Raw genomic sequence first — 72,089 nt, 5'->3', positions numbered from 1 at the left:
TCTCTCTCTCTGTGTGTCTCCTCTCATAGTAAGAATATTAATAATACTGTCGATGCCTTTTAGTGAGCAGTAATCAATTTGCTCCTTTATGTGATAGATGAGATTTCACTATTAAGGGTCTGTGTGAATGATCTTGTCATTTATATCTAATAATTAAATTTTATCAATGTGGCCAAAATCTATATTGCTTACTTTCATATTTCTGTGAAAACTTTTATCAATGTCATGTATAATCAATACTATGAACTTAAAAGCATATTCAGGTTAAAGATAGGAACCACACTATTTAGGGTAAAACTCAAATAATTACAGTATCAAATGAAGATTATGTTTTCTACTTAGAACCAGTCTTAGATCAAAGGAGAGACAAAATTAACATATGTCTAATATAATGATTTTGTAAAACAATCACCACCATCATTTTTTTAGAAAAAGATTTATTTTTAATTTTTATATGCATTTGTTTTGCCTGCATATAAGTGTGCTACATGCATGCAGTTTTCACAGATATCAGAAACAAGGTATGGATAACCTAGAACTAGAATTATAGGCAGTTGTGAGCAATCATGTAAATGCTGGGAACCAAATCCTGATCTAATGCAAGAGCAGCAAGTTCTCCTAACCACTGATCTCTCTCCAGTCTCATCACAGTTGATTTTAAGCCACATGTTCTTGTTACTGATTGTCCAACCTGCTCCCTTTCTGGTTTTGTTACTTATTTTTGAGATGGTAGTTTAATTACATTTCTCCTTTCCCTCTCCTCCCTCCAAACCTGCCTGCAGCTGCTCTCCTTCAGAGCCATGACCTTTTTTCTTACAGATCGTTTGAGAGGTGTAGTCTAGATGGACTAATGGATAGAAGACATTTGACCTGGATCTCAAAATGAGCCTGTGGAGGTGAGTAACCTCAAAGGTGGCAGAATTTTAGACCATAGAGCAGAATTTTACATTTACTAAGGAGGAGTTGAAGAGATAGGTTCAGATAGGTTCTCTCTTCCTTTCTCCCCGCTTCCTCTCCCACTCTTGCCTCTGTTTTCCTGAGATGTTTCCTTTGGTCTATATTTTGTGGCAATCTTCCCACCTTAGCTTTCCAAACCCTGGAATCACAAGCATACCACACCTGGTGTAAGAGACATTCTCTGTGACAAGTCCCAATAACTCTTGTTGAAAACTGGCAGGCAGAACACAGGGTGGCAAAGGACTTGTCAAACATGAGCCCTTAACTTACTACTCTTAAAAGCATGCTGTGTTTTCTTCTGCCTCTATCCTTATAGTCCTCAAACAGCTTTGCCATTAAATGCCAAGTTAAGTCACAGTGCAATACTGTCACATGCCAGCAGCCCCTTATGTCTAAAGAAAGCTAAAATCAGTAGCATTCAAGATGGCCATAAAAATGATGAGGATGAGAGGGAATTGTTACCAAATGATAGTCTAAATAAGCCTTCAAAGGATGTTTACTCCTGAATAGATTTAAAAAGCATAAACTTGAATGTCACAATATTATTGCCAGCTTCCTACTTGCTTTTATAATACCTTTCACATGTACATTATGATGAAAGTTGCCTCAACTATTTCTTACATACTTGAAGGCTGGCCACTTCTGTGGCAATCACTAACTCTTAAGTGGAGATTGTATATATGAGATGAGTGACTCAAGAAGGTTAAAGAACTTAAATTGTCCTGATAACTTGTCTCCCTCTCTGTCTCAGCCTGTAAGTCAGTTCTCTGTGTGGACATGTCAACCAACTGAGAAGTGTTTCGGTGAAATACAGGGTTAAATTGGCTGTTGTCCACTCAGGCAAGTATGTTTCCTTTACCCAACCAATGTGCTTTCTCAGCAGTTCAAGAAATAAAAGTCTTGAGACTCATTATAAAGCCAGCATACTTATGCAAGATAATCATGGCAGCTGTAACTCAGCAGTTCTTGCACCGAGTCAAGGACCATTAACCACCCTGTACAAGACAGGGTGTCTGTGCACAAAGAATGGGAGCATCTCCTGAAACTTTCTCATGACTAATAGACAGTCACCAAACTGTAGCTCACCATTACCGCTCCACACAGCTCCACACAAAAATCAATGAGACTACTTCTTCCATCTGACAAGCAGCAATATGACCTTCCTCCAATCTCTGCTGTCTCTCTCTCTGTGTTAGTTATCTTCTTACTTCTGTGTCCACTACCCAACAGACACATGGGAAGGACTCGTTTCTTCTCACTGTTTCGGGGTCCAATCCATCAAGGTGGGAACATCATGGAAACAGGCAACTCCTTAGCTGTTGTAGAGTACTGTGGTGACTCATTTCTACACATCTCAGTGGAGTAGAAGAGGAAAGTGGGAGAGAGAGATGAAAACAGAGAGACAGAGACACACACACACAGAAACAGCGAGAGAAAGAAACAGGACAGAGATAGACAGACACAACATGCACAGAGAGAAAAAAAGAAACAGAAAGACAGAGACAGAGGAGAAACATAGAGACAGAGAGACAAACACACAGAGAGACAGCAAGAGAAAGAGAGAAACAGGACAGAGATAGACAGACACATACACAGAAAGAAAGAAAGAAAGAAAGAAAGAAAGAAAGAAAGAAAGAGACAAAGACAAGACAGAGACAGACAGATACACACACACACAGAGAAACAGAGTGATAGAGAGACAGAGACAGTACACAGTTACACACAGAGACTGGAGAGACAGAGACAGACACACCCACAGAGACTGGAGAGACAGAGACAGGACAGAGACAGACATACACACAGAGATGAGACAGAGACAGAACAGAGATGGAGAGACAGAAAGATAGACTGACAGACAGAAAGAAAGAAAGAGAGAACTACACCTTTGCTAACATCAAAGTCATGCTCTGAGTCAGAAACCACAACATTAATTTCAGCCCATCAGCCCATATCAGGCAGGCAGATAAGTCCACCTTCCAAAGATTTAATGATCTCCTATAAAAGCCAGGAATGAGGAGATCAAATGAAGGAGCTTGTGTGTGTATGAGGATGCATTTCACATTAAACTATAATGTTGTTCCCTTCATCGGGAGCTGAACTGGATAGTTTGGGACCTCAGACCCTCAAAGTGAGGAAGGCATTGCAGCAGGACCAGAATGCTTGGCTGTAAAAACTGAAGACTTACCAGCAAAGACAGACTTTCTCCAGTAGGACATTGCCTCTGAAAGGCTCCACTACTCTGTCACATAAGCGAGCCATTCTAAGAGATTCAGGGGAGAGGCCTAAAGTAAGACTGGGGTTCTGTGAATAATAGTCTTCCCTGTGCCTTGTTTACTTTTCCAAGGATCTCTGAGTCTGTAGTCCTTTGACAAAACTGCTCCATATTCAGTGCAAATCACTGTGATAGCCAATGGCTAAGCCTTTTAAATAAACTATTGCTCAGTTTAGTTCATATACATCAGTTCAGGTCTCTATTTTTGAGGTTCCTTTAATCAAAGAATCACTAATTTTTATTATAATAAATAATGAAGCATTTTCCACAGACTTGGTTTTTCCCTGTGTTGGAGGACATTGTGCATGTCCTTTCAGTATGGCTGATAGGCTGTATTTCCTTTCCATATATATACATAGGGTAAACGTAAAGGATATAATCATGTGTCAGGACAAATTGTTTGGGCATTTATTTAAAAGATGCATGCAGTTGTGCTTTCTCCTTTGTGTGTCTCCAGCAATTTAACCAACAGCGTCTCACTCATGGCATTTAATCAATACATGCAAATCACTTCAGAGACCTATTATATCCTGAATTCATTAATCTACTCAAGGAAGAGACAAGCATGTATGAAGACTTTCTTGCTTGAGGTCAAAAAGGAGGACAACAAGTATCTATTTCTACAGTCATGATTCCTTTGGACATCACAATACTCCGTGAAAACAATGCTTTAGACACTTCCTTAATGTAAGCAGTCTTTTGTAAGACACTTTATACTAATGTGAGCATGCATAGTGGTACTTACTATTGCTGCTTCTGTGTTAGAGGACAGCCACCAAGAGAAAATGCAAAGCAAGTAAGCATATTTATCATGGTCAAAGGTTGCATGTCTTGGTCCCTATGGAATTTACAGGTGAAATTGATGCACTGAGATGCCACTGGCTTCCGTCACCATCAGGATTTGATGTACGCTTGTATAACAGGAAGCCAGTTGGATCGGTTGTTATAGTATGCTATAGCACAAAATGTCATGTAACCCTTGAAGTCTAGTTAGAATAGATTAATCAGAAGTTCTAATAAATATCAATTAGGTGAAATAAGATGTGACACAAGCTAAGCTTGTGGTCACTGCATTTCATGGGCATAGGTTGAATTAGTTTTTAGCATACATTAGTGTATGTGTGTGTGTTGATGCATACATGCACACATGCACATGTACTCTCACGTTTCACAGCAATTATGTGGACTCACAGGACAACTTGTAGAAGATGGCTCTCTCTTTCCATCATGTGTTCTGTCTGAGCATTGGACTCAGGTTTCCAGGCTTGGCAGCAAGCATCTTTAACCTTTAGTCATCTTGTGTGCCCAGATTGAATCTTTTTAAATGAAATAACCATGATACAGCTCTTAATACATTCGTGGAGTCTTTAATAGAGTGGAAAGCAATAGTTTTATACTTTTCCATTATTTGTATCTCTTAGTGGTATAGTAGTATATCTGTCAGACTACCCTTGAATTACATAAAGACTTTGACATAATTAGTTTTCCCCCCAAAAAAAAACAAGTCTAAAATGTGAGTTTTCAAGATGTCTATTTCACACAGAGCTTAAGTCACATTATTTATCCAGGATGACCAGCATATCAATACCTTTAACATCTGTTATGAATTCCCTACATGAGGTACATCATTGTCACCATACTGCTAATAAACATCACTACTCACAGAGTATATGCCAATGCCAATAAATGCATTCTACTAACATTTTGGGAGACACTCCAGTGAGTGCCTAGAATAAGTTGATTTTATGGGTAAATGGTAGCTTATGGGTTTCTATATAGCTGGAATAATCACAGTAGTTTTGATGTATTACTATAGAAAAATGCCCAGCATTTAGTTTATGTTGGGAAAGCAAGCAGAAAGTCTGGTATAGTAGTCCATGCTTATAATCCCTTGGGAGGCAAAAACAAGGAGATTCCCTTTGAGTTTGAAGCCAGCCTGATAAACATAGAAAATTCAACGCTCACCAAAATTGCAGGGTAAGATCTTGCTTCAATAATCTAATTATTTATACAAACACACATTCAAAGCAAGCACAAGACCATTAATATTGAATTTTTACATTAAATATTCATGTAGATTGTGTGTACAGAAAGTATAATCCACAGCAAATTGGTATTTGTATTTCCTTTGCTTACATAGATAAACCTGTTTGTAGAAGTAGTTAATAAATTTAATATAATGAAACTAAAAATAAATAGGGTGGAGATGAAAAGAGCAATCAGTGAGACTTATGAGTTCAGCTCCCTTATGTCCTTTGATGTTTAGACAACATAAGCTCATGCATTATCTTTTTGTAAACTTTTCTGTTCAGCATGACATGCATGACCTTGCTTGGCTGTCTTCAAAGTAATTGTTCACGTATTTAGCTGCTGTGAAGGTTGATTACCAATTGCTCATAGCTATTTTTTTAAAGAATGTTGCTTTCACTCTAGTTGTGACTTCCTCCCAAATAATATTCAAAAGGCCATTTATATTTCTTAGGGCCATCTCTTAATCTATAACTAAGGGAATAATTTACTCAAAGTCTTTTTGTCTCAAAGTACACCAAACCTACGATGCTATAGACCCCTGGACTCTTTGAGAATAGGAATGGAAGCTAGGCCATCTTTGAAAAAATGACAAATACCATTTTGCTCCTCTCTTTACTGTTTCTCATGTATTTTCTAGAAAGCATGTACTCCATATATCATTTATACAAGAGTCTATTTTTCCAAGCCTGCTTCTTAGGGATCTGTCCCAAGTTTTACAGTATAAAACTGAGAAGGCCAAGAGTATAGACAGAAATAGCCTAAAAGCAAAGGACCTCCAGAGAGTTAAACTGTTGTCTACAACATAAAATGAGTAATACCATTTACATGTGATCATCTAACTTCTATATTCTCACATTTTAACAATTATATCCTAAGGGAATATAAATAAGACATAAATTGGTTAGAATTATCTTTTGCTCATCCTTAGTTGCCTCTTTCATTGTATGTCCAGATGAACATGTACGCATACATATTCATGTGCATATACATGTATGTGGAAGTCAGTAAACAACTTCAGGTGTCATCTTTCAAGTGCCTTCCACTTTCTATTTTTTTGACAGAGTCTTTCACTGGTCTAAATTTTTAAGTATACCAGGCTAACAACGCAACAAGCTCTAAGGTCCTCCAGTCTCTGCCTTGCCAACCCTGGGGTTACAGGTTTACACCACCACACTTAGCTTCTGGGCATGGAACCCAGGTCCTCATACTTGAAAGGTAAGCATGTTACTGACTAATCCATCTCTCAGCTTTATTTGACTTTGATACACTACTAAACTATATTGAAGTTAACCATATGGACCACCTATTCTGTACATTAATTGACCATTCTGTACAAAAATGTCATGGACTTATTTCAAAGTAAGGAATTTCACTAAACAAATGTAATTGCAGTCAGTCATTTTGGTAGTATTTAAGATAATGCAAGAGGACCTGATTATTACTTAAGAATGTGTCAGTGAGGGTGCACCCACACACTGAGACAATGGGGATGTTCTATCAGGAACACACCAAGGCCAGTTGGCCTGGGTCTAAAAAGCATGGGATAAAATCGGACTTGCTGAACATAGTGGACAATGAGGACTACTGAGAACTCAAGAACAATGGCAACGGATTTTTTGATCCTACTGCACGTACTGGCTTTGGGGGAGCCTAGGCAGTTTGGATGCTCACCTTACTAGACCTAGATGGAGGTGAGTGGTCCTTGGACTTCCTACAGGACAGGGAACCCTGATTGTTCTTTGGTCTGATGAGGGAGAGGGACTTGATCGGGGGAGGGGGAGGGAAATGGGAGGCGGTGGCGGGGAGGAGGCAGAAATCTTTAATAAATAAATAAATTTAAAAAAATGCTACCAGCTCCATCTCTGTCACTGGTTGACAGGAGAGTTGGATGAACCATTTGATGGATATAAAACAAAAACAAAAACAAAAAAAAAAGAATGTGTCAGTGAGAAAAACAAAGCATAGCACTGAGAGCAGCAGAGGCATTCCTTCAGAACTTGTGGTGCCTTCAAACCTGTTGTGTGACTGCTCTACCCATGTTGGGTGTGACCATTACTGTCTTGAGCTGCGAGTATGATGTTAGGCATCTGGGCATTCCTTTGTGGGATAAGGAGGGGGTAGGGTACGTATACGATTCATGATTCATTTAAAGCCCTTATCAATCTTTCCAGAGAGCCACACAACGATTCTCACTGCTGAAAAGCCTAACTGTCACTGTTTAATGGATAAACAACTGAATCTGGTTAGGACTTTCCCCCAGGGTAGCCACCTGTAAGTTTCACTGTCTTGTAAGTAACGCCAATAAAATAATGGGCTCATGAGGACACATTTTGGTGGTAGCTACACTTCCAATCTTGGGAAGCTAGAAATACCTTTGTATTTCTGCTAGTAGCTTCAGGAAAGAAAGACTAGTGAAAGAGATCCGAGATCAAGGGAGAGATGGTCTATCTTTGTGCGGTTACTCACATGCAGAGTTAGCAAAGGCCAGAGTACAGATATTCCTCTCCAGCAGGAACCTGGACCTGCTCCACTGTCTCATCCTTGCTGTATGTCATTGTTTGCGCTGGGTTTTCTACACTAGTAACAGAAGCTTCTGATTCTCTCCTATTTTTCAACTGTCATTCAAAGCGTGTCATTGATGGGCTATGAGCTTAAACTCAACTGACCATGGAATCAGAGAAAGCTATTGCCATTGACCTCCACTTAAAGCAGGGAGACACTTGCAAGTTTCCATATGCAGAAGGTATTCTGCAAATTAAGAATGTATGGTTTAGCCTTTAGAAAAAAAATTCTAGAAAATATGAGACACATGCTAGCATACCCACTTGACCTTGGAAAGATGAGTGTACAGGGAGGGCACAGCAGACTGGTTTCAACTTCAGCACTTAGTCGATCTGTGTTCTTGAGTTTTGATTGGAATTCATGGAATTGCTTGCTCTTCTGCTGATGATACCGAGACGCTTCTTTAGAAATGTGCTTAACATTTCCCCTCTGCCTTGGAGAGCCTCAGCAATTTGAATTAAGCACTGCACTGCCTGATCCCCATGTAAAATGCTTATTGATTTAATTTTCTTTTAGTTCAGATGGTTACACTCCCTGTCATTCTGAAGTTAGTGTTTAACATACTGACTACTCGGAGATGATCATCTGGGTACTTATCACAGATGGTTGGACAGGGCCTCATAATGTGATGTTTGGTTTTAGAACCTTTAGGAAAGACATGGTTTCTGATAATATCTCCATAACAGGTCTAAGTGACTGAAATTACTTAAGATTATAAATGGTGCCCTATCTATGTCCTGGGAATAGTAGTGATATGATTCATCCCAGTGTTTAGTAGCACAATACATGTTCTTTAGCATCTCAGATGAGCAACACAAATAAAACAGCAAAATAAGCAATAGGTAAGGTAAAAATTAGGTGCTCTGAAAATGTAACAGAGAATATTGTAACGTGACATATGAAGGTTGTGTAGTACTGCTCCATGTAAGACTTGCATGCATAGATGTGAGTGGCCCTTTACTGAACAGCAGTCCAAATACCTCCATCCCCAAAATGAGACGTTCGCACAAGTGTAGATGGCAGGTGAATGAATTATTGTTTTTAACAATGAAATGTAGCAAGCCCACTCATGAGGCAAATAAAGTAAAATAACAACAGGGTAGGCCTGCATATATTACAGGAGAGCCTCTGTTGCATTCCTGTCTTATTAAGCCTCCTAGGATTTTATCTAAGTTATTTCACTCCTTGACTACTCAAACAGTAAAGGAACTGTGCCTTCTCCCATAAGAAAAGGTCTATTTCTGCTGAACTTGTTGATTGCCCAAGTTTAGACCTTGGCTCAGTCTTGGTGATACAGAAAATTATGGTTATCTGAGTTTGACAGAACTTTTTCTCAGATTTTGGTACACTTAGTTTCGGGGCTACTGTCCTGTAAAACTCAATAGTCACCAATGCTGCCTTGAGACAGTGACTTTGAGTTCTTTTTACTGAAAATGAATTTCACAGTCCTCAACGAGAGAGTGTCGTAGAGAAATTGTTATATATTCATGAATTGGATGGAGAGGAGTAGAAGGAATGGAGCAAAGAGGGGAGAGAGAGAAGGGAGGGAGGGAGAATGAATGAGAACTCTGCATCATCAAATGCTAGTAGGATACTTTTTAAGGGACTGATGTGAGAAACAGAAGCAAGGAACTGGAGGGGGATGCAATGGTCAGTGCATTTGGCCTAACCATACACTATGTAGGTATTTCATCCAAGTTTCAGTCGTACCCTCACGGGGTCTTCCAGACAAGGGTATGAAACAGCAAGAGCCAAGAAGCAGGCCTCCACCAAGGGCATTCTCTGAGTTGCTATCCCGGTGTTCCTTCTCTCCCTGACCCATTTTTAATTTGCACTGTCATCACTGGGGAGCCTGAACGTTTATGACATTTATTGCCTTTTAATTGTTCTAAAATGTGCTGAGGTTCTAAGAACAGGAAATTTCTGGGGGAAACCAAACTGGTTTCCATTTTATACATTATTTTTATAGCCATGGAAACCAGCAAAGCACTGAAATAGATGCAGCAGGTTCAGCATAAAAGACAAAGTTTCCATGAAAATCAAGGTATTTTATTATCATAATTTGATATGATCCATGGGAAGAGAGCTCAGTTTCAAATGAGGCAGCATTTTCTGTATGATCAGTGCTGAATTAACATCTTCCAGATAGAATACATTTGAATAAAAAGCAGTTTATGGAACAAATTCAGGCTGTGATTATTAGAGTACAAATTTATACAGTTTAAAAATATACATAAAAAGTTGAGTCCCGTTGTCTCATCGAGTAAAAACATATTCACACTTTGATCCTTGGGCAGGTAGAACTGCACATAAAAGGCTGAAGAAAATTTGTTCACTTTAAACAATGTTGTTACTTGAATTAAATATGTGGAGAAGTTGAAAGCTCAATGTTCTGAGTTTTCTAAGTGTCTAAAGTTCAGACATCAATTATGATTTCAAATTTTGGTCAGATCATCATCAAGCATAATAATTTGTTAGGAAGACTCTCAGTACTAACTGGAAACTATTACAATAATTCACAATTCATTGCACAGGACAAATCTGGACAAGCCAAAGGAAAATTAAGGCAGAGTAAAGTTCACAAGGGTTTTAAATATGAAGCCACCATTGTCCCGAGAAGCTTTCATTGTCCTCAGACTCTCCCAGGTTACTTTCCAGTCCTGGGTGTATGTGTGTGGCAACATACAGAGCAATGCCAGCCCAGAATAGCCACTGCAGCTATGGCGTGTTTTACTGATGCTTCATTTTGTAGGTTGAGTTCCATAATTATTTTTAGTCTGAAAGTCAAATGATATGATATGACCCAAAATCTGGATTTTGAACCGTAGGTTGGTAGTTCTTAAGCAATTCCTAGCCCAAGTTGTGGCCTAGTTTGAACCTCCAGGAATAGGTCGAGGGTCATATATAAATACATAAAAGCCATTTTGATAAAGTCCCTTCCAGAGACAATGGCAGGCTTTCATTTGCATAAGTTAAATTCTTTGTAACACTATTAACATTTAAAAGTATGAAATCATAGAGTATGAAGGAAATTTAAGAAATAATTGTCAGGAGCCAATTTCCTCCTAAAATCATTACAGGAACCATCACCCTGGGGAGTCTGCAGAGAACCCCACACCCCTAATTGTGTTAGGAATCTTTCTATTGACAGAGCCTACCCTACACCCAAATTGGCTGTTAATGGAGAGCTATCTGTTAGCGGAACCCACCCCACATTCCAAGCTATCTAGAGAACTAGGTGTGTCATCTCCTAGTTGTGACTTCCTGGCCTATGTGACCTGACCGAACGTAACCTCCTGGCCTACTTGACCAACGAGAACCACGTGACCAACGTGAACTATGCGGCAAGAGTCCAGGCCCCTGTGCCCACCCCTCAACTCCTTACCCTATATAAGCTGTACCCCATCTCTAATAAACAGAGGCTTTGACAGGAACCCCCGCTTAGCCTCATTCCTCTCTCTTAGCCCATTATCTTCCAGATAGTGCCTCTCCAGGACCCTGGAATAACTGAACTGCCTGGCAGGTTACAAACCCCTAGACTAAGTAACCCGCCAAGGCAATCAACAAATAATTATATTAAACTAAGTTATTGTCTTCATTTTTATGTTTTAGTTGTATCACTATTGCCTGTATTTATACGTTCAGGAGAGTGTGAAGTCAGGCTGAAGTAAAGAGTTCAGAGGATAATCTTCAGGAACTGGCTTGCTTCTTGCACTCTAGGTTTGGGAATCAAACTTGGGTCAACAAGCTTGTGGAACAAACTTATTTAGCTATTAAGCCATCACCCACTTCTAAATCATTCTTTTAAAAGACGTTTGTCACTTGTAATATTTAACATGACTAAGCTCAGTTAACCAGAAATTCATGTAAACAATAGTTTCTATACCTCCTCCCAAAGTCGTTCTGAATGCAAACATGGCCATACCTACAACTGTGTGTAAAGAAAGGAGGACATAACACATCTCTATGAGGATGCTCAGGCAGACACAAGGTTCTTCTGTGTCAAATCAACTGTAATATAGCTATGAATGAGAAGTTAGCACTTCTCATGAATGCAGTGTTTTGGGTAAACTTCAGGTCTCTAAGAGACTCTGAGTATAGAGAAAAAATAGATATAACATACTTAAATCAAATTAACCAGTGTTCTTAAAAAATCAAAACAAAACCACCTATTTTCATTTATGTGTGAAATCAACTAGATATTTGCCTTATGTAGTGAATTGCTCAAAACACTGTGATATCCCCTCTATCCACTTTTCCTGTTCATGTCCCTATGTATAGAGGTGGATCTACCTCAGTCACAAAACGTCTTTGTTTTTCATCCCTAAATTTAATTTAAATGTTATTGTGTGTTTGTTTAGCTCTAAGGTAAGTTTCATTCATTCCAGGATAGATTCAACTTTAAAATTGTGATATTTCTGCCTTTATCTCTTGAGTGCTGCATTTGCAGGTATACACCAAAATGTCCTGGTTATGCTATGGTGAAGAAAGAACCTGGTGTATGCTAAATAAGGACTCTACTATGGTAAATTCCCAACTTCTGTAGTCATTATTTTACTCCCCCACCCCTGATGCCTAGAATTTCTATTAGTAAATCTGTATTGTATTTTGAATTTTAGATTTAATGATCCATTTTTAAAAAAATAGAAATTCAAATTTTTTTCCAAAGTGTTTCCTATAACTTTTATTATTTTAGTATTAGAACAACAATTATATTTGTCATAATCCATATATCAATTTTCTTCAAAACTGAATGATATGACTATGCCACAGCTATTGCAGATTTTACTGTAACTCATTCTATCAATCCACCTTCTGAAAGAGGGTGTCAAATGACTACACTGAGAGTATTTTATTGTAGATGTTGCAGACAATCTTTCCTGATTGATTCCCTTTGATGATCTATAATTTATTGTTAGTTTAAATCCAGGTCAGAATCAATTGCTGACATGTTTCATTAATACACTGCTTCGCGTACCATATACAATCATAGCTGATCAATCACTCTGATCACTTAGCCTCCTTAAATTTTTCTCACTTTTAGTAAATTTGTAAGTTGCTGAAATTGTCTGTGAATTCTCTTTTAAAGCAACCTGAAACACCGTGATTTTTTGTTTGTTTATTTTGGTTTGTTTTTTGTTTCATCTATCCCAGAAAGTGTCACAGACACGCCATAGTCAAAAACTGCATCCTGTTCTAAAGAGAAAAAAGAAATAGAGCACATGAGGGCTTCATGTTTTTAGCAATACCGCAGGTTTAGATAGGTTGCTGACTATTGGTAGCTTTGTATCAATGGCACAGAGGCCTCTTATTCAGCTGGAACTATTTTATTTGCCAAAAACGACTCATCTTTATCATTTACATATAAAGAAAGAAAACACAGTAATAAGGACCTATGTTCAGACAGCAATGCCACCAACAAAATTCTAATAAAGTGTGTGTTTTTTTGCTTTCATCCACGCAGTGAGAAATGGTCATGAAATAATTTAAGAAAGACAATGCTCTAACTAGATGCTTTGCTGTTATAGGCAAGATTAAATTCCTGTAAATAACATGAGACAAGGATAAATTTTTCAGAAAGGCATTTTAAGTAAAGCACAGCAACCAAATTCTAACAGATATTCTTTTTGCTTTTATGAGTGACTAAGTAATCGCATCCTCAAAATCAGCACAAGACCTTGTTAAAAATGACACTTTATTATTTTGTCTGCATAAAGTTTTGCTTTATTCATTTTATTACCTTTGTCATTAAACTATGCATTTTATTTTAAAATCAATTAATTCGTTTTCATTCTTATGTGTGTGCATGTGTGAGTGTAGGCCATGTACATGTATGTATGCATACCCTCATATACATGGAGGACAGAAGAGGGTGTCTGATCCTCTGGAGATTCTTGGGGACCACTAGCCTAAAGTGGGTGTGGAAACGAAACATGGATCCTCCAGAAGTGTCCTTAACAGCTGAACTATGGTGGGGGAGAAAGTGGGGAAATGGAAAGAAAGAGAGCAGGGAGGTCTGTATGTAAAATAAGTGAAACACTTTAATTAACAAAAACGTAGTGTAGTGGACATTGGGCAGTCAACAAAAGGATAAATAAATACTTAAAGGAATAAAGAACTCAGACTCTAGAAACGCATGAGTTCATGATAAGTACACATAGCTTTTCGTCTACCCCTCCTTTTGTCTACATCTTTCTATCCCTGTCTTTGTATGTTTAGGTTAATTACGACGTTTTGTGAAGGTCTGATCTTGGCATGACTGGGCAGCAGGTCTGTGTACAAATTGTTGGGATACAATTAAGCTCTAATAATAAGGGGCGGGTTGTGACAAGTTGACCCAGAATTAACATCTCTGAAAGAAGGAACTTGTTGTACCTCAGGACGATCATTCTTGCAGATATCACGACAAGGCAAGGTCTGTAGTTACAGGGACTTAGAAGTAACCAAAATAGACTCAGTGAAAAATGCTGAGAAAACTAAGTATAATCATAAACAGAGAGACAGGAAAATGATCCCTGACTTGCATTTGGTTATGTTTAAAAAGGACAACTAGACAAACTGAAAGGATCTTAGGTTGAAATTGTATTCAGTACACCCCTAGATCAGCGACTCAGAGCACCAGCAAATGAATTGCTACCCTTGCATTTTATGGATAAGTAGGACTTACAGCTCATGGCTACATCAGTTTATTGTGAGATAGTATAATAGCATAAACGTACTACTCAAGAAAAGATCCAAATTCAAAAAGCAAATTATTACTTTGAAGTACAGACCAGCTTTTTCTCTAGTAAGTTCAATAAATCATAAGCTATGGCATTTTAATTGGAATAAATCTACATTTGATAAATCAAATAATAATTTTTATTGCTTTTTTGTTGACTATAGACACATCTATTTTATTCACTAGAGTAAAAAAAGTCCATGATAGAAAATAATATATTAATTTATTTTTGACAGTGTACTGTTTAAATAGGAATTTGATTGTAGTTTGAGTCTATTTTTTTCTTTTCCTTTTTCCTTTTTTAATCGAATGTGGACAAGGTTTTACTCTGCATCGCAGACTGGGTTAGAAGTGACTATGTAGCCTAGGATAGCCTCAGACTCATGGCAAAACTCCCTGTAGCAGTTGCCTGAGTGTTGGGATTAAAGACATGATCCACCACATCTAGGAATTTATCATTTTTATTGAATGGCATGAGAAAATTGAGCCATAAACATAAAGAAACATTTATCTTCCACGGTTATCCAACTACACCACACTGAAAAGTTTGAAGTCAGGGATGAGAATTAGTAGGGATTTGCTTGCAATTCACATCATATAAAAATTGACTAAATTAAATGTAGCAGGAGACCTGCATGGCTTCCTTCCAGATTTTTCTCCAGATGGTTTGTCCCTGCACAAGTAGAGATGTGGAAATAAAAAGTGATTGCCATCTTTGATGGTTACCTCTATACCAAATAGGATTATTAACAAAATTCATTCAGAGTGACAAAAAAAAAATAAGCATTCAATGAAAGATCACTGATTGTGCATGAGGTTTGCTTGGAGGTGGTCCCTGGCCATTGCTTAAAGGGCTCAAAGAAATGTCCTTTGTTATTTTGTATGTATGTCCTGCTCACAGGTTTTGACATATTATCAGGCAAGAAAATGCTGGGCAATTAGATTTGTCACTATACAATGCTTTTTATTTCACTTAGAATATCATAGCTTTTATTCAATTAAAAAATTTCAACATCAAACTTAGAGCAGCTGTTTAAAAACTAGGTATAGAACTGGAGAAATGGCCCAGCCATTAAAGGCTAGGCTCACAACCAAGTATTAACAGAAAAAAGTTTTATTTTTGTCATAGGCCAGGCATGAAATCACAGTAATATTGTATGTGTCATAGCGAATCGTTCAATTCTATACAATAGCAACTTTAAATAATGTTAGAAGGCTAATATGTTTGCTTAACAGTTTTCTTCAGGCTCATTAGACAGTATTTAGGCATTATGCGTTAAAATTATTAATCATATCCAAATAGAATAAAGAACTATATTCCTACAAATGTCTCTAAATTAATATTCATCTTAGTCTATTAATTTTGCAAATGAATAAACTAAGGAAGTATTGTAAAAAGAAGATGTGAACAGTTAATATTCATCTAGCTTAGCATCTCTATTAGTTTTCTAAAAAATGTTTCCATATGGATTAGAAACAAAAGCATACACATTTATTTAATTATTAAGTTCCAGCCAGAAATTGCAAAATAACTAAGAATGTTGATTTTGTGTCTTTTTTTGTATCTTGTAAACTCAGAATATCAAAAAATTCCATGATGCCTTATTCTTCCTGCTTGCATTTAGCATTCAGGAATATTTATCATCTGTCTTTCTGTGCATTTGTGTTCCTGTCTAAAGCAGCGTAATCGCCTAGGAGTTTAGGCTCATAACTTTCCGTTAGAAGTTTTAGGGAAATGGCTCTGCTTTATCATCAAGCTCAAATATTAAATAATGTCTCTTTCCTATTCTAACCATGGGTTATTAACTTCTATGTTCCCATTGTGCTTCTTCCAATGAGGCCTCATTGGTCTGATTTGTAATTATAGTGTGAGGTTGTTAATGCTTTTATTTGAGAATGACAATAAAATAAAGCAGCTCAAGCTTCACGTACTAAGAGTAAGGGAAAATGTCGGTGGAAAAGGAAGCGCACTCATTATCTCACAGCTTTTATATTAAACCAATCTGTAGAGTATGTGCATGTTTGCAGTACACCGTTTCCATGAACAGAAAGGGCACAAGTTTCTGTCTTCAATGATCTCTTAACCAATTCACTATTTTACTTAAACTGCTTTGCTTCTCCAAGTTATACATTCTTATTCTTTTATATGGGAGTAACAACAAAATTTTCATAATTTACAAAAGGTTTAAATAACATAACACAGCACTATGTGGAATGTGTAGAAGTCACTCAAACAATGATATTGCTTTCATATATGACAACATAGACATGAATGATAATTATTTTAATATGTTAGGAACTATATAGATTTTTTTCCTAGCATGTTGGATACAAAGAAATACTTCAGGAACTGAGAGCTTTAATTATGGAGAGGGAAAAGGGCAGAGTCTAGCGGGGATGGGAAGTTAATGTTAAACCTTTGATTCAGAAGAGAATCCAAGTATCCATCATCATTCTTCATAAAATGTACTTTTTACTCAAGGTCTTATTTAGTATCATTTATTATATACTCTATAATCACCTTCAGTTTTCCCTTTTTAATGCATATATAGAAGTCTACTTAAGTAAACATGAAGCAACAGGCACTGAACTTAATTGTTTTTTCCTGAATTATATCTGGGTAGATAATACCATATTGTATAATAACATAAAACAAACACACGGAGCAATAGAATTCAAGTTATTGGGCCTCAAGCCATGAAGAATAGCAGGCCCTGAGCAATGAATGGGGGAATGACGACATGAGAGTGCTGGTTGTCAGAATCTGATGCTTAGTTGCACAACCCTTAGTGCATGGAGGGAAGGGGAGGCCTGGCACAATAGAAACAATAGAACAGAACAGAGTTCCTGGAAAAATGCAGAAGAGAGAGCTAGTGAATAGAGATTCCCTGGAACTTTGAAAAGGGGCAGCCTATGGAAAAAAGAGCTCTTTGGAAGAACACACAGCAGCAACAGCAAGAAATGACACCATACACGGGCTACCTCTGATTTCTAAGGAATGATTGCTAAGCTTTATAATTCAGGGAGTACTGAGTATAGTACTCAGAAGAGTTTTGACTCAATAGAGAGGAAAATTAATCTTAGAATAAATACTGCACTATTCCCACATAGCAAAGCTTAAAAGCAAATGTTAGTAGGGGTGAACAATTTCTAAATCATGTAACCACATACCAGAAAAAAACCTTCAGTGTTTGCCAGAATATAAAAGTACCTGGCATCAACAAGGTAAAAATATCTGGCAAAATATCTGCCAGGAAAAATGGCAAGAAGATACATAAAACATCAAGAAAACAAAAATCCACACTATAAAACTAAACAGAGACTGAAAACAAACTCAGGAAAAACACTGATACTAGAATATGCAAATAAAAACTCTAAAATACTTTAAAACTATCTTTTAGATGTTTATAGACATAAGGAAAACGTTGATTATATGGTAAATGACAGATATAAACTGACCCAAATCAAACCTCGAGAGGTGAAAAGTAGTATTTCTGATATTGCTATATTAGCTATGGGAATGTTATATAAATAATAAAAATTATCAAAGGTCTTGAAGGTATAGCTCCTGCTCTTCATAGTTTGTTATGGAAAAATATTGTTTGCAGCTTATAAAAATAAAAATGTATCTCTTCTTTTTATGGATGATTGGAAATCAAGGGGTTCAGTGGATATGTGCTCTTGTTCATAGACTATCTTTCTAGCCGTGTCATCACATGTCTTGTAGAAGCAATGATTGAGCCCATGTGCATGCAAGCCCAGAGATTTATATCAGAGTGAGGCCAGCGGACCATACAAGGTATCTTCCTCAACTGAGTTCCACCTAGTGTTATATTGAGTCTTTTAACTAATTCAAGCTTGCTGGTCCAGATGGTGAGTGAGTTCCCTATAGCCTTCTCTTTCTGTGTCCTCAAAACTGGGATTACAGGTATCCCTGATAACATAGCCGACTTATGTGGCTGGCTACAATGAACTCAGGTCCTCATGCTTGCACAGCGGCGTTGGACCTCCTCAACTATCACCCAGCCCCTTGTCTGCTTATCGTAGCAAATGCAATGCACTAATGTTAAATATGATGAGTTTTAGAGGGCTGTAAGAGTATCACATAAGAAAACTTCAGTCTTTGTCTATATTTCTACTGTAAACATAAAATTTTGGAAATGTGAGCATTTGTTTTACAATGTTTTATAATTAAACAAACTAAAGAACAAAATGAGCAATATTTTTCCATCCTAGGAACTCTGAGTATCAAAATACACATATCATGTTTTGATTCATATAGGATATTCCTTCTATCTCATAATTTATACCATCTGCTAAGCTCATAAAGTGCTTTTTTAAAATGCAAACTAGATCTTACTACATCTAAACATTGTAATTGCCCTAAAGTTCAGAAATATAGCACCTCTATGAATAACTTCATCTTAATTGGCTGATTAGCATTTATTTTGGCAGTTTATCTTACATGTGACATATAATAACTCAATTCACACAGAAATGAATGTGGTAGGCTAGTTGCCAGGATGCCATAATCAGAGAAGTATTATAATTTGGAGTTGTGATTTAATATTCTGAGTCAGTCACTTACAATTATGTTATATTTGGATAGATGTCTTAAAACATTTATATATTTTACTTTCTTCTTCCATACATTGTAAATAGTAATATTTATACAGACTGATTTCATATTTGCCTGAGGTAGATTTGTATTTGAATGTTAATGATACTAACTATCTTTGGGGGAATCTGATCTTCTGTCTTTTCATAAACAATCCTTGGGTTTATTTTTTTTATAGTAATCACAATACTAATCAAGGTAGTAGTGAAGTTGAGAATTCAAACAAAAATGTGGGGTCAATTATATTTCAGATATAGCCCACTAGCTGTGTAAGAGCAGACCTGTAAAACTAGAAAGTGAATAGAAGATAAAAGATAAGGCGGGCCTTATGGGGGAGTATAAAAATGTTAAAAGGTTTTAATAGGCATAAAAATAAGAAAAACATGCCACAGAAGTACCTCATAGATATTTGATTGTTTCCATAAAGAAAAGAATTTACAGCTATATTCTTCAAGTAATTTTGCTGATCTTCTTTTCTTTTATTTTCTTTCTATTCAGAAAAAAGAGCAAAAGAGCTTCCAGGATTTGACACATTCTTGGTTAAAGTTACCATGAAGAAATGTCTAAGAGAAAAGACCTCACACATTTGATGTACTGTGGCTCCATTCAGAAATGTTAGCTGTATGAATTGCCTTACATTTTCTGTTCTTTTGATTAAGCATCTGCTATAGAGCAACTTAAAGAAAGAAGGGTTTATTCTGCCTCACAGTTTCAGGGGATAGGGTTCGTCACAGCAACAACAGCACTGTCACAGGAACAGCTGCTCAATCCCATCCTGGTGGGAGCTCACTTATGTCTTATGCACATGTGTGCAAATCAGACAGACAAGAAAAGAGGATCAATATGGGATAGGAATGGGGTTATAAACTTCCAACCCCAATGACCCCTTTTGTCCATCTAGATTCTACATATTAATGTTTCGTCAACCTCCCAAAACAATATCACCAGCTGGGGACCAAGTATACAAACACATCAGGATATTTCCCACCCAAATTATAACAGTACCCCCACACAATCTTTAGCATCAATTTACCATTTCAAAGTGGTTGGCCTCCTAAGCAGAATGAGAAGCCTTGAATCACCTGGTCATCTGACCAATTGTGACCTATGGCATGCTCTGTGCACACGGTGAGAGATTAAGTGAGTATTTCATTTCATTCATTGCCAGCATAGTAAAGTGGGCATGGACTGACTGGCTAGGCATGTTGATTGTGAGGGTCCACAATCTCAGGGAAGAGATGTCTCACATCACAACCAGTGTTTATTAGTTGTTCACAGTCCTGACACCTCGGAAAGAGAGAATTCCTTAATGGAGCGCTGGCCACTGCTGACTCCGACAACACTGATGACAGCAAAGCAGGCACTGACCAATATGCTGACTTCATATTACACATCTCAGAAATCATGTGGCTTAATTTGTTGTTCACGCTCAAAGCATGAGTTTGGGTGGCCATTCTCCTAGGGAGAGAGAAAACATAAAGCAGAGTACTTCTCAGTTCTTTGCCCTGCAAAGAGACAGTATTCACAGCATGACTCTGAGAGTTGATGTGTTCCCTTCGTCTCAGAAAGTCTGTGTATTCATAGCTCTCAACAAAGTCACATAATATGTTCCAGACACTTGAGGCTTTAGGGAAGAGCCTCAGACTGCTCAGGTTTGCCTCAGACTCACTATGTTGCCAAGAAAGCCCTTCAACTTCTGACACTCTTGCTTCTAGTACCAAAGCATGCTATTACAGGTGTGCACCGCCATGCCTGTTGAATGTCTTGCTACATATGGAACCCAGGACTTCTTGAATACTAGGCAATGCCTTCATGTACTGGATTTTATCCCTAGCTTGGCTCTGTACTCTAATGACTGATCCTAACCCCATATGTGATGGGGGCTCAGTTGAGGAACTGTAAAGATTTCCTTTTCTGGATCATGTGAGCGCAGTCACACTGACCGTCTGCTCTATTTTCCTGGTATTTTCTCTGCACTACTGTCATGGTATATATATTTTATCTTATGCTGTCATTATTGGCACTATACAAACATTCCTAATTGAAATATAAATACAACTAAAGATACCCCAATTAGCTCCATATGTCTCACATAGATGGTAATGCTTTTTACACTGCAAATAGTAAATCAAAATTCTTACTTATGAACTAAGTTTAATCACTATAACCAAGAATAACTACAGTTCTTGGACAATATTTCATCTGACACATCGGATATCAAAATAAAACAAAATAGTAATGGTGTCTATCAAAATCACTGAGGGAATGATGAGGAAGAATGGATTTTTCTCAGAGGACTTCCCTAAGTGACAGCAAAGCAAACATACATCTTTCTTAGCACCAAAGTTACAATACGTAACTTTGAAATGAAACAATTTTGGTGTGGTGTTTAAAGTTCACACATGTGATAAAACTAGGAAAACCAAAGAGCTTTCTCATTTGCTCTGCCTTCGAAAGTAGGTGATGCAGCCTCCAACTATCTTGTTATTGCGCTGTTGAGAGCTCTGGGGCTCATCACTGTTGATGCTCAGTTTGGAGTCTGTACTTCTGCTGGGTTTTGGCTCTTGGGTGTCAGTGTGGTTAAGATGCATTTTGATATGTGAAAGTTGTCATAGTTTTGCTGTTGCACATTGATACTGGTTTGTACAGGTAGTAACCTGCAAGGTGTTGCAAAGAGCTCGGGATTTAGGTTATTATATCAAGTGCCAAGCTAAAAAACAAGAATATTAAAAAGATACTCAAATAAGCATTAGAAATAATTACCTTGGTTACTCTTATTTGAAGTGGATAAACTGAGACTCTGGGGAAAATGTTCAAGACTAGTATGCTTCCTGTGATAGAAATGGAACTTAAGATTCTATTTCCTACTAGTGGCTTAGTACCTAAACTTAGATTTCTGTGAACAATCTAATTCTATTAGCTTGTCACAGCCATATCTCTTACTGCAGGTCTTTGAAAGCAATGATAACACTATTACTTTTAACTCTTTAAAAGTAGCTCATGAATCCAGGTAGAGTAATCCCTGAGGACAGATACCTACAAATTTGTTTGAAATGAAGTCTAGGGTCCTTACTGGAGTGTAGTTAGTGAAACTCCCAGCTTCTGTGCTTATGAGGAATGTATCCAAACAGTGACGCTACTTGTGAAAACAATAGTTGAAAATGACAGCAACTGTCCATTTCCGCATTATAAGTTATGTCTCAATTGGATGCCTTAGAGGAGAACTATTATCCTCTCACAACCGTTTCACAAAAGGGAAGGCATGGCTCTCAATTTAATGAGACCCCACATTTTTTTACCTTTATCATTAGTGTTCTAGCTTGTTTAAGATTTAACTTTTTCCTCTGTCCCTACATATACCTGACAAAGTAGAAAAAAGATTTCTTTTTTCAAAGACACCATAAGGTAACTTTTGGTATTAACACTCTTTATTTACTCTAGGTTAGAAAATAATATTTATATTAGATAAAAAAGAAATGTTAGGAGCTGGAATAGATATTACATTCATTAGCTATTGGAAACTGTTATGATTTCGTATTAATGTGCAATTATTCAGCAATTGCTTTTATTATTTATTTATTTATTTATTTTGGTTTTTCGGAGACAGGGTTTCTCTGTGGTTTTGGAGCCTGTCCTGGAACTAGCTCTTGTAGACCAGGCTGGTCTCGAACTCACAGAGATCTGCCTGCCTCTGCCTCCCGAGTGCTGGGATTAAAGGCGTGTGCCACCAACGCCCGGCTCAGCAATTGCTTTTAATATTCTGAAGGAAACAGAATATGCATCAAGAGAGAAAGATGGGCTATACGGGTATGGCAAGATGGCTCAACAAGATGGCTCAACACTTGCCATTAAGCCTTGCTGACCTAAGTTCAACTCCTCAGAGCCACACTAAAACCCATATTATAGAGGGAGAGAGCTGGCTCCAGTAAGTTGTCCTCTAACCTACACAGGAGTACTGTGGCACACATGCAGCCTCCTATCACACACACACACACACACACACACACACACACAAATAAATAAATAAATAGGTAAATAAATAATGAAAGCAGAGAAAGATAATCCTTTTGGAAAAAATCTGAAACATATATTGGTTGAATGTAGTTCCAGTGCAAACAGATAGAGAGTAGAAACCACGAGTTCTATCCTGTGCATGCAGCCTATGGGTAAAGGTCCTTCTAAAATCATATTTCTTTTTGTTTTTCATCAATTCAACTTGCAAACAAATGCAAGTGGTCTCTCACTATCAAACAGATGCTACTGTAATTACTTAGTCAATGAACTTAAAGAAAACTATGCTTCCCATAGGAGTTTATTCACTAGTTTCATAGGTGTCTAAAGTGCCAACTTCACACAATCACTTCATCAACTAAAATAGTTTATATGCTAAATATAAACACAATTGTTTAATTTGTGCATTTACTAATATTGATCTGATATCAATATCATTTTGCACCTCACACAGAAGGAAAAGTTACATCATAGAGAGTCTAAAGGATGGGTCAACACAACATAACCATTAGAAAGGGGCTGATCTCTGTTTGGAACAGCAGTGTCCTGGGTGTTTTGCAGTTACTCATCATATTGTTTCTTTCTACACGCATGCATCTTGCTTTTGAGCAAAGTCTGACATTTTTAACAAGATCAGTTTATGCTGGTATACCTATCAGTGTCAATCATTTGCTCCAGGATTTAGGAAAGAAGCCCATTGTCCCCGGCATTTATTCCATATTCCAAATTAAATATGTATGAAGAGTCAAAGAATAGTCAAATGAAAGGGATGCTGAATGCTTATAAAAGTGTTCTCTAATTCTCAAGCACCTGTGTTCGCCCCTAGGGAGCACAGCTAGATCTGATACAACATGTAAGGGTAACGGGAGAGCAAAGAACGCACCCCACTCTGTACATGTTTCTGCATTGTATATACAAGATCATTCTTGCTGAGGCTTTTGCACGTAGCATTGTATTTCATGAAAAATTCCTCAGTAGCCTATGTCTTTCATCTGCTTCTCACATAACACAACTGGTTAGAACCACATGCTAAATGACAGGAAGGAGTCACTGCCCCTGCAGATGAAAAACCAGTAGCATCGCGGGGCTCTAAAGACCTATAAGAGCAGTATTATTTGAATTAAGATGATGTTCTGTTGTTTTATGTATGAAGCAAACTGGAAAATAAGGATGAATTCAAAATAAAAGTTGTAGAATAGGGACTGATAAATCATCCACGCTTACTTACTGGCCAAGGTCATTTGATATGGCCACAAGGAACTCAGTTAGGCTGGTTGGAGGGGCCATAGGGAAACTGAAGCTGTGACAATTTTATTGAGAGCAATCAGAATTTTCAGACCTTTATCAGAAACAGAATATTATAGCAATTGCTAGGATCAATACAGTTGTAGTTGCCAGGATACAATAAAGCTTGCAAGCTATAGAGGGTTCACAAGATTAATGTCCAAGACCAATTGTCCTTTCAAGCTTCCATGTTTCCTTGAGCACTATGGAAACATACAAAGAAACACAAAGTAGCCTAAATGCTTTACTGCCTGAGGGAGTGCATCAGTCTCTGAGGAAATGGGGAGGCAGATTGTGCTACAGGAGTATGAACTCCAACCTGAAAAACCTATGATGCATTCCTCTGAAGGTCTAAAGGCAGCTAGGCCAGGCCAACTACAGGGTTCCCGGGAGGCTGGGAAGATAATCATTTTGGTAAAGTGCTTTCCTTGCAAGCATGAGGACCTGAGTTTGATTGATCCCCAGAAGTCACAAAAAATGGCTGAACTCAAGGTGCAAGCCTGAAATCTCAGTCATAGGTAGCAAAGAAGATTGCTGGCGATTGCTGGCCAACCATCTTAACTGAAACGATGATCTCCAGGCCACAAGATTCTTTCTCAAATATCAAGATGGGAACACATCAGGATGATACCTGAGGCTCTTGCTGGCTTTCACATACAAATACTCATCCATGCATGTTTACCCTCTATCACACATACAGAAGTACAAGGCTGAGGTTTACCACACTGTCAGAAAAGAGGCAAGAAATGAAGGGAAAGATGCCAGTGTGGACTTGTGATCTTACCCTGATGCCATCATATAGCTGACAAGTGGTTGTGAGCATATTTTAGCCCTCTCATGCTTCCTCCATATGTAATAGTGGATAATTTAATCTGGATTCAGGACAATAGTGAAGAGAATCCAGCTAAAATAACACCAAACTGTTTATTAAAAAACTAAAAAGCAAACAACAATACAACAGCAGAAACAAAATTTGTATGATAAACAGTAACCATAGAGTATCAACAGTACATAAAATCAATGCAGGTTTGTAGTCACCTTTATATTATATTTTAATATTAAAAGTAAAAATTCAACAACTCTTTATTGCCTGGCCAGCCCTGGGAGTGTGGAAGTTATTGGGAATTAAGCCACAGTGGCAATCAAAGAAATGAAATTAAAAACACTGAAATGCCATTTCGTATTAATTAGATTTGCAGTAAAGAATTTTGACAGTGAATATTAGGAAAATGTACATAGAAAAGGAGTCAAATTGGAATGGCATAGGAAATATAACTGTAGGTTTCTAGAAAATTCTAGGTGTAAGGTAGTATTTCTGTCTGGACATAACAAAACTATGCCATAATAGCTCCTTGTTTATGTATAATAAAAGAAAAAATAAAGTGAGGATATTAGATTTTTGCAGGGAAACAGAATAAATCGTAATACTTCTATATTATTGTTATAATTAAGACTTTTATCTATTTCCCAAGAAACCATTTACATTAGTAATATTGAGAGACATAGATACTGTGAGAATAAAAAAGGAAAATGTGAATTAATATGGCCCTCAATTTACAATGTGGATTATATTCCCAAAACCCATCTTAATTTTCCATTCTCTATAGAGGGAAGCCTCTTGCTCAGCCTAGGGGAAGGGCCTTGGTCCTGCCTCAAATGATGTGTCAGAGTTTGTTGACTCCCCAGGGTGGGATTCACTCTTTCTGAGCAGTGGATGGTGAGTAGGGTGGGTGGAAGGTGGGGGGAAATGGAAGAGGAGAGAGAGAGGGAACTGGGATTGGTAAGTAAAATAAAAAATTGTTTTAAAATATAAAATAAAATAACCACTATAAATCAAAGTGCATTCCATGTACCAAACATACTGAATGTTATCGCTTGGCCTCGCCTCCCATAAACAGGTGCAGAGAAACCTTATCTAACAGGCAAACAAAAATCATTAAATACACATGCAATCTTATAATAGGTAGTGAATAAGTTTCATCACAATGTGGGAAACACAGCACTTTTTTAAGTATTGGTCATTTAGCATTTTGGTTGTTTGTGCGAATGGGGATTTTGGCTCAATACAGCAGAACATCTTTGTCCTGCACACTGTTATCTGAGAAGATCAAAGTTCAATTTTGGAAGTTCGAGTTCTAAGAGATACTTATCATCTTTGGAAATTTTAAGTCAAACCATGGGAGGTCATGTTTTGTCTGCATTATGATAACATATAAAATTGTACATACATACGTAGAAAGTATCATATGGGTGTATGGACAAACTGAGTATAAAATGTACTCAAGACAAGGTATTTAGTTGCAGCACATGAGAGATAGAAACTGTCTGGAGAGGATTTATTGATTTTATATTTACTTTTGAAAGGTTTTATATCTTTAAAATGTGAACAATATACTATTCTCAAGTTTCAAAGTAAACAGGCAGGCAGATATGGATCACTGAGTATCCTTTCTCATCGTGGGAATTTACTTCTTTTGATTTGGGACAGATAAACATTATAAATTGTTTTCTGTTGTTTTCTTATATAGGGAGGGTTCGTTTCTCCTTCTGCAAGCTCTGTCCTGCAGGAAAAAAATTCCACAAGACGTCTTAGGACTGTACATTGTCAGGCAAATCATTGCTTCATTATTGATGTTGTTCACCCTCCACAAGCCACCCTGAGTGGTTTCTGGCTTTGGCTGAGGTTGTGGTTAATCTTAATTATTCAGTGACAAGGGCACATGGGCTATTAGGAGAGCACACTTCTACTGTGTCTTTGAGAATATTTCTAGATATATTTGCCCTGTGGGAGAGTAATTGATGGGAAGAAGTCACTGTGGTTTTGGGTGGTGCCACCCAGAATGCTGGTACCCAGACAGAACATAAATAGAAGCAGGAAAATATTGGTAGAGCAGTATTGCACTCTGTTGTTCACTTGTTGGCCACTGCCTTGAGGTGAGGAACTTTCTTTATCTGTGTTCTTAGAGATGTTTTAACCTTGCCACAGGGCTCAGAGCTGCGGAGCCAGTGGAAGAGAGAGAAGCTCCACAACCCTGAGCCAAGGCACACCTTTCCCCTTTTATGTTGATGCTAGCTCTTCTGTCTCAGTGACAGAGATAACTCGGGTTGTCTATTTACTCAAACGGTGCCATTTAAATGAGCGTTCTATGAGTCTCCAGTGCTTAATACTGTATTTCAGGCATTAGTACTTAGTGTCAGGTCCAAAGGAAACATCATTTTTCCAAATCCTGGTCTTAAGACAAAATTTAGCAATCCTCAGGAATTTGCTAAACCAGTTTCCCTCTACTGAAAGGAGCCATTTACCTCGTCACTAGCAGACGGCTACCTGCGGTGGCTATTAGCATACCAAAGCACACACAGACCTTCAGTCTTCCCAGGTGTCAAAGGCACCTGTCACACTTTTCAGAGTCTAAGTTAAAGTCCTAGCTCTTTTCACCTCCTCCGTTACCCTAAACTTCTCCAGTTAAGGGCCTTCCCTCTCTTCTTATAACCCTGCTGTTTCTGCTATATCAACTATGTGCTCTTTCATCTCCCTTGCTCCCCCCCCCCCCCCTCTCTCTCTCTCTCTCTCTCTCTCTCTCTCTCTCTCGGTTTCTCTCTCTGTGTTTCTCTCTCTGTGTTTCTCTCTGTGTGTTTCTCTCTGTGTGTTTCTCTCTGTCTCTCTGTCTCTGTCTCTCTCTCTCTCTCTCCTCGACCTACCTCTGTTCTCCTATGCTCTCCCTCTTTCTATGTCCCTTTCTTCTCTACTCTGTTTCTCTCACAGACAGGTTCAATTTGATGGCCCCATTCAGTCTAATACTTTCCCTTTCTGCCCTGGACTCTTCAGGATGCCTCTGCTGTTCTCGCCCTCATATCTTCAACAAATACCTTCCTTTTCAGCAAACCAGGGAGTGATCATGTCTTCAGTTTATACAGGAGATTTTTTAAAGAAATGTATGTTACATTTTGTTTATTACTTTTATTTTCTGTGTGTTCATGTGCATTTGTGAGTGTCCTTGTACAAGTTAGAAGACAACTTTCTTCCTTTCTTCCTTTCTTCCTTCCTTCCTTCCTTCCTTCCTTCCTTCCTTCCTTCCTTCCTTCCTTCCTTCCTTCCTTCCTTCCTTTCTTTCCATCACATGGTTCCTAAGGGATTGAACCCAGGCTGCTGTCATTTGCCTGTTGAGCAATCTCATTAGTCCTTCTGTGATATGTTTATGGTATCACTTTTTCCATGCTTCTATGAGAGTTCAGGAATTTCTCTTGAGGGATATTGCTCCAGTGATAGACTTCTATGTGGGGAGATACTATAACTCCCCCCCCCCCAACACACACCTTCACACACAACAGTTTTCTCAATTAGCCTGAAGGATGTACCAAGATCTCACCCACCCCCAAATCCCATGTGAGCTTTAGTATTCTGACTGTACTTGGTAAAGTTAACTATGCCATGCTGTTCCTGTGCTATGTAGCTTTCAAACTGTTCCTTCCCGGTCTTAAGGAGGAAGAAGAGGCAGGCCATCCATCCACCCTCTACGGTTGAGTCAGTGGTGGCAGGCACACTGTGGAGAAGAGGGCACATCCTGAAAAAACTGATTCCTTCCTTCCAGGACTCTTTCAAGGTACAGGCAGTAGGTGGCTGGCGCTACTCCCAGGAGCTCCTGTAATGAGGATCTATCATTCCTGGAAGGAATCTAGACAGTGCCTCCCACGTCCTCTGCAGAGTAGAGTTCAGACCTCTAATGACCTGCCACTGTTCCCTCCTGATCTCCAAGGAGTCCCAGCTTCCATAATCCCTCTTGTTACGGAATGGCTCAAGAATCTCTAATTGTTCCGTCTTCATTATAGTCTTTAAATCCCTTCCTCAAGCCAGCTTTGCAGATCTTCTTTCTTTCTTACAGCTCGTATTGCTTCTCACAGAGCCGGTTTTGCTTTGATAGTTACATTCTAAGAACTGGAAGTCATCTTAAACACCAACAAACAAATGCAAGCGCCTTAAAACGTATTTTCTTAATTAAGAGCCTTTCAGTAATTGTTTTGTCAAGGAAACAGTCTGAATGGTGGCCCCAGTGTGTGCCCATTCTCAATTAGGAAGATTTCTGTGGAATGATGAACACTTTTAGTTAACAGCCTCAATCTAAGAGGAAGCCCCATTTGGATTGATGCTGATACATATCTTGAAAAAAAAAAAGGACATTCAAAGTCTCATGAGGAAACATTATTGCAGTCAACTTGATAGTATCTCATTTCCATTTTTTTTTTTGTTCTAAAACCCAATATTGAAATGAACCTTGTGATTAGATGGTTTGGGGAGGAGTTTCTGATCACTGTGGGAGAGCTTTGTGAAAATCATTATTGTTCGGGGTTTGTATTAAGGGAACCGGTTAATACTGTGAAGGCCTCTGGCTAAGCCGAGACTGGAGCATCATAAAACCTCTTGATTTACACAAATAAATTACATTATGTTACTTTCTCCTGCTTTATGGCTAAAGATACTGAGTGTTTTGGTAGACAAATGACAAGTTATCAACCTGTCCCTGTTTCAAGTGACAGACAGATGTTTGATAACTATAGCCATCGCAGATGGAAGGGGATGTATCAAGATACTTTCTCCTGGGGGGCTATTAGTCTCTGATCTGAGATATGCCAGAGGGGAAAACTGAGAAGAAAATAGTAAGCTAGGGCAGTAGAGCCATTTATCAGCCACTGCTGTGTGCAGAATAAAAGAATCCTCTGCCCAGATAGTCTATTATCAGCTGTTTGCTGGCTTCATGCTGTCATATGTTTTTTTCAGTAGTCAATAAATTGCTGAAGGCCACATCTCAGGAGTAAGAACTGTTGTACATCTAACTTTATATATTGTTCTTTTATTTACAGCAACATTTGCGCATTTTTTTGGCAGAACCTGCTGAATAGGAGGTGTTTTTATTAATTTTTTTCTGACTTACCAGATCATTTCACCAGCAATACTTTGCCAGTGTATTTTTATATTAACCAGCAAGATATAATTTTTAAAAATGGCTATCCCTGCCCCAAAACATTTTTTTAAAATGAACAACACACTTTCATTTCTCAAAATGTTAACTCTGTCTTAATTCCTGTTCCTTTTATTTGCAGCCCATATGGAGTCAATGAGTCAAACATTGATTGTTATAATTTTAATAATAATTTCTTCTTTCAACACTAATGTCTAGGTAACCAGGGATTATTTTTGTGCGGTATTTTAAAGCTTAAGGGGCAAAGCCTATTTGAAAACCATTCAAGAGTATTTACAGGTAAGGAATTTCCTACAGTCATTTTTTTTTTTCTGCCCAGCCAGGCATTCTACCACTAATTTATTAGGGACACGATCGATATCCTGAATGAGATTGCTGTGCTTAACTTGAATCGGATTTCTGCCATGTTTACAGCTGTTTGCACTGATAGTCTCCTTGGAGGAGATGAGTTGTTAATCTGGATGCTTTTTGTCACCCCTTTGCATGTGCTGAATGCTACGATGCCTTCCTAAAGATCCTTTATATTAAGCACAAACTCATGGGCAGTAATCAATCAGAGTACCATTTTCTTCACCCTGAGAAGCAGAGAAAACTTATGAGAAAGAAAATAGTGCTGCTTAATGCTTAATTGGACTAGCTTTGGCAGCGCATGTCGAGCATGGGGCAGAGAGGAGGTGAAGAGAATCACTGGCTACTTTGGTGATGCTTGGGCTATTGCATTAATGTTCATGTGGTAAATCTCATTAACCACAAAGGTGATAGTTTAGAATAAACACATCCACTATCCCATTGTCTTTCTAATCAGAGGTCATGGCTTATGTGTGTCCCTGCTAAGATTCACTAAATATGTCAGAGAGGAAATGGATCTCATAAGAAGGCTCAACCAAGAAGGCATAGGTCCTCCTCTTTGACCTTGTATTTGACACGGGGATTCTCTTGTTGTGCTTGTTTTGCAGGCTAGTGGGTAGAGCACGAGACTCTTAATCTCAGGGTTGTGGGTTCAAGACCCACATTGGGCGCTATCTATCCTGGCCAGTGGGATGTGAACGGTGGTCCCTGATAAACCTAGGGGAGAGGAATGCAGGGTACAAGAGACACGAGAAATGATGGCAAGATAGTGTTTCTGATCAAGCGTTCCACAGCTTCCAAAACTTTTTCTTGTCTCTGTTTCCTATCTCTCTGTACTAATGCTGCGTTGTAGGATTATAGATCTATGCCACTACTTCATGCTGTTCGGTGGGCTCTGGGTATCCAGAATCAGGTCACTGGGCTCATGCAGCAGGTGCTTTGACCCACTGAGTCATCCATCCTCTGAGATCTAAACTTACTCCATTTTTAATGTGTTTCTTAAGCACTCTACTCAAGTAATCATGCTTGAAATACAGACGAGATCTCCACTTCAGAGAAAATTAGAAGCAGTTATTTTTAATTTATCCTTTAAAATTTATTTAATTAGCATATAATTACATGACTTCCTTGTGCCCCTGTCTTCCCTCTGTATTCTTCAATATGCTCCTTACTCCCTCACGTATTCATGACCTCTTTGTTGACTGTTATTGTCTGTAAGGATAACCTGCAGAATCCATGTTAGCTGTTTTTTTGTGTGTGTGTGTGTGTATGACTACAAAGATGAAAACTCGAGATTGAATAGCTAGTAAGAAAGTTCGTCTTTGGGGAAAATTCTCTCTCTCTCTTCTCTTTCTCTGCTTCGCTCCTCTCTCTCTCTTTGCTTCTCTGTGTGTCTCTCTCTCTGTCTCTGTCTATCTCTGAGCTGTCTTTAGTTGACTGTAGTTCTTTGTCGTTTTTAGAAGACAGAATCTCATAGCAGACTTCCTGTGCCTTGGGCCCTTACACTCTATTGTCCCCTTTGCACAATGTTCCCTGAGACTTAGGTGTAGGATATGTGTTGTAGATGTATCAATTGGGGCAGAACTCTATACAATCCATGGATCTTTGCATTGTGACCTATTTTTTAAAAATTACTGCATAAAGCTTTTTGTTTGATTGATTTTTTTGTTGTTGTTCTTGTTGTTATTTGAGACAGGGTTTCCCTGTGAAGCTCTGGCTGTCCTTGAACTCACTTTGTAGTTCAGGCTGGCTTCCAACTCAGAGATTCACCTGCCTCTGTCTCCTGAGTACTGGGACTAAAGGTATGTGCTGCTACCACCTGGTGCATAAATCATTTTAAAAGGTAAATAAAATTGTATTTATGAATGGAGATGATTATCTAAAAGATAATTTATCCTCTACAACAAAAGGGAGAAGGAATTTTTGTTTCTGTTCTGTTTACAGACAGTATCTGCAGCTGGAACACTGTCTTTCTTTCAGCAACTTTTTATCAATCTGTTGTAACCACCTCCAAACCCTTGTCAGTTGACATAGATGAAAATTTTGCAAAGTGTGAAGTTAACTTGAAAACTCCTTGTTGTAAGAGTTAGAGTTGCTGGGTTGGCCCTCAGCTAATTAGTTCTGTTATTTCCACCACCTGAATGGTCTGTAACAGAGCCCATCAAGAGTCTTTGCAGCCCAACAAACACATAAAGAAATTCCTTATGGTTTCCCTGCAATGAGAAATTTCTTTTCAAGTTTTCACTTAAGATTCATTGAAAGGTATGAAACACCAGGAAGCTTGGGAATCAGTTCTTTCTTTGGTTGGTTTATATTCATTAACATTTGGTTACTGAATCCAATTTGTAAAATACTTCCATCCTACTTTTTAAAATACAAAAGAAATACCTTTTATACATTCAAATAGAGATTGAAATTTTTATGACATATACAAAATAAAACAAATAACCAGTGAAAGACAAAGCCAAAATTCAAATAATTATCTTCCAGATTCCTATGCTTAATATATCACTAAATATATCACCCAGATTTGTTTCTAAGGTACATTTTCACTGTGATGCTCTCAGTAAACTTAAACATTAAATGCATTTCTACCACTGAAAATACATATTTGCTATCTGATAATCAGAACCTTCTAAATGACAGATACAGACAAACATTTTCAGGGCATAGTGGCACTGGTGGGTATCAGCTTCACTCATGCGTGGTGCATACCCTCTAAATGCAGGAATGCGTTTGAAATTTCACTGTAGTTTCGTGGTTTGCCAATATAGCAATATTACCTGGAGGATTTGTCTGCTTTATAAAGCAGGAGCTATATTGTATTTTGAAATTAACATAATACCCATATTGCTTTTCTAAAGATGTGTTTCCTTTTGGTGTGTACAGTAGCTGAGATCAGAAATATGGGGTGCCAGGCAATTTACAGAGTCAGCAAACCATGCATTTTCAGCTTGGATTACCTCATTCAGTTAGCTCTATCCTCACAAAGCTCAAACCCGTCTTACATAAACAAACATTTTGGATCATTGACTACAATGGTGATTTTTTTTTTCTTTTTCCATTTGCAACTAGCTCAAAGAATCGGTTTCTCTTTTGAGTTCTTACAGTCCTGTAGATTATGACCTCTTAATTATGTGTTCTTATTATCCTAGACAACTTATTCAGAGAGAAACAAAATGATACTATCTATCCAATGGGGATTTAGACATGTTTGGGACAAGTAAAGACATGATCAGAAGTCACAGAAGTCACAGGGAGCTAGAGGTTTGAGCATTCAAGGAAGAAAACAACAAAACTCAACAATGAAAGAGAATACAAAAGCCAAAGTTGTTAGGTTTCAAGAAAAACTGAGACACAAGGCTGAGGTGCCTATTTAACACATCAAAGCTGCCCTCATTTTCATTCTAAAGTAAAGGATGCTGTTACCTGTCCTCCAAGCCAAGCAACTGTCACCTTTAGCATTCAACTGCACAAAAAGATCATCCTAGCTGGGCTTCTTGACAGTTTGTATTCCCTCTTGGAAGGGTATGGAGCAGACGATCTCATCCCTCCTAATCTGCAACCCTTCCATACAGTTCCTCATGCTATGGTGACTTCCAACATTAAATTCAGTTTCACTGTTACTTCATAACTGTAATTTCGCTACTGTTATGAATCATAATATAAAATATCTGTATTTTCTGATGGTTTTAGGTGACTCTGTAAAAGAATCATTGAACCCCCCAAAAGTTCAAAACCCACAAATTGAAAACCGATTGTAGGAAGGGTCACAGGACCCTCATCTGAGTATTCCTACCATATTGTATGCAACTCTACCTGAATTGAGTGTGACCTAAGGTCAGGAAGACTAGAAGGATGCTTAATTTATGTGACTACAAGAAATCCCTCATCCTTTCTGGGTAATAGCTTTTCAGAAGTTTCTTCTGGGAGAGGAACATTCACACCCATGTCAGTAACTTTTCATTTAAACTGTGTAAGGATGTCTAAGAAACTCGTTAATACCCCAGAGTGTACTAAGCAGAATTTTGTATCAGTTTGTGATCAGGATCTTAGGAAAAGAGGTAGATCTTGCTTCCATTGCCTCTGAGGAAGGAATTTTAGCCATAGATTCCATTTTGCATTGCACAAGTGAGAAGAAGACCAAAACTTTTCTGTTAGGAGTAACCTGCTTTAAAAATGAAGCCACTTGAAATTAATGACAATTTTATTAATTCAAAAGCTAAAGAACATTTTTTTCTTTCTCCTCAGTGCTTTTTGGAGCTTTTTCCTCATCTTTCATTTTTTTTTAATTTATTTATTTATTAAAGTTTTCTGTCTCTTCCCCGCCACCACCTCCCATTTCCCTCCCCCTCCCCCAATTAAGTCTCCCCCCCAGCCCGAATAAGAAATTACTGTAAAATGTGGAAAATAAAGGGATGTAAAACGAAAAAAAAAAAAGAAAGCCCTGTGATTTTAGAGTCCTAATAAATAAAATGCATCCTAAAAAAAATAAAATAAATAAAAGCAATACAAAAAAAAAAAAACCAAAAACAAAAGCTAAAGAACCAGCGATTTAGTCACTCAGACAGGGCACTGGCTCAAGTAAGTAACTTTTTACCCATGTTCCTGAAGGAAACTGATATTAAACTTGGTGTGGTTTCTCTCTCTCTCTCTCTCTCTGTGTCTCTCTTGTGTGTGCTCATGCGCGTGCACACACACACAAACATACACACCGTGGAAGTAGGAAGGGGGCTTGGTGAAAAGTAGAGCTTTATTGGGAGGGGAAAGGGGATGAGAGAGGACGATGCTAGACCTGGACCCCAGGTTCTGAGCTCAAACACTATATACGCTAAGCAATATTGTCTCATTTGAACAGAAACTTTCTGCTGCTGTGAAAACATCCATCAGGCTCTGATGACTGATATAAGGGAAGAATGCTAAGGATCCTAACATTCATGCTGATGACATCTTGATGGTTATTTTGATATGTGGAATTAAATAAAATACATGATTAAAACAAAAAGAAATACAGGATCATTGTCAGCAAACAATAGGGAAGCTCAGAGGATGTCAAACAATGTAAAACATTACTTAAAAATAAGTTTAGTGTTACCAAATTCAAAGGTGATTAGTATACTTTTTGAAGATAATGAGAATTTCCAAGATCATTTGCTGTTATTAAGGGCTCTGATAAGCAACTAAAGATATCTTCCAGCCAACCAAAGAAGCTGTACTTAAAAAACAGTCTTAGCTGCATGTGTTCTGTATGGCTTCCTTTAAGTCTTCTGCTCCAAGGTTGCAGGGTGTGATGGCAAGTCTTCCTTTACAGGCCGAATGTCCTCTTTTAATGACTAAAAGGACCTCTCAGTTGACGCTGGAATTATTTTTATCATGAATAAAACTATTGTAACCAATCACTGCATGTTTTCATTAGAAGGTTTTTAATTGTTTTGAGTGATATGAATTACTGTTTCTAGACTTTATTTGATTGTATGAATAAATGGCAAAAGCCTTGCTATGTGGCTGCTCTAATTTTATATTACCAACCGCAATTGATGAGCTTTCTTATCCACTAAGGGATATCATTCATGCTGGCACCAGCATTTGATGCTGTTAGTGATTTGGCTTCTTGCCATTTGAACAGGTGATGCCCTTATCTCACTGTTTACTTAATAGCATATTGTATTATGTTTCTCCACATCTTCTTATTTTATGTATATTTTTGTTAAATTTCTGTTCTGTTTGAGGATTTCTATTTTTTTTTTTGTCAACTTGACACAAGCTACAGTTATCTGAGAAGAAGGAACTGCAATGGATAAAACACCTCTATAAGATTAGCATGTAGGTGTGCTTGTGGGGTGAGCGATGTTGAGTTGTATGAGAAAACAAAGAGAAAAGCAAACAGAGCAAGCCATCCAGGGTAAGGCATTAAACATTATTCCTATATGGCATCTCCAGTTTCTGATTTCAGATTCTTGCCTCGAGTGCCCACTCTGACTTCATTCAATGATGGGACACGGAACTGTAAAATGAAATAAACCCTTTCCTCCTCTAATGGCTTTTGATCATGGTGTTTTATCACAGCCAAAGAAACCCTAACTAAGACAACAACCATTTGGATCTCTGGCTACTTTGAATTTATGTTTATTGTTTCAGAAGTTCATACTTTATATAATGTGCTTTGAGAAGCTTTAACTCCTATTCCTTCTCCTCCAGTTCCTTTCCTAGTCTCCCACCCACTTCCCCTTCCAAATATATGTGCTCATTTTCACAGACACTCTGGGTTCAGACAGTGCTCCCATGTTAAAGGCTGATCAGTGCATATGTAAAGATTTAAACAACCCTTTTGAAATTTGTTTTAAGAGTATATACAACAAGTGAAAATTAAATAATGATTTGCAGCAGAGACTTGTAAAATGTCTGTAAAATGGGTGAATATATTACACTGGTTAAAGATATCTATATTACAATAAGCCCAAACATTATAAATTTTTGCTAAAAGTATATTTTGTTGTTCTAGTCTTCCACATTGTATGTATTTTTACTTGCTTAATTTCATTAATTAATAAATTAATACTGTTTTTTATTAAATGTTTTCTGGGTCAGAAAAGCTATGAAGTGCCCAACTTAAAAAACATCTTCCTAAAAGAGACTATTAGTTCATTTATTAAAAACAAATACAAATGAGTATTTAACATGCATATTTGATATATTATTTAATATTAAATCATTATATATATTAGGCCATATATGTATTATATTAGGACAAATCAGTGAATGCCAATATACTTATTTATTTACTTGTGTGATTCTGATTTCTAACAAGGACTTAGAGTTGGGGATGATTGATTATTTATTTTCACTAGCATTATAGTTCAAAATATTTTTGAAACTTATCTGACATAACATATGATGGTTTTCTGAAAATGTCCCGTTGACATTTTTTAGGGTATTTCATGACATCTTGGTTCTTCTTGAGTCTTTGTATGCTGAGAAAGGATTTTTATCCACCTACTATATATCATATCTTCCACTTGAGATTCTTATCTGGAGGCATGGTCACCATCTACAAATTCATTACAGTAGTGATGAGTGACTTCGTGCCCAAAGTGCTGCTGGGATAACTGAGAACATATTCAAAACTGTTAATTATTTTCTATACTAATGTTGTTTTTCGTTTTGTCCCCATACTCTCTGTTGTTACTTTATAAATCAGAAAACTATATTTAGGCAAAACTTTTAAACCTCATAAGGGTGATTAAGTGATCTGTGAAGTCTGCGTAGAAATAACATAGAAAGGTATTGATGGATGCACTTTAGAAAAACCACTCCCTTCCTCCACCTACATCCTGGGATTCCAGCACATTAAAGTCTGTAATGAACTGCGGGTTCTTTTTGATGAGCACAGGGATGAACACTTGGCTGTTTATCATTTTTCCTCCACCAATGTGACATCTCAGCTGATTACTTACATTATGGCTAATTTGCAACTTATAATCACTCCTAGTTTCTTAATAAACGTCTCATTAGGTGACAGGAGCAGCCATTTGCCTCCATGTTCCCACTTCCCGGCATAATCTGCTAACATGTCGAATAGGAATGGGGGAGGAAACTGCTGGATGTCACACATGTCATTTGCAATCATGTTCTGAAGCTTCAAAGGGGCATACAGAGTCAATGCCCTTCACAATGCATTACAGCAAACGAGAAAAGCATGATGAGTCGTCTTCATGTGGTTTGTGTTTGTGCTTCAGACTCTGAAGCCTGAAGCTGCAACTTCACTGGGGAAATTAAGACTGAGTTTGAATCATTCAAAGGTAAGGGAGACTATCATGATTCTGAATAATGTTGCTACATCTGCTGCTGCTGCTGCTTCTGCTGCTAGTGATGTTGTTGCTGTTACTGATGGTGATGACAATTTTTGTAATATTTTAGCATATTACATTAATCAAAAGATTAAATGATATTATAATTATCCCCCCCAAAAAGTGAGACAGACGTGAGACAAAGCTAAAAATCTCAATGGCTGAAGCACTTCAAAACTTTCTGAGAATAGTGAGCATGATAAATGGGTGGGATGCTACATAAAATGTGATTCTTTAGAAGACCGTTCCTCTCATAATTATCATCAATGCTTATGGAAGAGAAGATAAACCTGGATGTCACGTATGAAATCACTGGTGTTAACTGACATCTTCAAAACAACTTAAAGTGTTAATTAAATGGTAAAGTGAAGTGTTTGTGAGCATGTGATTCTCAAGTGGTGATGCCATTAATAATTCTATTAGACTTATTAGAAATGTAGTTATATGTCAACATGCAATACTAAGAGGTCAGTCCTGAAAGCTCATACAAGTATATATGTACATATATGTATGTGTTTTTACATATATACAAGTAACATTACAGACTTTCAGATTTCACTTATATGTTCTGAATATATATATATATGAAACTTATCTGATCCAAATGAAAATGATTTTTCTTCCTGGAATATGCTCTGATATAACAGATATGTATATATGAATATCTATCTATCTATCTATCTATCTATCTATCTATCTATCTATAGAATTAAAGAAAAAGAGGCCAAGGTCAATGGAGTTAAAAGAGAACAAGGTAGAGTTACACATAATAGGGGTTGGAGGATAGAAGAAGAAAGGAGGAAATGAACAAGGATACATAGTCTTTTTCTCAAAAATCTTCATCATCACCATTATCACCAATATCATCATAATCACCATAATAATGTGTGTTAACTTTGCATGTCCCAGTGATGCTCTGCTGCTGACCTGTATTTTGTTTAGAGCTATCTTTTTTTTTTTTTTTTTTTTTTTTTTTGATTTTTGAGACAGGGTTTCTCCGTAGCTTTTGGTTCCTGTCCTGGAACTAGCTCTTGTAGACCAGGCTGGCCTCGAACTCAGATCCGCCTGCCTCTGCCTCCCGAGTGCTGGGATTAAAGGCGTGCACCACCACCGCATGGCTGTTTACAGCCATCTTAAGTCCACCTCTTTATTTATTTATTTATTTAAGTTAAATAAAATATTCACCTCTGTCACCTCTTCAGGGCTAGTTCTGCACCTATGATATTAACCTGGTATCTTCTCTCCTTGTAAGCCTACAGGCTCCAGGCTTTAGAAGCAATTAGCATTTCCTATGTTAGTTAACATCTCTTTCTCTCATCCAGAGATGCTTCCAGACCTAAATTCCAGAAGACTGACTTTCCAGAATCCTGCCCTCCCTCTCCCTGCCCTCTTGTTATAAAGAAAAATAGCGAATAAAATGCTCCTGAGAAAAAATAAAGTTTGCAGCTTGATCAGAAAGCCAGACTTGCTGTCATTTCTCGTGTCTCTTGCCCCTCCGTTCCTTCCTTCCAGGGTGAATTCGGTTCTATTCATGTCCTGCTGGATGGGACACTCTGCCATTACCTTTTCTGTTAATGAAAGTTTTTAAGTGTGTATGCAGTAACATCTCTAACTTGCATTTTCATTTACCTTATAATTAAACTATGAAATTATAGTATTTTAATTATGTGTGGGGGTGGGGAGGTTGTTCTTGCTTGCATCTACATAGGCCATAAATCTTAAATTATCTGAAACTGGAATTAGAGATGTTTGTGAGCCATTTGTTATGGGTGCTGGGAACTGAAACCTGGTCGTCTAGAAGAAAAGTATGTGCTCTTAACTAATGAATACATAATCTGAGCTTACTGGAATAGAGAAAATATTCTATCTTCTGTCTCATATTAAAGTAAATCAATACCAATAAAACTGAGTTATAAACAAGTAGAATGAAACTTCATGGAAAGTTCCCCTGTGCTATGTTGGCCCTATTTCATTATTTGAGGGAAAGATGGCATTTTCCCCAATATTTTATATCTTTCCACTGACACCCATTCTCCTTAACGTATCTTAGAATTTAATGACTGCCTGATAGTAATTGAAATTTAGACTTATATCTTGAGAGTCATTATTATTTTGTCTTTAATTTCCATCTAAATTATAAGTTGCACAATGACTCAAGTATGTGTTTGTGTTCTGTATATTTTTACTTTATTCTAAACGCTGTATAGTTTTTTTCATTACATAAGTAATAGATAAATAATAGTCTGGCAAGAATTTTGACCAATAGATAAATTATTATGAAGAACTGGAATACTTTTTGGGGAAAATTATAACATAACATTGTTATAGGCTGTCTCACTATGAAGATATAGAAATGAAATCAAGCTACACACTGGTAGCTTCTATTTTGTGAATTCTACTGCACATAAATACTTTTCTAAAAGTAGTTTATATTAAATTTTCTCTCAAGTGTGAATACTTCTGTGCCTTTTCATGGTTACTGCTGTATCACTTTTGTCATTATGTTGCTAACCATGCACCTGCCCTATTTCCACAGGTAGCAAAGAATAACTGATGATTATTGCTACTTCTTCTTATCACATAAGACTGTTCTAAGCACTAAAGTAAACGTGTTGTAGATGTGTAGGTTCCTAGGTTTGTCTGCAGTCTCTACATACAGTGCTGTAGTTTTCATGAAGACATTCTAATCAACTTGTTTTTAAGAACACAGTTTGATTTTATTCTGTCCTAAGTGTTCCAGTTGATTTTAAATGGATCAGTTGTCAACATCCCAAACCAAAAACATCTTCCTTACCTTGGCATCTATGCAGTCAAGGCTAACCTGAATCCTACATTTACTCAGAGTTCACTGATGCCTATGGCTTCTGCTTGTAGTTTTGTAACCTTAGTTCCTTCCTCTAAGACAATACAGCATTAAATATTCTCAAATATTCTAAACAACATTTGATACTGTTTGCATCATCCAGAACATACATAAAATAAAAGTCAGTATCATTTCTTTATGATAAAAGATGCCAAGAAATCTATTTTCAAATCAATGCTGCCCAACTACTTTTCATATTTTTCCTCAAGCTATATGGCCGAGATTCATATTTCATTATAAGTATCTAATTTTTTTCTTTTTAACAGCACTCTTGCTATTTGTGTTTATTATAACTCTTTTTATTTCTACATAATTGTTAACAAATCTTCAAAATCGCAGGTGCTTCAAAATCCATTTCATGTCTTATATCTTCCAGAAAATTTTTTAATCTCTTAGTTGAATTAAGCTTTGTTTTTTTCTATATTTCCTTATAACAAGGGCTTCTCTCTGCCTTGCTTATATTAAACTATATTGATTTTTCTTATCAGTCCATATCTGATACATGACAGACATATTCTTAATTATCTTTTGTTCTTTGTGTCTGAAAGAGTCTTGCATTAGTATATGCTCTACTCATGTTTTTCTTTATAGAGCATAATAATTAGTAGAGAACTTTATTACTTTCTGAGTCCAGATGTCTCAAGATTAAATTTTTATCTTTATTATCTGATATGTACTTTATGGTACTATTAAAAATAGCTGTGGTGGCTGGGGAAATGGCTTAGTAAGAGTGCTTGTCACTTAAGCATTAGAACATGAGTTTAAATCTCCAACATCTATGTCAGGAGCATCTATTGCTAGGATTTACTGTTTGTCAGCCTATGTTCAGAAACAGACCTTATCTCATGGGAATTACAGTGGAGCCATGCCACTGCTTGCCACCAGCGAACAGAGCCTATCTGAACATATGTGGCTACCAAGAAGCTCTGCTTGACTCACATGTTTGTGAAACTAGAAGCCCTCTTTTTTTTTTCCTTTTTTCTGTTTTTAAGCTATTTAGGTCTTAAGTGGACCCATTCCCCATCTTGGGCAGCATTTGTAAATGAGACTGCTTATTCATTTCCTGGCCATCCAGACCCGAATCATCACATAGAAACTATGTTGGTTACCACACTGTTTGGCCAATAGCTTAGGCATATTCCTAGCTAGTTTTTACATCTTCAATGAACTCATTTCTATTAATCTGTACATCACCACAAGGCTGTGGCATACTAGTAAGGCTCTGGCATCTTTCTCCTTTGACAGCTACAAGGTATCTGCCTGACTCCATCTTCTTCCTCACTGCATTCAGTTTAGTTTTCCCACCTAGCTCTATTGTGCCCTGCCGTAGGACAAAAAAAGCTTCTTTATTAACAAATGATAATAAAATATATTTATAGCATACAGAGGGGAATTCCACATCAAATGAGGATTTCTTTTCTTTCCTCTTTAGCTTAGGATTTTAATAAAGTTTCAAAGATAATTCAGTGATTTATTCCCCCAAAACTGGTAGATTACCAGACACCGTGAGTGGACTGCTTCACTGATGAACATTTCCAGGATGGGGATTGCAACAATGAGGAGCAACAGACTGGGAGAGTTATAAACTATGTGAAAGCATGGCCCACTGTTGTGGAGACTGGAAATCCAAGAGGAAGATATTGTGAGACTGGTTCAGCCAATGCCTCTCTCCTTGCCTTGAGATGGGCTCTGCCCTCCATTTGCTTCTTCCTCTGATCATATCTTTGAATCCCCAGCCTCCAAGTCTCCTCTTCCTGAAACGATACCTATCATTTTGGACTAGCACTCATCACAATGACATGATTTTTATCTAGATTGTAACTGTCAAAACTGAATGTCCAAGATACTGGTGCTTAGTTCTTCACAATACAAATACTGAAGGACCACAGTTCAGTCATATTATCGATGTGTTAGCTCCTTAGAATATGATCAGATGTTAGTAAATAAAAAATCATTTAAAATTTTTTAAAGAGAATTCATGTAGTATTCCACAGACTCTGTGTCATTTTGTCCCATTTAAAGGAATTACCAAATCTTGAAACCTTTTAAGATTTTAAAGATTTTTAAAAGTTCTTGCTTGGATAGAGAACATGGTCATTGGGTTTCTCTTCTTCTCACTTGGAGGAAAATTGGTGGGGTCTCATGATATGGAATTCCCCTCTGTATGCTGTGACTGTTTTATTACCATGGTTAATAAAGAAGCTGCTTTGGGCTTATGACAATGCAGAATAGAGCAAGGCAGGAATTTCAAACAGAGATAGAGGAGAAAAGAAGGTGGAGTCAAGAAGATATCATGTAGCCACTGAAGGAGAGAGATGCCTGCCCAATGGAACCTTGCCAGTAAAGCTTGAGCCTCATGGTAAAATATAAAATAACAGAATGGGTTAATTTAAGATATAAGTGCTAGCTAGCAATACACCTAGGTGATTGGTCAAGCAGTTGTGTAATTTATATAGTTTTATATGATTGTTTAGAGTCTGGGTGACCAAGAATAAATAAGCAGTCTCTGCCTATTGTCTCAGTTGTGCCAGATGAAGCTTCTACTTTCTGGGTAGTGTCATAATTGTAGATACTGGATGCTGGAGGGGACTCAGAGCTGGATAAAATCACTGTGTAGCCTGTAAAATGGAGGGGCAAAATAAATCCTGGATAACAGTAAGAGAAGAGAAGTAGGTTTCATATGTAGAGATGAGAATTTACTGACTAAATCACATGATATCTGCTTTCTTAGGACTTCTGTGAACATAAACATAGTCCTCATCTATTTAAGTTCTAAGTTATTTTCTACATACAAAGTGCTGTGACTACAATTTCTTCTCACCATCATTAGGACACCTTGAACTATACATTGAACTCAAGAGTTTCATGGCCCAAAATTGAAAAAAAAACCCACTGTGATGGGTAGACTTGTACTCATAATTAGAGATATATTGGAGGGCTAATCATCATAACCTAAGAATGTGACCTTTTTAAGAGAGAGTCTCTTTGAAGTTAAAATAGGGTCATTGAGATAGATTGCAGACAACAAAATTTGTATATCAAAGTAGAGGAGATAAAGAGAAAAAAAATCTCACATGAAAATGAATTCCTGGTGTATTAGTTCTTCCTAACAAGTAGAATTCAAGATTAGGAATAAATTGACAGTAGTTGGGAGAAAGGCATGGGGAATGTTGTCCCTCCATAAGAAGGCACATCTACCAAAGCCCTTACCTCTAATTAATGGTTCCCAGACTAACTTGACAGTACATTTCCATGTGTAGAACACCTGCTCAATAATGTTTGCTAAGATGGTTTTAAGAGATTGAAAATGCAGTCCCGATCCTTGACCACACCACTAGATCCTCTAAAGCGTTTGGTTTTGTTTTTTATCTTGAAAATACAGGATTCCTTCCAGGAGATATAGTCCCCGTAATCATAGCCACAAGCATATAGCTATTTCACTAAGAGAAGACAGCACGTGTTAGCATGTCTAAAGAGTTTCAGCTGACAAAAGAGAAGAACATGCCCCACAAATACCAAGTGGATCTGTTGATCAAAAGTTCTGGTATTTATGAGTTTTTGACACCATAAACAAGTAATATTGTGATCAGAAGGCTGCTGTGGTGGGAAATAAGGTAAAATTCTATGGAGATAAGATTCATAGCCCTGGAATGGACAACAAAATACATATGTGAAGGCTTAAGTCACAAACAATGCCACACCAATTTGGAATTATGATTAATAGGGTGGTATTTATTTAAAGGGGAAAAAACTTACAGATCACCGTCCCAGACAACAGCCCTCTGCGTAACCAGGAAGGGAGTCTAGTCGCTGGCAGAGCAGGAAGTGAAGAGAGAGAGGAGAGGGAAGTGGCAGCTATTTTAAATGGAGAGAGGCCACGCCCCAATGGGCTGGTATCTCAGCGGCTATAGGATGGAGGAGCAGGAGTACCTCCCGCAACACGAATGCCTCTGTAGGGCTAGGTGGAAGCTACTTCCTGTCTACCCATGGTGGCCTGACTTCTGCTGTTGGGTTATTTCACCAGTCAACAATTGTTATTAAGTGTTGCTCCAGTATAGGTAGCCAAGTATGTATGGGGCTGTCTTCTGGAAACTGAGTTTCAGAGGGCTAAGTAGACCAGGCTGGCTCAATGATCACACTGAATGTCAGACTGCAGTGTAATGATTTCCTTGATAGATTAAGAAGTTCTAAAATCAGGTTACCATGTATAAGGAAAACAAAACAAAACAAAAACAAAACCACTAAAGACTCTGGTCAGCAAGAAAACTCTGCCGTTAATGGCACTTACTGCCAAGTCAAATAACCTAAGTTTAATCATTTGGTACATAAATTTTAGAAGAGAACAGACTCCAGATAATTTCCTCTGATCTCTACGCATATATCATGAGTAATAACATTGAGCATGTTTTCTCTTGCTTTCTCATGTATACAAAATAATTAAAATAAATGTAAAATTGATTTTAAATGAGTTCGTGAAAGCCGGTATACTGTCACATAAAATGCTTACACAAATTGGAATCTTTGTTTACTATAAGAATAGAACCTAGGTCTCTTCTCTTACTGTTACCCAGGATTCTTAAAAATCTTGGCTGAAATGAAACTTCTTGGGTGAGAGAGGATGGATTCAGTGACAGCTGACATTAAATTCATCAGGACATTAGAAATTATGGACCCGGAGTTGTTAAAAAAAAACATTTTAGCTGGCACAGCAGAGACAAAGAGTTTTACACGACTGAACACCTTAAAGTTAACAAACCAGAGAAATCTGCAGAACATTCACACATGCATCTGACTCCCTGACTCTCGGGTATTATCTTCAACAGGAAACCCAAAATGATATGAATTTAAAATAACTTCCTATGTTCTTAAAGAAAATATGAATCAGTAGGCTTTTATTCTAGAATAAATGAAAGATATTTGATAATAACCATGAAAGAAATGCAGTGATCATTTCCAGGAGCCAATCAGCTTATACAGAAGAAGAAGAAGAAGAAGGGTAAATATCCTATTGTCTGGAAATGTTTTACAAGTATATCTTTATGGATTAATTTTTTTTCTATAGAGTATCATCAAGATTCTGTCACATTTCAGTGTTATTGATTTGAAACAGAAGTGGGTTTTGATATCATTTATTCCAGGCTACACACTGTGAAATTATTCAAATGCTTCATTTCCATTTGGGCTTTCCTATTTGTTTTAAATGTTATTACTCGCTTCGGTGCATTTTCATTTTAGTGAACACACTGATAAATATTTCTATCAATTGCAGATGTGATTTTTGCATAAGTAACTAAAGTGCTGGTACCATGGTTTAATACAATATTAAACACCACAGGATCCCATATCAGCAATTAGAAAGTTTGTCTGCATTTTGTGTAATCACAAAGGCCTTATGGAATGGTTTAGAGTGTGCTTATAATTAGTAATTTTTAATACTTCATATCTTTCCAAAAAGGCTTGGGCACAAAGCCAGGACTGATCCTAGCAAAATGCTGATCAGACTAAAGTTGTTTTTATTGTTCTCACGCTTTCATTCCTGCTTTGCAATTCCAGGGCTCCTGTCACTGCCGTTGAGTCTCGGCTAAGGGGTCTCGGATCTAGCCAGTACTGTAGAGACTTTTTTACTCCACTTTTGATTTCAGTTTTACTCCCAGTGTACATGGGTTTATTTTCTTTCTGCTCACTGGTATTTTCCTGATGTGTTTGCTTCTCTTATAAGTTGCTGGACTTCTCCTGAAAGAATGTACAACATGCTCAACTCAAAATAGCTTGAATGGTCAGTTCCAATAACATCGGCAGCATAGTTCCTAGGATCCAAAATGGTTGGTTACCTGCTCCATTACCCTTATAATTTTACTGCTAACGCAGTTAGTTCTCTAACATAGTTGATTTTTCATTATATTTTTACTAGGGGGAAAAAGGCAGTATCAGTTTCCAGGCTATTTTCTGGTAGCTATTAATGTAGAAAATAAGAGGTTTCATAATGAAAGTTTCACTTAACTCTATCATGTACTTTGACCCCATTCACCCCTGACTCCTCACCCTATTGTAGCCCCATCCTTCCAGTCTTCTTTCTTTTCTCATAATATCCCCTTCATCTTCATATTAGAAATGGGTGCTGAAATCCAAATGGGCCCTCTAGAAGAGTATCAAGTGCACCTACGCATTCAGTGATGCCCGTAACCCCAGGGTAAGCAAACTTACCTGCCAGACTGTGTCCAGTCAGTCACCAACAGGCTTCCTTCAGATTTCCCTGAGCAACACCCATCTACTCCAAAAGTAGTGAACTAAACTAAATTGGCTTCCCTTATTTTGAATTTTATTTATGTGTGTGGGATTTCTGAACCAGAAATTGAACTTTAAAACATGCATAATTATTCAAATATACTTTGATACCATTGCAAATAACAAAATAGCAAGCTGCCATCAATTATATTTTTATTTTTAAAGATATAATAATTAGCAAATTTACATAATGACTACTAGATAAACTCACTGCTGCAAAAAGGTCATGAAAATATATCAAGACTAAAAATCTCATGAGAATAAAGTATGCCTAATTATTGAATCTCAAACTGACATATATTTTGTCATAATATAGTATTGACCAAGCACCTAGCTTTATGACTCTGGAATATTTTACCTTAGCACATCTAAAAAAAGTCATGGCCCTGAATTGTGATCTTCTTGCATTTTCCATTTTACAGACAAAAAAATCGGAAGGTAGAAATATTAATTACCATCTCAAATAGCAGTGTATGTAGAGTAGGGATTTGACCTCAGACATTCTGTGTTCAGAAGACATACCAGTTAATACTGAAATACACATTCTTGGGGATAGAAGTGGTAAGTTTATTTTAAAAAATAACACATTTTTATTTTTCTGTAAAAATGGTAGAATGGCATTGTTGTGATTGGAATGAGGAGTGCCTTCACAGTTCTGGCATTTGCACACATTTCTCTGGTTGGTGTTGCAGTTTGGGGAGATGGGGCAGTCTTCCAGGAAGAAGTTACAACAAATAGGGGCAACCTTTGAGAAGTAGAGGCTTGCTTACCTTCTGCTTCTCTTCTTTACTGTGTGCACGTTGAAGATACAAATTTTCTGCTTTGTGCACTGGCTTCCTGATGCAATGATACTTCCACTTTTATGGACTCTACCTCTGAAATAATAAGCCAATACAACCTTTCTCTTCCATATGTTTTATTTGGTCATGGTGTTTTATTACAGCAAGAAAGAGTGACTAACGGCAACCTTGTAGGGAAGCACATATATAAAGATACATAGCTAGACAGAATTTTTTGGAATGAAAACACTGAGCAGTATATACAGTGAGCATAATAAATTGTGTAGCATTTATTGCCCAACTTTGTCCCCCAGCTCACTCCAAAGTCTGAAGATTATACTAAGGACTAATCTTGTTTCATCACTGATACTAGGTGTGGCTTGCATGTTTTGTTTCTTGCCTTCCTTTTTTTTTTTTAAATATGTAGCTATTTCTTTCTCCCATGCTCAGGGAACAGCAATGTAGTTGTTTTTATCTCACATGTTATTACATTTTCTTTCTATCACAGTATATGCATGCACTGTACATGAAAAGAATGTAAGGAGATGTACATACATTTACATTAGTACATGTGTAAAATAAACATTTCTATGAGGATTCACCTAGAAATAGCAATAGATTGTGTAGATCCATCATAGTCAATGCTCAACTACTTACCAAACTGATTTTTTTCATATTCATTCCTAACAATACAGGATATGTAAATTGCTCTACTTGGTCTGGGACTAGTTCTCTCTTTCCAGCCTCTGCCTGAAAAGAGAAATGAAAATCTTTGCCCAGAAAACTAAAATGTTTATTTTTAGTAAAGATTTATTTTTTTCTATTTCCTCCTTTCTTAAGGATGCCTTTGTTTGACATTACTGAAACCATTTATTATTTTACTTTCTGAATGGTGGCTGTGTAGTGTAAACTTTCCCATCCTTTTTAACTTCCTGTTGCCTTTCACCAAGTTGTGTCTCATACAAAGAGTTCTGTGCACAATCTTCCAGTCTTCGTCTTAAATTTAGCAGTCTTGCCTATTGATTTAACTTTTTTTTGTTAAATTGAATTGCTTTTAAATTCTCACATATTTTTTTTCTTTTCCTAGCTAATTATCTCCTGTTTATGAAACTGAGTAAGTAAACGCTAGTGTAAAGGTCAGCTAAAGATGTTTATCTTCACCTCTTTCAAATAATCCTAAATCTGTAAGCATTTGTCTCATTATCTGCTCCCAATTTTTATGCAGATTTGAGCACCTTTAAACCTACCAAAGTTGTTTTACTCTTTCTGCAGTCAACGTGCATTTGGATTTTTCTACACATGCAGTTTTCATTTATGGCTATTTGACTCCCACCATGGGTCACTTCCTCCTCACACAGAAAACATCTATGCTTCCTAATAAGTTTGTCTTCAATCAAAGATGCCTTAACTTCTATTTTCTGATCAGGTCTTTATATTTGCTCTCATTTTCTGTGACACATCATTCTTGGTTGACATACTTTCACCGGAACACTTGGCACCATGCTATTTCTCGCTGGCTCCTGCAGCTGCAGGTAGGATGTTTTGGCAGCAGCTTTATTATTTCTCTTGATGTCTGAGAGATGTTTTCTGTGCTAGGCTTGCATAACTTGACAGTGGGGTTACTGCGGTAAGATTCAGTAGTCTCTGGAGGTTTTCAATTTGTTTATACATTTGTTTAATTGGGCCCTGGAGAAATAGCTCAGAGGTTAAGACTACTGGGCTTCTCTTCCAGAAGACTTGAATTTGATTCTCAACACTCACGTAAGGGCTCACAGTTCTGTCATTTTAGTTCTAGGGTCCAGACAACTTCTTCTGGGTTTCAAGGCATCAGTCATGCATATTATGCACAAAGAGACCTGTAAACAAATACTCATAATCATAAGATAAAATAATAATAATTGCCGGAAGGCATCTAATCAGCTTCACAATGAGTTTTGCCTTTGCAGAGCAACTGAAAAGATTTCCGGTTTAGCATTAGAGTATGCTACCTCCTTCACACCATGTGACTCTGGCTTGGCATGATAGTCATAATCCCAAGGCATTTTTAAAATGCTGTTAAAATACTCTTTTGATACATGTTGTATTTTTAAAATTGCACGTGTAGTTCTTTGATGTCTTGAATTCTTCATAGAAATAACACGTGCAGCAATTAATACTTTAACTTTAAAATTGTAATCATGATAAACCATAAAAATATACAAGTTACTATTTTAATTATTTTGTTTATAATCCAGTCATATTCAACACATCCTCATGGTTGCGCAGTCACTGCCAACAATAATCTCCACAATATTTTTATCTCTTCGTGCTGTAACTCTGTAAGCTGTTTAGATGCAAGTGCCTAGTTCTATGGCTCACCCCCAACCAGGCTGTCATTATTCTACTCCATGCATTTGAATCTGAGTGTTCTTAAGACTACATGAGTGTATTCCTGGCATGTGTTCTTTTTAACGGTTTCATTTCATTTATTAAAAATTTCTTTAATAAGGTTCCTCACTGTAGCATGTATAAGAGTCTCCTGCATCATTAGAGATAAACAATGAACCATTGTAAATACATACCACACTTTGTTTATCCTATGTCTCTATTTATAGACACCAACTTTTACTTCTACCTATTGACTATTGTGACAAATGCTACAATGAACACAAGTAAGCAAATATCTCTTCCTGACTTGGATTTTGCATGTGTGTGTGTGTATTGGAGCAAGTAGAATTGCTATAGAATATGGCAATTATATTTCAATAACCATTATCCTATTGTCTACAGTTGGACATTCCCACTAGTACAGTAGTCCATTCCCACTAGTAGAACGTAATAATTTCAGTTCATTCACATGCTTTCCAGAGATGGCCCCTCGCTTTTTCCCTCCATTTTTTCTTTTATTAAACTCTCTTCCTTCATTCTTAAAAACAATGGATGGTAGCAATTTCTGTTAGCGTGCATAAGAAGTGCCTCATCGTGGCTTTGCTATGTCTGTCTGCTTCCTTGTGCATTGCCATGTGGATACCATTTCATATGAATATTTGCACATCATCTTTGGAAACACAATTATTCAAATCTTTGAAAATTTCAATTATCTTAAGTTTCTATTGAATTTCATCATAGGTATAATCATTACATTAAAGCATGTTCACCTGTACCATTTTGTGATCTTCTATCAGTCTTACTCTGTCTATTATGGACTGAATGTGTTCCCTCCCCAAAACAATTTTATTAAAACTCTAACACATCCATTTTGACAATGTTTTGATAGAGAAACTGGATGGAAGTAACTAAGGATCAGGGAAATCCTAAGAGTAGGGCTCTTATCCAATAGAAATGGATCCTTTCAAAGAAGAACTCAGATTGGGTGCCTTCTCATGTGAAGGCTTCTGAAAGATGGAAGTCTCCTGACATAAAGGAAGAGGGCCTCCAGCAGGAGACAGACTGGAACATTGAACTTGGGCTTTTGGACTCTAGAGTTGTATGATTTTACTTTAGGGCACTTTCACCTGGTCCTGAGACTGATGCCAGTGTTGTATCTCCTTTGTGCAAACTGTGTCCATTGCTCTGCTACATGCCAGCTTTTCTGTGCTTTCATGTGAGATGTATATTAATATAGTAAATATGCTTTCAGATAGTGAATGAGCTTATTGTCTCTCTCTTTAGGTGAATTTTCTTTTCCCAAAGGTAATTGTTCTTTGATCCCTGAATATCTCATATGCACTTCTTTTAAATGATTTAAAGTTGTCTCAGTTCTAGGTTTCAAATTTTCCCCTTTATTTAAAATAACGTTTTTTCTTTTTTAAATTATTTTTTATTGAAAAAAAATTTCTGCCTCCTCCCAGCCTCCCATTTCCCTCCCCCTCTTCCCATCCCTCTTTCCCTCCCCCCACTCACTTCTTCTCCCTCTCCAGTCCGAAGAGCAGTCAGGGTTCCCCGGCCTGTGGAAAGTCCAAGGTCCTCCCCACTCCATCCAGGTCTAGGAAGGTGAACATCCAAACTGGCTAGGCTCCCACAAAGCCAGAACATGAAGTAGGATCAAAACCCTGTGCCATTGTCCTTGGCTTCTCATCAGCCCTCATTGTCTGCCATGTTCAGAGAGTCCGGTTTTATCCCATGCTTTTTCAGTCATAGTCCAGCTGGCCTTGGTGAGCTCCCAATAGATCAGCCCCACTGTCTCAGTGGGTGGGTGCAACCCTCGTGGTTCTGACTTCCTTGCACATGCTCTCCCTCCTTCTGCTCCTCATTGGGACCTTGGGAGCGCAATCCGGTGCTCCAGTGTGGGTCTCTGTCTCTATCTCCATCCATCACCAGATGAAGGTTCTATGGTGATATGCAAGATGTTCATCAGTATGGTTATAGGATAGGGTCATTTCAGGTTCCATATCTTCAGCTGCCCAAGGAACTAACTGGGGACATTGCCCTGGGCACCTGGGAGCCACTCTAGGTTCAAGTCTCTTGCCAACCCTAAGGTGGCTCCCTTTCCATAACATATCCTGATCATGATCACCCCTCTATCTACTTCTTTCAGTTCTTCTCCACCATCCTTTCTATTTGGATCCACCTAATTTCTGTCTTTTATTAGAAAACAAACAGACTTTTAAGGGATAATAATAAAATATATCAAAATAAAGTACAATAAGACAAAGCAAAACTAGCCCATCAGAGTGGACAAGACAAACAAACAGAAGTAAAAGAGCCCAAGGGAAGATGGAAGAAACAGAGACCCACTCATTCCCACACTCAAGGAGACCGTTAAAGACACTACCACTCTCTGCCCCTGCAACCTCCCGCAACCAAAACTATTTTAAAAGAAAGACAAAAAATAAAAAGAATCAAAACAAACAATCATACAAAAGAAAAAGTCTCAGTGTGGAAGCTGCATTGTGACACAGTGAGCATTAGTCTACTCTTTAGTCCATGCATCTTTACTTGTAAGTTTATTTATGTGAATCTTTGGTCAAGTTTGAGGCCCCTGACTTCAGCTACACTCTCAATATTGGGCCCTTATTAAGACTCCTTTTGGATATCCTGTTATTGTTTTTTTCACGGAGATCCTACAGCTTTGGATGTGCAAGTCCGGCCCCTTCACATGCTCCAGCAGTTCATAGATGAGGCGAATGTGGTGGGATGACTCATAACTCTGGTTCTGAACCTGGATTGTTCAGCCTGCCAGTGTTCGCTCATTGTCACCACCAGGGTGAACTCTTCAACACTGTCCTGGCTAGTTCATCCACTGTAGCAGACAGCAAGAAGTAGGACCAGCTTTCTGGCTTTCGACACCTCACCAGGCCAACTCTCCCACCTGCCACAAATAGCAAGGGGCAGGGGTGCATATTTCCTTCACTCGTTCAACTACACTGCAGGGGGTGAGGTCAGCTCTCCTGCTGTCATGCTCTCAGGGACAGCTCACCCTCACCCCTGTCACAGCTCCAGTTCTAGTATACTGTCCAAGTGAGGTGCAGGGAACAGTCTCCTGAGGCTGTTGTCAGTGAGGGGCAGGGCAGACTCTCCTACACTATTGGTCTTGGGAGCAGCTTTCCCATCTGCAAGAAGTGGTTCGAGGTAGGGAATGGTGGAGGGTGTTTCTCCCTAAGGCACCCCACCATATGGCACATGAGAGGTGGGGCCAGATCTCCCATGCACATTTGTGGGGTCTGATCACCTGTGGCCCATCCACAAGGTCAAATCCTTTGTGCTACAAGGGTCCTCTTTCCCAAGCGCTGCAGCCAGTAAGGAGCAAGGTCAATTCTTCCACTCTTGTGGTCCAGACACCAGCTTTCCTGCCAGCTGGAGGTGGTGAGGGGTGAGGAGTGAGGAGGGCATCTCTTCCTTCCTTACATCACCATTTGATAGACAGATAGTGGGGATAACTTTTCCAATCTTACATCTTTTGATCAACTCACCTGCACCCCTGGCAATGGGGTCAGTTCTACTGTGTTGCCCAGGAGAGGTACAGAGTCAGTTTTCTCCAGTGTTGCAGTCAGTGAGGAGCAGGACCAACTCCAAAACCCTATCTCTGCTGTCCTCGGTGATAAGAGAAGCCATCTACATCAACACAGACTGTGGCTGCAACAGGGAAATGGACTCACACATAACCATTTGACAGTATCCCATGCCTATATGACACATGGCGCCAGGTGGCAGTGCATGTCACTTAGGTCTGTATGGCCCCAGTAGCAGTATAGCCATAGGACACCAATGTGGCCGAGTGGTGTTCCAGATATTGTGCAACTGTGTGGCCTTTGGTGACAATATGGGCCATGGATATCAACACAGACTCAGGGCGCAGTAGGAACATGGACCCAGACATGTTCCCTCGAAGCAGCCTGGGCCCAGATGCCATCATGACCCTAGTTGGCATCTTATGTCACCCAGATTGAACTGGTCCCAGTAGCAGCATAGCACTTGAACACCAACATGTCCCCAGAAGGCAGCCCCGATCCCTGTCATCCCCTCAGCCTTTGATGGTAACAGGAGCTATGAACATCAACATAGACCTTGGCTGTGGTAGGATCATGGACCAAGACATGGCCCTTGGCTACAGTTCAGATTTGCACATCGCCATGGGCCTATGTGACTGCATTGGCCACCCAGATCTGTATGGGCCCAATGGCAGCATGACTCTGAAACACCAACATGATCTCAGGCGTTGGCCCAGACTGCAGACATCTACATGGCCCTCAGTGAAACAGAAGGCACTGACATCAACACAGAATACCACAGCTGAATCAGGACCACAGACCCAGACATTGCCATTGGCAGCAACCCAAGCCTGGATGACACATGGCCCAGGTGACAGCACAAGACACTCAGCTCTGTATGGTCCATGGCCCTTGGTGGCAGGCAAGTCACAAATGTCAGTCAGTGTCTCCTCACTGTCCTCAGCTCTTCATATCTGCCTCCTGCATCTATCCCCAGCACATGAACCTTCCAAGCTCTCTCTCTCTCTCTCTCTCTCTCTCTCTCTCTCTCTCTCTCTCTCTCTCTTTCTCTCTCTCCCTTTCTCTCTCTCTCTCCCATTTCCCCACCATATACTAGCTCAACATAACATGGTCTGACCACCAAGTGCCATACGCTAATTAGATAAATAGTACAGTACCCAGTGAAACAGCTTTTGTCAAAGGGTGATGCCAGCGATGTATGACACAGGATAAAGATCTGTGAGACATGAGTAAAGGGTTAATTATTGTAAAAATAATTCGGCTTTCAGTTGAATAATATATCAAAAGTAGGGGGGAAAGAAAGTTGCTTTCAGTGAGTTTTATCTAATGTAAAGTAGCTGGTGGCAGGGTAAGCAGTTTCCTATTTAAAGAACCACCTCAAAGAATGGAAACCTGAAGGAAGAGAAACAAACTTTTCCACCCACAGTGAAACTGAGTCTGCAGTGCAACACTGAGTCAGGAACAGGTGGCATTTATGAGCTCAAATTGTCATCATAATAAAAAGAAGAATGGCTAATTTTCATTGTTTTATTTGAGGCATAAAGTTTTATCTCAATAATCATTATAAACTCTTTTACATAGGCTTTTCTTTAATATAAATCATGCTATATATGTGTGTATGCACGTATGTACATAAGTATGTATGCATATATGTATGTATGTACCCTGATTCATATTAGCAATGTTCCAGTCATGTTTGACCAGTGCACCCTCATTTGGCAAAAAAGAGAAAACTAGAATGGGTTGCTAAAGCTAGAGAATGGGTGCTCAGTGCCAAACAAGTCTGACTTCTGTGAATTCTGTTACAGAAAAGAAAAAATCTTTCTCAATTTCCTTATGAGCTAATTGAGAGGATTAGTCTAAAAAAAAAATCTCTGGGGAGTAAGTTGACTGTTCCGATGTTACATGATAGCTAATTGCCTGTCATGTTTCAGAAAAAGGGAGATTGTAATTTATGACCCCAGCAAGATGGATGTGTGAATTATTCAAGAAAAAGTCATCTCAGATGACAGGTGATGAGCTTCACTTGAGAACAGACTGAAAGGCATCTCTTCTAAAGGCTGAAACTCCCTGTGAGTGACCTGAACACTGTGTTTGCTCACTTTGGAAATGCTTGTCACATGACTCTGGTTAGGAGTGAATTAAAGGAACTTCCCCTCATCAAAACTACAGAGATCATATGATAAAATAATTTCTTAAAATATAGCTGTGGAGCTAAGAAAATGGCTCAGTGGGTAAAGTGCTTGACTGGAATTCAGATCGCCCGCCAGAACCTGTGCAAGTTGGGTTAGGTAACATGGATCCCTATGCCTAGTGTGCCTATGGCAAGAAGACAGAAACGATGAGTTCCAGAACTGCTGGGCCAACACGCCTAAGTAGTTCCATGTGCTTCCCAGCTTTTGAGTCAATATCACAAGCCTCCATTCTACCTGATCATGGAGACCAAGTCAAACCCCAGCTTTTAGTTTTAGAAATCTTGCTCTAAAATTCAAAACTGCAGCATACTGTTCATTTTCTAACTTGTGGGCCTCTGCTTGGGTGACTAGAGTGGGGGTGGTTCTGCTCATTTGTAGCCTGTGGTTGTGGTAACACATGCTTGTGGAGATGTGAGGAAAGAACAACTCATTGATGATGTCGATGCAAATTCATGTTGGTGCCATGGAAACCAATTAGAGGGCCTCTAAAATGAAGAAAAAAAAGGAAGGAAGGAAGGAAGGAAGGAAGGAAGGAAGGAAGGAAGGAAGGAAGGAAGGAAGGAAGGAAGGAAGGACGGACTACCATATGACCTGCTGCGACCACCCCTGCGCATATAGTCAAAGGACCCTAAATCATCATACTAGGGATGATGATTACCTGCTCATCTGTGTTTATTATTCAAAATATCCACTCTAAATGTCCATCAGAAAAGGAATGAGGAAAACATGTCAATGTTTTGCCTTGAAGTATGAAATAATATCATTTTCAGGAAGATGGCTTTAACCAGAGATCATCATGTTAAGTAAACGTTCTCAGACTCAGAAACCCAAATTTGACATGCTTATCTCATGCATGAAGTTTATATTTACATATAGACAGAAGCATACACAGACAGAAGGAATGATAAATGAAGGGACCGAGAATTATGAAAGAAAAAGTGCAGAGATGGAAGAGGAGGAGACACAAAAGGGAGTGATGGCAGAAAGAATATGGGCATCATTATCTATTATGAAAAATACAAGAAATTAGAAGTGGTATTGTTTGCCAGAAACAACAAGACGTGGGGATGAGGAATGGGCAAGAGCATTTGGAAATGATGATAGCAATGTACAATATATATGAAACTCCAATAAAAATTTAGAATATAGTTGGGCTGTGGTGGTGCATGCCTTTAATCCCAGCACTCATGAGGCAGAGGCAGGAGGGTCTCTGTGAGTTCGAGACCAGCCTGGTCTACAAGAGCTAGTTCCAGGACAGGCTCCAAAGCAACAGAGAAACCATGACTCACAAAACCAAAAAAAAAAAAAAACATAGAATATGGTTGTTCCTGTTTATTTTCCTGGTTTCTTCGTAGTCATGGGATAACAGTTTGAAACTATATGCTGAATAGTTTTATGTCACTTGGAAAGAGGAAACCATTCTTGAGAAAATACCCCCATCTAATTGGCCCATGGGAAAGCCTGTGGGGGATTTTCTTCATTAATGATTGATATAGTAGAATCTACCATATTGTGGGCAGTGCCATCCTTGAGCTGGTGTTCCTGGTTGCTATCAGAAAGTAGAATGAACAAGCCTTGAAGAGCAAGCTAGTAAGCAGCATTCTATCATGGCTTCTGCAACAATTCCTGCCTCCAGATTTGAAACCAAACTTTCTTTGGATTGCCAGCTCCCAAATAATGACACAGAGACATCTTATTAATTAATTAAGCTTTGCCTTAGTTTGGGCTTGCTCCTAACTAGCTCTTATGACTTAAATTAACCCATTTATATTGTTCAATGCTCTGTCACGTAGCTTATTATACGTCTTCTCCTCCCTGTACATCAGATTTCCCATGACTTGCTGGCAAATTCTATGAGCTTCAGATTCTTCTCAAAGTTCCTATCTCTGCCCAGATGTCCTGCCTGTCCTCTCCTGCTTAGATATTGCCCTTTCAGTTCTTTATTAAATAAATCAGGAGGAACCTTAGCAGGCAAGGTAAAACAACATGTTTTCACACATTGTGATTAAATATCCTGTAACACAGGTTCCTGCCCTTTCCTCCCTGATTTTTCTTCGTGAGCCATCTCTAGCTCTATTCCCTTATTTTCTAAAATTGTCTCATCCCAATAGCCAATGAAGTTATAAATTTACCTAAAAGGACATTTTAAACAAATTTTAAAATAAGTTTTGGATACTTTCAGTAAATTTTAATCTTAAAATGTACAACCTTGTTGAAAGTAGCAGCAAGTTTTCTGTCTTCATATAGGAAATACACACCAACAGATCAAACTTTGGAGAGCCTTCATGATCCTTACCACTCAATCTCTCTCTCCTGGAGGATGTGCTAAGCGGGAGGAAATCGAGGACCATTTTGTGTGTTGTCTGATAATATTACCTCATTACTTTTACATATTTTAATGTAATCAGTACAGTTCACATCTGCAAAGCAATCAAATTACCAAGTCAACATAATCCTATGAAATGCTGAAAAACCAAATAGCACATTCAGGTTGATATTAATTGCTATAGTTTCTGCACCTGGATTCAGGTAGTATAGAGAGAATGAAACATAGGGAGACAGAGAGAGAAAGCATATATTCTTTAACCATTAAACAATACTCATTTTCTGAGATTGGCCAGACATTTCCTTGACTTCATTAATCTGAATATATCAACTTTCCTTCATTGTTCATACTAAGTTTTCGGCTACAAATGAATGTATATTCTATACTAGTAATGACCTCAACATGAAGCCATGCTTGAAAATTAAATGACGCTTTTGTAATTTAGCATAGGTCATATGATGGTAGATAAGAAAAGGATGGAAATTCTTCATTTAATTCTGATTGTTCTATTTCAAATTATTTAACTCTGTATTGTATTTCACTTCAATTATGAAAAAAATAAACAAAAAACTTAAGTTAATGAAACTTGGGAGAGGACCTGCTGAATTTTAGCTTCCTTTGCAGCCTCACATCTTACGAAAAGGTTCAGACAAATGAAGCAACACCACAGGCTTGAAAAAGATAGCTCACATCCAAACCATCATCATTTTGTTCTTGGACAATTTTAGCAGTAATTTATGAGATACCCAGCACTGTTTTAAAATTTCTGTCATTGCAATGTCATTTCTTTTCTTTCTTTCTTTCTTTTTTTTTTTTTTTGAATTTATCGAGACAGGGTTTCTCTGTAGTTTTTGGTTCCTGTCCTGGAACTAGCTCTTGTAGACCAGGCTGGTCTCGAACTCACAGAGATCCGCCTGCCTCTGCCTCCCAAGTGCTGGGATTAAAGGCGTGCGCCACCACTACCCGGCCATTTCAATGTCATTTCTAACACAGAACTCAGACATCTCCTGAATTCTGCTTTGAATTGATAATTTTACATTAAGGAACTGGCAGGTTTGAGGCACTTTGCTTTGTCCTCAATTGGTATTTAGAGTGGTCTCTTCCAGCTTTATTATCAATGAGAGGCCACTGTCAAACAAAACAACATTGGTACTAATGCTATGTCCTCTCTATCATGCCTATATCTCTATCCCTTTCCTTCTTTCTGTCCTTTTTGTTTGCCTTTATGTCTTCCCTTTATCTTCTGTCTGTGATTTCTTACCCTTCCCATGCATATAGAGGTGTGCCTACATGCTGTCTAGCTCTGTCATCCACGTCATTTCCTGCTCAGCCTAAGATAGCCTGGTGAGTCCTGTGGAAGCTGCTGCCCTGGCTCTTTTCTCTCACAAAGAAACTCTTAATCAGTAATAAAAGTAGCAACGTGTGTTCAGCATTTTGCGTCATGAAATTGACTTCTCACTTCCCATTACCACTTTTTAGTCACAATTAGCCTTTGCAGAAAGTTGCAACTGACTTGTCATTGGTATTGATTTCCTTGGTCATTGCTACTTGTTAGTACTTGTCTATTCTGTCTTACACAGCACTGTCCTCGCTCAGTGGAGGACAAAATAATGAGAGGAAGTACCTTGAGGAATCAGCTGAATTTTCTTATAACAACTCTGAAAATTAATTTTAAAATATCTTATTTTATTTAAGAGAGGTGTGATTCTTAACTTTTTATTGAATCAAAAGTACGTTTCTAGTTACTAGCCATCCAGACAGTATAGGGCATAGTTGACATTGGTTGGCCATTCTCATAGATTCTGCTCCACCATTTACCCAGGACATCATGTAGGCAGAGAAGAATGTAGGCCAAAATTTTTGTGTAGGGTTGATTTTCAGTATTCTTGCATAGAAGAGGTAGGACTCCTAACAGTAGGAGTGGACATATCTTTGACTCTTTTGCCTAATCTTGGACCTCTTTTTCTCCTATTGGGTTGCTTTGTCTGGCCTTGATATGTGGACTTTTACCTTGTTATATTGTGACTTTTTGAATCCTGTTTGACTGCCCATATCTTGGAGGCCTGCCTTTTTTTCTGAAGAGGAAACAGAGGAGGAGTGAATTTAGGGAAGAAGGGAGATGAAGGATAGTTGGGAGGAATGGAGGGATAAGAAATTGTGGTCAAGATGTAGTGCATGAGAGAAGAATCTAGTTTCAATAATAAAAACACTGAAACAGTTAGCATAATAGACTGTAGCTCATTGGTAGAATGCATTTTTAGCATCTGTGAAGCCATGTGCTCAGTTCACAACACTGAAAAACAAAGAGCAAATAAAGATACATAAATAATAACAAAAGTGTTTCTTGAGAGATTGCTTAGTGGTTAAAAGCTCTTGTTGCTCCTACAGAGAAGCCAGGTTCAATTTTAATCACCCATATGGTGGTTCACCACCATCTGTGACTTCAGTTTCAGGGGATCTGCCACACTCTTCTGGCCTCCAAGATGACCAGGCATTCACACGGTACACACACACACACACACACACACACACACACACATATACAGAAAAATATTCATATGCATAAAACAATATAAATAATCCACCTTAGTACCTGTGAGTTTGAAGAATACACATGCACAGGACAGCACTCAGCATCAGTGCTTATGGAAGTCTTTTAGGTTTGCTTGCTACTTAGGCCTCATCTGTTTTGTTTCTCTCTATTTCCTTTCCCCCTTTTTTTTCTTATTCATTTTTAGTATTTTCTTACTTTCCACTGTACTTTAATATTAGGGTTTTTCACATAAACCTTTGCTGACATATTAAATCTATTAACATTTTATTAGGTTTCTAAAAAAAACACACACAAACTGAACCTGTGAACTACGTTAAATGACACATGTAGTAAGAGAAGCCCATGGGTACAACGGTGGCACAAATTGGATGACCAGTATGCTTTCTGAATAGATTTAAGGCCTGCTGATTAGATTTCCTCCACTAGAGGAAACACATGTCTCTTACTGTAAATCTGGCCAAGAATTCATGGTTTGGGAATTCACAGGCTCCCGGGCTGAACCTACACTCACACACACACACACACACACACACACACACACACACACACACACACAAACACATACACACACATATATATACATACACATTATATATATAATGTACATGTATTATGCAGTATACTATGAGCTGTATAATATGTGTGAAAAATCTGTATTTGAATCACTATAATAACAAGGTTGTTTTGTATATGTGAGATTTTATAATGATATCATTATATGTGTTATACCTAACACATATTCTTAAAGCCTTTAAGTTCATTTAATAACCTGTCAATCTTCAATTTTTTCATATAAGTTTTTAAACTTTTAAGAACACAGACTTTATATGAATTGGGATTCCAAGGAGCAAGAATTTTAAGCTCTATTTAATTAATCTGTGTTCCTCAAATATAAAAAATATACTTTATTTTATTCTTGTTGATGGGTAGTACTGAAATACAAGATATCAGAATAATTTTAGAAATCACATTTGCCTTTTAAAAACATCCTCAGTGTTAATTATTCCCTTCCTACCTTCTCTTCTTCCCTACTCTCCCAAACTTCTCAATATACACTCTATACTAATTATTGATATTTTCCCTTCATGACCCATCTTTATATAACTTACAGACACACATACACAGACACACAAGTTTTAATGGAGTTACCCTTACACAGGATATAATGTTCCTCCTAGAAGCCACAGGATATTTAATCAAAATCCCAAGGTGAGGTGTAAGATACGTCTCCTCAAATGTCGGTCAGAGTTTCTCTGGAAACTCTCAAAGAATTCAGGCCATGGCCATTGCTCTTAGTTGCTGAAAAGAATTTGGTGGTAATATACTATTGCTGAAGACCGCACACTTTGGTCATGGGATATGGAGAAATCAAGTTGGTATTGATCAGGAGTCTCCCTCTTCGTGGATAGCTTTCATAATACCTGAAAACACTATCTAGGCTACTGGGAGAGGAAAGTCATCACCAGCCTTACCCAGCAGGGAAGCATCTGAACTACAATAATGACCAGTGGGGCATGATATGTCTGTGAATAAAGTGGAGGCATTGATGCTATGGGATCACCAAGTGCTTTCTGATCTTATTTAAATTTCTTCCTCTGGAAAAATTATAGGTACGATACTGCAATTTTGACTGAGAACCATGCTTATGTAGTTCATATAACCAAGGGTGTGAACTTTCTACCATTATTTTGCTAAATAAACAGAGCACCAAGCTATCCTCTGAATTTTTATCTTTTTATTGATACATGCAAGTACCACCTTCAGATAAACCTCTTCAGAGAAGTTTCTTTTTGCAGTGGACAGAATTTAATGCAGAAACTTACAACTGGTTGAAGTATAGAGTGTAAGTTATTGTAGGATATTTGTACATTGTGTGAAGATGTGTCATTGTGATTTGTTTTATGAAAAGCTGAACAGCCAGTAGGTAGGCACGAGAGGTTAGATGAGAAAAGAACTCAGAAAGATGAATCTAGGCACATGGGAGAAGTGATATACATTATGGAGGAAAGGTAATGAGCCACATGGCAGACTGTAGATGAATAGAAACAGGTTAATTTAAGTTATAAGAGCTTTTTGGGAACAAGCCTACACTAGAGATAAAGATTTCACAATTAATAATAAGTCTCCATGTCATTATTTGGGTACTGACAGTCAAAAAAAAGTTCAGCAAGAAAGACTCACTATGGTATCAGTGGAGTGCTCACTAATAAATATAAAATCTGTATATACCCCCAGCATCCCCTCTCACCATAGCTCAGAGGCTTTGGAAAGAGGGCAGAAAAAAAGTAAGAGCCAGAGGTGAAGAGGACTGAATCCCAAAAGCATCTTCTAGTCAGGACTGCTGCATTCAAGATCTCAGTGGCTGTCTTCACTTTGCAGAAGACCAAATGAGTTCACACTCCATCATGGGCAGTGAGGGGCTCCTAAGCTCCCTATCCCACACAGACAAGGAGTTATTGGTAGTTATTGGTACTTGTATAGGCTATCTTAAGGTCAAAAGAATTAAGTAATCACATTCTGAGTTGGGACCTACAACTATGCTTGTCAGCCACTTTGAGCAACCTTCAACCTTCTGACCATATGACAAGGTGAAATAGGCTCACATATTTTGGCCTCCAATGTTCATGAAAGCTCTATGCGTGCATGTAGGTATGCGTTTCTCTATATGAATATAGGCACATGCAGGGGTTAGAACACAATCTCAGTTCTTATTTTTTATTTCCAATCTTTGTTTCTGGATCTCTCTCTGTATTGGTCACTGCCTGATTCAGGGCAGTTGGCTGGCAATTGTCTCAGGGTTTTTCTGTTTCTGCCTCCCATTTCTCTTTAGTAGAACTTACTGTGGTGGTGGTTTTGCTGATGTTTTCATCTGCATCCTGCTTTAGTGGGATCTGTGGATTTGAACTCAGGCCCTGCACAGCAAGCACTTTATTCATTGAGTCATACTTTCAGCCCAGTTGCAACTTTTATGTTCAGTGAGTCTAATAAATATTTAAAATGCATTAAAAATTAAAATCAGTGAGTGAAATTTATTTGACTACTGTGAAATAATAATTCAGTCCAAAAAGAATCCCATCTTATATTGTGCTTGGGTTTGTGCTTATACAAATAATTTCTCCATCTTGAAAATATTGGAAAATATAGATACATATTTTAGAGCTTGTTAGACTTAAAAATTCATTTAGAGATAACAATTAACTGTAAACTAGAGATCTAAATTCATGAGAGTTCTTCTTATTTAGGTGAGATGAATTTTCACTGATTATTACAGATTTGCAGCAGCTGTGTAATCCTAAAATCTTAGACTTCATTCAGCACATACATCATTAACTTCCTGAAGTTTCTAGCTCTCAGGGTAACTTACCCCTGCTCCATGCTCCACTAATCTCTGTGAAAAGTCATGTTTAACTCAAGACACCAAAGATCAACTCAAGGCCGTGGAAGTGGCTTTTATTGAGCCACGGATCAAACAGAAAGATGGTCATCAGCTTTATCATTGGAAGGCAGAGGCTCTGCCCTTAACTACCCTTCACCCTGCAATCTTCATCATATGTTGGTACTTCTTTTAATTATGTACTTTATAGTTTGAGATTTGAATGTATTTATATCATTCCCCTCCTTCATCTCTCCCTTTCATATATTCCAAAATACATAAACATAAACAGTTCAGTCTGTATAATGTTACTTTCATTTTTTTTAAGATTGACTATTTGGTATTGGGTTACCAATTGGTGTGACCTTCCTTAGAAAAGACTGTTTCTCCCCTTTACAGCAGTTCTTAGTTGCCAGTAGTTCTTGTGTAGGATTGATGCTTTGTGCTCTTTCTGCATGGTCACTCTAGCCTGGCTGTTGTCCTTGGTCAGCACATGTTTTGGCAGTCATGCTGATGCAGTTTCTGATGTTACTCGAAGACACAATCTAACAGAAAGCTTTCTGATTTTCTGGCTCTTGCAGTCTTTCCATTCCTTCTTCCACAATGTTACATGAGCTTGGATATGGGGACTGTTTTGTATATCCATTTTGACTGTGCTCCACAACTCTGCATTTTTGACAGGCTTTCTCTGGGTAACAGCCCTGGCTGTCCCGGAACTTGCTCTGTACATCAAACTGGCTTCAAACTCACAGACATCCACCTATCCCTGCCTCACTAGTGCTGGAATTAAAGGCACATGCCACCACTGCTTGGCTCACAACTCTGCATATTTTTTAATTAGATTTATTTATTTACTTTACATTGCAACCTAAGTTTTCCCTTACTCCTCTCTTCTTATCCCCTCTTCTCCCCCCTCCACAACTATGCCTCTCCTGTTCCTGTTTAAAGATGTGTAGGCCTCCTATGAGTACCAACAAAACATGGCATATTATATAAGTTGTGGTAAAACTAAGCACCTCCCCTTGTATTAAGGCTTGGCAAGGCTATTCAGTATAACTTCATTTCTAAGAGCCAGGCAAAGCATTAGTTACAGTTCCTGCTCCCATTGTTAGGAGTCCCCCAACTCTGCTATAGTTTCCTTTAATGACTTCTGTCTGGTGCAAAGAAGAGTCTTCTCGATGAGTGAGAAGGACCTCACTTATCTGTAGGTTTAAAGTCAAACATTTAAAACGGAGTTGGGTTTATTTTTGTTTAGTAAATTGGTCGTTGTAGGTTTCCTCCAACACGCGTGGCTTCCCTTGCTCTGTGTGGTTGTCTAGGTTTCCAGTATCAGGCATGGTTTCCTTCGTGTTGAGTGAGGGAGCTGCAGATTGCTGTCAAGGTACATGTGCTACTACTGTACCATTGAAATTATTGTCCCATGCTGCTCATTGCTATGGTTCATACGGTCCATGTGTTGCGGATGGAGAGGACAGTCGGTTGCCTCCCTCTTTGGGAAACGTTCATGATTCTTTCTGGTACCTCTTGATTTCACATTGCATTCTCATGGAAGGAATAATAGTCTTGGATAAGATTCAAAGAAGAAAAAGCAACCTACCAAATTCTGTGTTCTTATATGAAACTGACTGATGAATGTTTACAATATAGGAAAGTTATAATAAATAGAAACATCTGTATTTAATTACCCACCCAATAACACTACACAACAATGACTTCAGTCATAATATTGATAGCTTTAAAGTAAATCTTTCTCATATGTGGTAATATTAAGTAGGATGAGACTTTTATCCCCTCAGAATTTGGAGTTATTTTAAGATCAGCTTTATTAAATTACATAGTATTTCAATAACACAAAGATTTCTGAAGATTACGTACCTATGATTCACAAAACATCACCACCTGGAATGACATAAAAGCGTGAAACAATATGGCATATATTTCTTTCGGGTGTCCAATTTGCATAATGTATGACAAACAGGCAGGTTCTCTGATGTGTTTCCAGACAGCTTGTTCATTCACAAGTTTGCTAAGGGATGGCTTGGTTCTTACCTGCATTTCAACATTACATGAAATCATACATGACAGGCTGAAGACGTGATTAAGTGACTTCAGGCTGGTATTCTATATGCCAAAATCTTGAATTAAGTTAAGACAGACTTTCCTGTCTTCCCTGGTAGATTTTAATTTTCTGTGTGCTCTTTTAATTCCAGTTAATTAGTAGATTTCACTTCCTGTGATGATGGACTCTTGAGCTGAGCTTGTAATTACAATGAGGATGTCGTGTCCCATTAATTGAGGATTGTGGGTTAATTGGTAATTCCACACACAGCATTTTTTTTTTCTGGAGATGCTTTACAGTGCAGTTGCTAACCTCTTTCCCAAGACAACAAATTTAGCCATTTATCGAGGTGTTCCTCCCTCCAAATGAGAGATAATGAATGCAGCAACACGAATAGCTTACACTGTCTCAGCAAATACAGGAAAGGGGAGGCGACGCTTCAGTTCTCTTTGAAATTAGACCTTACTGTATCAACTTTATGGCACATATGTTTCACAGTGACTTCCAAACAACTGAATGATTTATTTATTATGGACCTTCCTAGAACCTTCACTGTTTTACACGAGTCATCTTTTCTCTAATATTTATTTCAGGAAGATCAGAGGGAAAGAACGAGTGTAAGACAAAGCTGAGGAGAGTGGACAAGAGAGAGGGAACTATTGGCTTGAGTTCTTAGTTACAATCAATATGATTTAGGCGTTGATAAATGCTTCTTTCTCTGAACAGCAACAATAATAAAATACTCAGTATAACAAAGGGTGATTTTATCATTCTATCTCCAAATCAGAAATTTCACCAAATGCTTCTACATATTTCATCTTATTTCTAGGAAACAAGTTTAAGATGCAAAGCTAATTTTACTTTTGTTTTTCTTCCACACTCCCCAATAAATTCATGATCATTCATGCACCAAGTTCTCTCCCCTACACACTTTCTTTCTGCCTCATCTGCTTTTATCATGAGAAGAAATCTACTACTTCATATTTAGATTGTTACCTACACCTTTAACATACATTGGACTAGTGTTTGCTACTAGTTTCTTTGCTGTATATGTCTGTGGATTAAATCCACATTCGAGACAACACACTACCACTGAACCATCTCTCCAGCTCAAAACTAATATACTCCTCAAATTAAAAAAAAATCTTGATGTAATGAATTTCTTCCTGAAGAAACTGCTGATGAGTTGGGCTGTGTGGCTTGAATCCAGTATTCAGGAGGCAGAGGCAAGCAAATTTCTGAGTTTAAGGTTAGTCTTGTAGACGAAGTAAGTTCCAGGAAATCTTGGGCTGATATACAGAGAAAGCCTATCTCAAAAAAAAAAAAAACAAAACAAAAAAAAAAAAACAAAAAAAAAGAGAGTAAGGCTTAACTAAAATTTTTTGATTCTCAAAAAAAAAAAAAACAACAACAAAAACAACCTGTGTTAGTGTGATGAAGTTTACCCTATCTCATAACTTTCCAATCCAATTATATCTTAAACTACCCCAAAGCAAATAACAAGAAAGAAAGATCTAGTAATGAGGTTGTATACTTAGCCAAATTTGCATTTGAATTATCTGTGATATCTAGGATCAAATTTACCTATAAAAATTATCAAAATGGCAGTTCTGTTATGATTTAAGATCACTTACTTGGACTGGCAAGAAAAATGGAAGACAGAACTTATACTCAATTTTCTGGTCAGTGTTGTGTGTGTATGTGCGCATGCACGTGCTTGTGCTTAAGTAAATATGTGTGTGTGTGTGTGTGTGTGTGTGTGTGTGTGTGTGTGTGTGTAAGCCAGAGGTCTATGTTGAGTATCTTCTTCTATCACTTTCCACCATATGTTTTGAGATGGGTCTCTTACCGAATCTGTAATTCACAAATTCAGCTGGGCTGGCTGGTGTGCCGTAGAGATCCACCTGCCTCTTCTTCCATCTTCTCCAGATCTGGGCTTACAGATGGGCAGTGTTGGACTCAGCTTTTAAATGTGGATGCTGGAAATCCAAATTCAGATCCTCATGGTAAACCCAAAATTTGTCTCTTCTGCCCCATCCGAGACTGTCTATTTGAAAAACAAACAAGCATACACGGAAGTCTAATACTATTGTCTAAGAATTCAAATTACTTCCTATACATAGTGATTGATAGGTGATAATATATAATAAACAAAAACATGAAGAATGTAAAATGCCAAATAATGCTGCAAATAATACAAAAAGCAGAAAACATAATCTCTGACATCTTTTTACATTAGTATTTAATAGAAATGCTTTATATTAGTGGTTTTCATTCTCAAAATCTGGCACCTTAAACCTAAAGAAACAGCTTACTCTCCTTATTTTCTAAGCTTATACCTCTCATGATGTCCTCTCTTTAATCCAAAGTCCTGCCTGTACCATGTATGTCTCCTTGTGTTCCAAGGTCCAGGATTTCTTTCTTGAATGGAGTTCCCCTAACAGGAAATTATCCTTAACTGTGGGAAGACAGAAACCCCCGTAGCTGTGTTACTTTATGAAATGATTCATACACCTGTCAGTGTGGACTTACGAAGACAATAACACAGTAGACCTTTGTAAGTGTGGCTATGCTGTCCAGCAGAAAGCAGTGCAACCTGTGGTAGACTTTTCCTTGACTTACACCATGTGGTGCCTCCTCATTTCTCGAGTGCAAGACTTTTGCGAGTGCTGTTGGTTTTCCATGGCTCCAACAGCAGCATAATCTCTCAATATGTTTCCATCCTTGTCCACTGTAATTCAAGACCACCATCTCTGTGTTTCAGTTGTTTTTCAGGAGTTCTCAGGTTCTCACTTAAAACATTTGCATCTTCCTGATTTTAACATTTTCATTAGTATTCTTTAATCTTTACATATCATCAAATATATCACTTTCTAGGGTATTTCTTTTCTGACACATAGATCTATTAACTAAACATGTGGCTTCACTCCAGAAACATCACCTCTCATGATAGCCACAAATAGCATAAAGTATCTTAGGGTAACTCTAACCAAGGAAGTGAAAGATCTATTTGACAAGAACTTTAAGTCTTTGAAAAAAGAAATCGAAGAGGATACCAGAAAATGGACGGATCTCCCATGTTCTTGAATTGGGAGGATCAACATAGTAAAAATGGCAGTTCTACCAAAAGCAATCTATAGATTCAATACAATCCCCATCAAAATCCCTACAAAATTCTTCACAGACCTTGAGAGAACAATAATCAACTTTATATATAAAAAAAAACCCCAGGATAGCCAAAACAATCTTATACAATAAAGGAACTTCTGGAGGCATTACCACCCCTGACTTCAAACTCTATTACAGAACTACAGTAATGAAAACAGCTTGGTATTGGCATAAAAACAGAAATGTTGACCAATGGAATGGAATCGAAGACAGGATATTAATCCGCATACCTATGAACAGCTGATTTTTGACAAAGGAGCTAAAATTATACAATGGAAGAAAGCATCCTTAACAAATGGTGTTGGCATAACTGGATGTCAACCTGTAGAAGAATGAAAATAGATCCATATCTATCACCATGCGAATTGAGTCCATTATGTTTAGGACAGCTCATATATTTCTGCAAAATTTCATCAAGCCCTACTTTCTGCACAGTATGGACCTCTACAAACAAGTCAGACACTTGGCATTTTTGCTTACTATTGCATTCATTGTGACTATTGCAATGCCTAGATAGGTGTGAGATGAGTAACTGCTGGATGCATGAAAAAATGAGACTTAGCTATAGAGAAATACAGGACTCAAGAGCATCAATATTGGCCATGCCTGCACATTGACGCAGAAGATATCAGAGTCTGAAAAATGTGCCCAAAGTTTTGCTGAAGTACTGAGATGAAGGTGGGAATATGCTGGAAGTGAAGGTGAAGATGAAATATGTTCTTAGATGGTGATAGTTTTAGATTTTTTTCCATTGCATGGTTTCCTAAGTTTACATAAGTACTACTTAAATTATGTGGTATTTTGGTTTTGGTTTTGTTATTGACAAAATACAGGATGGACTTGACCATATTATATTGCTGAGGGTGCCGTTGAACTTCTGATTCTTCTGCTGCCTCCCAAGGTCCACGTTTGACCACATCCTGTAGAAAAAGCGTTGAGATAAAGGATGGGAGTTTGTATACTTGAGTAACATATACGTCACCTCAGTTTTTATATTGGTAAGAGAAGGAATATGAAACAATAGAGAAAAATATTATAAGAAGTTGACTAAGCCTTTGCTTGGGTTGCACATCAGTTGAAAATTAAATGGCTATGAGTGGCCTCAGAGCAGGCTACAGCGAAGAGTTAGAACACAAGAGGCTGCATTTTGAAGCGTCTTTCTTAGTTAACTTCGAAGATAAATATATTGAAAGAACTGTAGAAAGGGACCTCAGAGAGCAACTAATTCTGTTTCATTGCCATATTTGTAGACACAATAAAGAAATCTATCAGTTGAATGGGATTGGATGACCTTGTCTATAAAATTAAAGACATGGAAGATTCCATTGGATCAGAACTTGAAAACATTTTCATTAAAAAAGCAATATCAAAATAGCTTTATTCTCTATTATTGATATTTAGCTATGTAGCTCTTAAGAAGTGAATGTTGACTGACTTTTGATAAGCATATTCAATAATTTTAAAAAGATGTAGTTTCTATCTGTAGTATTTGAGGTATAATTGTATCCCTAAGTTTCTATTCTTGTCTACTTGTATTTAATTTTTTACTACATTATATTTATCATGTGTCTCTGTGTACATGTGAATGCATGCATGGCTGTTCTAGTACTTGTGTGAAGATGAGAGAACAATTTGCAAAGGGTGGCTCTCGTCTACCTCACGACTTTAGAAATCATACTTAAGCTACCATGCTTGGTGGCAGAAATTTTGCTCCTGAGAAGGCCTCTTTTCTCCATTTGTCTAATCCGTTTGAGTAATCCAGTAGCCTATTACATAAGCTAATAACAGGGTTTACGTGAAGTTCTTCAGATATAAAGGGGAAAACTTGACCGTAATTTACATTCATGATACTCAGTGTATAACTTGGGACAACAGCATATTCCTAGCTTTATAAAAAGAAAGAAATCTCAGACATTCATGATACTCAGTGT

The sequence above is a fragment of the Microtus pennsylvanicus genome, chromosome 4 (genome assembly GCF_037038515.1).
Source record: "Microtus pennsylvanicus isolate mMicPen1 chromosome 4, mMicPen1.hap1, whole genome shotgun sequence".
NCBI classification, from domain to species: domain Eukaryota; kingdom Metazoa; phylum Chordata; class Mammalia; order Rodentia; family Cricetidae; genus Microtus; species Microtus pennsylvanicus.
Note: the sequence above shows the minus strand (reverse complement) of the source record.